The following is a 64,074-nucleotide window of genomic DNA, read 5'->3' as shown; positions in this document are numbered from 1 at the left end:
CCGTTGCCCCATACCTTCAGCAAGGGGCTGGTTTCCACACTGGTCTGCATCCCCGCCGTGCTGCCCACCTGCTTCTTCTCCCCACTGACCTGGGGGGGCACAGATGGTGGGATTGTGATCCCCCCCCCAAGCTCCCAGACCCACCGAGGGGGATCACACCCAGCCAGGGGGTGGTGGGTACAACCGTGCCCCCCCCACCCGGTCCCTCACCACCAGGACGAGGACCCTGAGCTCCGGCCAGTGCGTCTCGGGGGCCACTTGGTGGGCGAGGCTGTCCCTGCCGTCCGGCCGCTCGCCCCGCTGCCATTGCACGAAGCCCCCCAGCATGCTGCGGCAGGCGCTGCCCGAGCCGCGCCGCGCCACCTCCGACAGCTCGCCCTCCACGCCGTACAGCCGCGCCAGCGCCGACACTGCGGGGAGGGGACGGGGTCGGAGGCGGACACACACACCGCTGCCACCCCCCTCCCCGGTGCCCCCCACGGCCCCGCTCACCCACCCAGGCAGGCGTAGCCGGCGGCGGAGGACGCCAAGCCGGCGGCAGTGGGGAAGTTGTTCTCAGTGGCGACGTGGATTTTGTAGGAGAGGCTGAGCGGGGCCGCGTCTTCGGCACCGTCACCCCGGCGCTTACGGGCCAGGCGCCGCACTGGGAGGGGACAGGAGCCAGGCGGGGGGTCGGTGCGGGGGACACCCCACCTGGCCCCCCGGGGGTTGCCCGGGGTGGGGGGCACTCACCCTCCCGCAGGCAGGCCTGCAGCCGGGGGTGCCCCACGTCGGCCTCCTCCCCGTTCAGCCACAGCCGGTCCTCCGCGAAGTCCCGGCTGGCAGCGGCCGTGGTGGTGGTCTTCAGCTGCCGGGGAGAGGGGGGTGAGCGCAGCGGGTGGGGGGCTCAGCACCCCCTACGCATGGGGCGGGGGGCAGGGGGGCCTGACCCTGACCCCACACCAACCTGGTCCTGGTGCAGCGTCACGCTCAGCGAGGAGTTGATGGGCAGGATCAGGTCATTGTCCCGTTTGCCCCCTGCAAGAGACGGCACGGCACGGCACGGCATGGCATGGCACCGTTGGGCATGGCACAGCTCGGCAGGGCACAGCCTGTCGTGGCACCACTGGGCACAGCACAGCTCGGCATGGCACAGCCCGTCGTGGCACAGCACTGCTTGGCATGGCACAATATCACTTGGCATGGCATGGCACAGCTCGGCATGGCACAGCATGTCACAGCTTGCCATAGGTTGGCTTGGCACACCACTGCATGCCATGGCACTGCACAGCACGGCTTGGCACAGGACAACATGGCACGGCACGGCACAGCACAGCACAGCTTGGCACGGCATGGCACGGCCGGTCACGGCACCTTTGCTCTCTCCCACCCCCAGGCGGGTGCCAAGCCCGGCCCGGCCACCGGCCCGCCCCGCACCCGGGGGTCTCCGCCCCGCCTGACCCCCCGCTGCGCCCGGGGGTCGCGTGCCGGGGGCTCCCCAGGACCGAGGGAGGGTCCCGGCCCCAGGGACAGCCGCCACCCGCCCGCGGGTGCCGGTACTCACAGTACTTGATGACGGCGATGTTGACGGGCGCGGTGCAGGTGACCATGGCGAGGGCCCGCTCCTCCGCCATCGCGCCGCCGCCGCCGCCGCCGCTCCCGGGCAGCTGCCGGTAAGGTGCGGGCGGCATCAAGCTCCGCCCCCGCACCAGATACGTAGCCAGGCTTCCGCCTCACCATTGGCCGGCGCCGCAGCGCCCGGCACCCGACGCCCAATGGCAGCGATCGGACCACGGAGCGGCCCCACCCCTCCCCGCCCCTTGCCGGCGCTGGGTCGGGCATGCGGGGGCGCCATCTTCGCGCTGGGAAGGAAATGCGCATGCGCCGTTCTGGACCTGCCGGGGCGGGGCTGAGTTGGTGCTCGCGGTGCCCCCCGTACCCCTCCAGTGCTCCCAGTGGTCCCCGACACCCCAGTGCTCCAGTGTTACCCCAGTGATCCCCGTGCCTCCGGTATCCCCAATGCACCAGTTCTCCCAGTTACCCCAACACTACCCCGGTGTCCCCAGTACCCCTCCAGTGCTCCCAGTGTCCCCAGTGCTCCCAAAACCCCTGTACCCCCCACACCCCAGTGCTCCCAATATCCCCACTTCTCTCCCAGTGCCCCCAAAGCCTTCAGGGCCTCCAGTGCTTCCAGTGGTCCCAGTGCCTTCGCAGCCCTCGGTGCTCCCAGTATGCCCAGTACCCCAATATCCCAGTGCCCCTCCAATGCTCCCAGTGCCCTTGGTGTCCCAGTCCCCCCACAGTACTCCCGGTGACCCCAGTAGCCCCAGAGCCTCCAGTGCTCCCAGTGCCCCTGCCCAGTGCTCCCAGTGCCCCCAGAACGCCAGGGACTGGGAGCCACCCCCAGGCCCCCAGGTGCCCCCAATCCCACCCCCAGGGGCACCCCCAGCCAGGCCCCCCACGTGTGTCCCCCACCGGGGTATTTTTATCCCCTGGTCACCCACTTGCAGTGGAAAATATCCCACAAATCCGGGTGCCCGGGGGTGGTGGGCGGCACACGCCGGGCACGTGGGTGACACTGTGGTGCTGGTGGGCATAGCCCCGCTCCCATGGGGTCATTGCTGGCGGTGGGGGTGTGGGTCCCACCCCACCTAAATGCCCAGGGGGACGAGGGGAGCAGCATCCCCCCCGCCCCACCGTCCCTCTCCATAGCGGGGAGCTTTGGGAAGCCCCTTGGTGGTGGGATGGGGGCTCCCTGGCCATGCCCCCCCCGGGTATTTCTAAGCATTTTCCATGGGCGGGAGGGGAGGGGCCGTCACGTGGCTATTTTGGGGTGTGGGATTCTTTCCCCCCGCCGCCGGCACAGGTGCGGGGCCCGATTTAGCCGGGCAGAGCTGCAAATAGCACGGGGTGCACGCGGCGGCTTTCTCCGGCACCCACCCAAACCATCCCCCGCCCCGCGCCCCAGCGCCCAGGGTGACACCCGTGGGGACGGGGCTGTCCCCACCACCGCGGGGCCATGGGAAGGGCGCCGGGACCCCCACGGTGGGGATGGTCCCACTGCCATCACCCTGAGTCGCGCCGTGCCGCGGGGATGCCCAGGGCCACTTGCGGGGTGTCCTCGTCCCCATCGCCTCTGCCATCCCAGCCCCGTTTGGCCAGGCCAGACCCCAGCACGGCACCGGGGCCATGCAGCCCCGGCCCAAAAGGCCCCCAGGTCCCTTTTTTGGGGCGCGAGGCCAGCCAGGGGCCCTGCTCCGTCCCGCAGCAGCGCTGTGCCCGTCCTCCGGGCGGGGAGCTGCGGGGATGCAGGAGAGGGAGGAGGATGCTCTGCAAAACGCACAGAGGGGCTGGCAGCCGCGCTCCGGCCGGATCCTGCGCCGGGGCCGGCGGGACACGACGCCGGCCAAGCAGGGACAGCCGCGGCAGCAAGAAGGGACACTTTCTCCGCTCACACCCGCGGCGCTCAGCTCCGCTTTTAATGTCTCCTGCCATGTAAGGGGTAAGAAACCTCCCCGGTGTCGGGGAGTGGTGGGGGAACGGGCCAGGCACCGTGTCCTCCAGAGCCACCGGGGAGCAGCCACAGGGCTTCGGTGACCCGCTGCGGCAGTCCAGGCAGCCCTGCCCGAAGCTCTCGCGTCCCTTCTCGGGGTGTTGCACCGGCATGGCACGGTGCGGCACGGCATTGCGCGGCACAGCGTGACACGGCGCGGCACGGCACGGCAGCGGCACGGCAGCAGCACGGCACGGCGCGAGGCTCGCTGCCCTCCCTGGGGTGGCTGCAGGTGGCGGGGGGCTCAGGATGCCCCGCAGCAGCCCCCCTCCTCATGCCGGGCCAGCGGCGACATGCGGGAGAAGGTCCTGGCGCAGGCGCGGCACCGGTACTTCTTGACCTCCGAGTGGGTCTGCAGGTGAGCGCGGAGGTTGGAGTGGTCAGCGAAGGCCCGGCTGCAGTGGGGGCAGGTGTAGGGCTTCTCCCCTGCGGGACACGCGGTCAGGCACCCCCGTACCCCGGCTCCCTCCTGACCCCCTCTGCCCCGTCCCCTCCTGTGCTGCCCTCATCACCTTTCCCCACGCACCACCCCTCCAGCGCTTCCCAGGACTCCCCGAAACCTATCGGTGCCTCCCTGGTAGGCGATATGCCAGTGGCACCTGCCATGGGGTCTCCCCACAGGACTCATGGTGCCCACCGGCATCCCAGCCAGCGCCGGCACCGGGATCCCCGGCTGTGCCCACCGCGAGCAGGTCCCGCCCGGAGAGCAAGCGATGCCAAGCCTGGGCAGATGGCGATTTTGCACCCATCATCCCCAAAAAGCAGAGGTGCCGGCGGGCCCGGCAGCAGCCGGGGGTCCCGTCCTCACCTGTGTGGGTGTGGATGTGGCCCTGGAGCAGCCAGGGCTGGGAGAAGGCTTTGCCGCAGGGGCGGCAGCGGCAGGGCAGGATGTGGGTGCGGATGTGCATCTCCAGGGTGCCCAGGCTGGCATACGCCCGGGCGCAGCGCCGGCAGCTGAAGCTCCACCGTCGAGGGGGCAGGTTGAGGGTCTGGGTGTCCTTCAGGGGGGTGCCTGGGCTCCGGGCGCCTGTCAGGACGGGGGGCAGCGGGAGGGAGAAGCGGGCGAGGAGGCGGCTGCGGTCCGGCAGGCAGGGGGGAGTGGGGGGGGCAGGGGGCTGGCGGCAGCCGGCGGGGAGCAGCCCCCCGCAGTCACACAAGCCATCGAGCTCTGCGGGAGTGGGGAAGGGGGGTTAAGGGGTGAGGGATGGCAGCTGGGCTGCCTGCCCGGTCCCCGGAGTCCCCCGGGGGTCACGCGCTGGGCGCAGGCTCATCTGTACCAGGTCCCCTCTCTGCTCCCAGCCCTGTGCACGGCAGAACTGATGCACACACTGCAAAACAGAGCAAAAACGGTCCTTCCCCAAAAAAGGGAGACACAGACACCCCCAGCGCCTACTGGACCCAGGTGCCTGCTGGACGCACCCCAAAATCTGGGCATCCCCTGGGGCAGCATGGCCGGGGGGGGCAGGCACAGTGCTGCCAAGCACCCACTGACCTGCTCCCACCCCCCCAGCACCACAGGGACCCCCATATGGGTGGGGAGGATGGGAGTATGTTGGAGGGGAGGGTCCCGCATGCCTAGCCCTGGGAAGCCCCCGGGAACCCCTAATTCTCACTTCCCCCGGCACTGTCACCAGCATCTCTGCCTGGCTGGCCGAGCCACCTGGGGTGGGGCTGACAGCGGGGGGCACGGAGCCAGGGAGTCCCCCGGCATCACGGCATAGGGCATCGCCCCAAGCCCCGCCGGGGAGCCCCTGCCCACTGCCCGGCACAGGGCGGCAGCAGGAGCGGAGGGTCCCCAGGTCCTCGGTACCGGTGAAGCCACACAGCCTTACCGCAAGCGCGGGCATCGAGCCGGCCGTAGTTGGGGACACGGGTGCTGGAGGGCTTCTTCACCAGGAAGGAGCGGGGCATGGCTAGACAGGCAGGGCGACGGGCAGGACAGGCAGAGCTGTGTCCTCGCACTGTGTCCCTGCGCCGTGTCCCTGTGCCGTGTCCCTGCGCCGTGTCCCCGCGGGTGCCAGTAGGTGCCATAAGGCCCCAGGGTTCATTAGCATGGGCAGCCCCCGGGCAGCACCGAGGCCAACCGCTGCCCGAGGGCTGGCCTTGGCCGCCAGCACGCCCCACCGCAGGTGCAAGGGATGGCGTCGGGGACAGCCCTGTCCCCCGGCACCGCCACCCCACACGCCCCACAGACAGGCCCGCACCCAGCAGGACCCTCCCTGACACCTGCCAGGGGTAGGATGGAGCAGGGACCCCCGACGCCCCTTCTCCCCACAGGGACAGGCAGCCGCCGGTGGGGCTGCACGGCCACACGCCCAGCCCCAGAAAGCCTCACAGGGGCGGTTTGGGGAGAGCCGGGGGGCAGGTGAGGCGGTTCCTCAGTGTGACCAGCCCTGGCCATTGTACCCCAAGACTTTTACTGCCCCTGGGACAGGAGCCACGCTCTGGCCAGTGCCGGGACAAGGGTGAACCCCCCTACCCCTCCGAGGGGACACCGGTGGCTGCTCCCAGGATCGGTCCCCCAGGGAGGAGGGACACAGGGGCAGCCCGTGCCTGGGGTGGGGGGAATGGCTGCGCACAGCCAGCCCATGTCCCCAGGGAACCCCGACAACCCCCACCGGAGCTCGGAGCCAGGACCCCTCCCAGGGACACCTGGAGAAGAAACACCCGCCGCGCTCCCCTGGACATCACCCAACGCGACTTCAGGGACAGCACGCGGTGCCAAGCGTCCTCCCCGCCCAGTGCCAGCATCCAAGGGGGGGCAGGAGGGAGGCGGAGGGATCCCCCACAAGCAGCACACCCCGGCAAGTTTGGCAACACGCGGCACCGGGACAGTGGGTTGTAAAGCACTTTTATCTGGGGGAGCCCAGGGGAGAGAAAGCCGGGGTGATGAAATGGCATCACCAAACCCCATGGCAGCACCACTGCCATTACCGGGAGGAGTTGATGAGTCAAGGACAAAGCTGTAACGAAGAGTCCTGCATTCGGGGAAGGGCACCCACCCCCAGCCACGTCCTGCACCCCAGAGCCGCGGCAGAGACTGCACAAAGAGGCCACCCGTGGATGAAACTGCCTTTATTGAGAAAAATGGTTTGCTACAAATACATCATTGATTTTATTCTTCTTCAAAAAACAGTACATCTTGTTAAAAGTTCTAGTTATGCAAAAAGTCGCGGGTAACACAGACGAGCGTGGCCGGCGGCACGGCAGGAGCCCCGGCACAGCGCGGCGGGCAGCGGGCAGAGTCGGACCCGACCCCGTGCAAAGCGGGGAGAGGCAGGAGCTGCCAGTGCAGCGCAGCGCCTGCCTGCACCCTCGCAGCCTGTGCCTTAAAGTGCTTTACAAAAGCAGCTTGTTGCTGCCCCTGCTCTGGCATTGTGGGGCAAAAAGGAAGAGGAGGAGGAAGGAAGGAAGGAGACGGAGAGGTTAATAGTGCTGTTCCAGAGGCAGGGAGTTCGCTGCAAAGCAAGAGCTCTGATGGAGGATGCTCCAGGGACCTGAGGGTCCCAGCTGAGGACGGGACAGGGAAACCCTGCTGGGTCCCTTTTGGGAGACGCCAGCGTTCTCCGTCCCACCAGGGACATCCCCTGGGCTGGGCAGGTGCCAGCTATACCATGCTGGTAAGACAAGACCCCATCCCTCCTCGCCAGCCCGGCTCGAAGGAGGGGAGCAGAGCAGCTCCAGCCCTTTCCCTGCCCTCTGCCAAGGGCGCGGATGGTCTCTGCACACTCCTCGTAGGGCTGCCGGTGGCACGGGGGAGCTCACAGCCTCCAAAAACACCCAGTACTATTCAAATCAAAAGTAAAAAACAAGACAGTATTGCTAGAGCAGAGTTGAGGCTGGAGCCAGGTCTCAGACAATCCACTAAAGGGCACTTCTCCGAGCAGGGACATGCAGAGGGATTGCTTCTCCCACCCCTCTTCTCTGCAAACCCTTGCTGGAAGGCGGCATGGCAGGTCTGCAGATACCATGAATCACCACCTCCCTGCAGTTCCTTCACCGTCAGCCTTGAGCTGACCCCATCACTGGTGTGACTCCAAAGGGTGGCAGGGTCCCAGTATAAAGCTCCTCTGCCCCAGCACCAGCAACGACCCCTCAGACGGGACGTGACTTCTGCTGCACAGCGCGGCTGTGCTCAGGCTGGCAGCAGCCCGCGCAGAAGGGAAGGGGACCGGGGAGGAGAGGTCACCGGGATGCTATGGAGCATCTCCTGGATCAACATCTGCCCAGGTGTGCCCTACTGCCAGGAAAGAAACCTTGGAAAGGGAGATGCAATCCCCTATTTCAGGGGGACCAGATGCTCAGCGCTGGGGATGGGATCCTGCATGGGTAGAAGTCCCTCCTGCCCAGACACAACCCAGCTGCTCCGCACTGAGTGCCAGCATGCCACAACTGACCTGCCTGCTCCCTTGCTGCACACTCAGATAGAAAACCACCACTCCGGATCATGCCTTGCCCATGGCCACATCCAGCACTGCCACAGAGCTCTGCCTGCTGGGGCTAAGCTTAAGCCATCGAGAGCTCAACCACGCGCCCCGAAGAGGATGAGCGGCTCAGAGAACACGGTCGGCCAAGCAGCTCTCGAAGAAAGCAAGCGGTGCTGCTGCTCCCCAAAAAGGCAGCCTGGCGAGCCGCTCGGCACCCGCTCCTCCAGCCGATGAGGTGCTGCTCTGACCCGGCCTCTTCCCCATTACCGCCCACCTGTGGAGAAATACGCCAACACAGGAAGGGAACGGCCCAGAAATAACCAAAGAGGACACCCCTGCACTTCCCACAGCCCCTACAGAGTCCCACCGGTCGGTCCGGGGTCCAGCTCCTGCCTCCTGCCTGATTTCAAATCTACAGCATGTTCATTTGTTTGGGTTTTGTTTTTTTTTTTTTTTTTAAAAATATACTTTCTTAATAATGTTCCATAAAAAATACTCTTGTCCTCTGTGACAGATATTGCAGTGTGAAGAGTAACAGCTTCTGTTCCCGCTCTATAAAACGTGGAAAAGGCATCGTGCCGATTAATGTAGAAAAATGCAAGAACTCAGTATCACAAGAGCCGGTACAAAACGAGGAAGGAGAGAGTTTCACCAGACGCCGTCCCCGCAGACTCCTCCGAACCCACTGCCATCACACGGCACACGAGGGCAACCATCTCACCCCAGGATTCAGCCCAGCCCATGCAGTAGCAGGCAAAGGAGGCAGCTCCTGCCTGCTGCACAGGGAACAGGACAGACCGATGTCTCTGGAAATAGCCTTGTAGGGTTTAAAAAAAAGCTGCTCCGTGCCATTTTCTTCCTTTTCAAAAAGGACGTGGATGATTAGTTTCAAACTAGGGCATTTCTGCAAAAAATGCATCATAGTTTTACGTACCTATGCAATTGCAACAGAGAGCATGAAGACAAATGGTGCCAAAAAGCATCTAATAATAAATAGATCTGGATACAGGTATATACTCCGTATACGGATATGAAATGCCTAACCAAGGAACGATCCCAGCCCTTCGGCACCGACTGCTCTCTCCTCCCAGCAGTGGACGTCTCTGCTCACTCATCGGTCCAGCGCGACGCTAAAGAGATTCCACCTTCTTAAACGAGGTGGGATTTGCCTGGAGAGGAGAGGGAAGAGAGGCGGCAGCGGGTCTCCAGGGGGTTAATGAGCTCCATGCCTCCCCAGCAGGAAGGTCGAGAGTGTGCAAAAGGAGACGGGCTGCAAGGGGGGTCCGAACTGATGCTCTGCAGTCACCCTCAATTCTCAGAGAGCGACAGTGCCAGGGCAGCCTGCAATGCTGCCTCCTCATCGATGTTATAGTCCTAAAAACAGAGAGGGGCAAGTCAGGAGAGTCGGCACAGCCGTGCCATGCAGCCTCCATCAAGCAGGTGGGGTGGCCAAGGCAAGGAGCCCTTCCTGCTCCTTCTCGTCCCCGCAATGCTATGAGCCTCCATCTCCTCTGGCAAACAGGTCCCAGGAACACCACGCTTTTTGGGGCGTCCCTTGTGCCCGCAGTCCCCCTCCTGCCTGGAATCTGCCAACGTCAGCCTTACTCTTAGACCTGGCAGTGGGCAGGGACGAAACATGTCCACATGAGAAGCTGTGGCCAAAGGGCAAAGGTTTCTAGCAAGGCCATGGGCTTCTCCAGCGCTCCGGTTTGGGATTATGCAACAGAGCAATCACTCCCTAAGTGGGGACATTTCTCTATAAATAGTTGGAGGTTTCTTTCCCTGAAACTGAGCATCCCTGCAATAAAAGCAGGATGCTAACAAAACCTCCCCTCGGTCCCTGCAGCCAAAGCTGGGCGATCACTCCCTTACCCCCACAGGAGGACTCAGCAACCCCCCGAGAGGGTGGCCATGGACACACACACACAGCAGCCAGACCCCCCTCCAAGCCCCGAGGCTGGGCTGCTCCCCTCCCACTACTTGTGAAGCCTCAAAGAAAAGGGTTTTTGTGTTACAGTTCCTCAGGGGAAGAATTTAATGGAGCACAGGGAGGAAACAACCCATCATTTCCCTCTCCTCCTTCAGAGATGTTTTCCTGGTGTGTCTGCCTATAACCAGCTCAAGCACCCTCGGGGCAGGCTGGGAGCCCAGCCCCACACCCATGGGGGCTCTCCTGAGTGGGGCTACACGTGTGCCACGTGCCTCCCGCACAGCCCAAAGGAGGATCCGTCCCCTTCCCCTCCTGAGGGGCTGTACAGCGGGCTGGGCCAGTGCCGGCACAGGAAAGGAAGGGCTGGTTTCATCATCACCCAGGCGGGGGCAAAGATAACCCTGTTTCGGCTCAGGGCCGTACTCACCACGAAGGTGTCATAGGAGAACTTGTGCCTGTGGAGGAGGTGCTGGAGGAAGTTGGCACTCTTGTAGCTGGGGTCCCCCCAGGGCATGGCTGAGCAGACTGGGCACACCTGCAGTGGGCAGGGACGAAGGGGATCCATGACTTGTGGGCACAGACTGCCTCCACCTCTATCTCCCCCGGGGGGGCTGGCATAGCCACAAGAGGAGGGAGAGGCAAGTAGTGGTCCCCCCACTTTCTGACAGAGGGTGCTCTGCAGAGGATGTGCCAAACAGGGGGTCCCCCAGCCCCCTGAGCAGATCCTTCGGTGCACAGAGCCTCTGGCACGTGGCCCAGGCTGCTTTTAGCCCACTGATAAGTTACACACGTGTGCACAAGCCCTTCTGAGATGGTGCCAGAGTTGCAAATTCCCCACCTCGGTCAACCCAGAGAGGATGGGGAGAGGAAATCCTGCACCACCCAGGTTGCAGGCACAGGGGGACGGAGGCAGCTCATTCCAGAGAGCTTCTAGCAAAGCAAATGGAGGCAGGTCCCCACCTCCCACCAAAAGGATTTAAAACAAACTAAAGGGGCTGGAAATACAGCTGTACTTTATGCAGAGCAGCAGCTCTGCATGCTGGTGGCCTCGGAGGCAGCATCAGTTAGGGTGTATTTGGATTTCCAGGAGTTACCCTGCATAGAAGCAGCCCGCCCCAGCATCGCTCACCACTTTGTTGGGGTCGTTGCGGTGGTTCTCCATGCAGTGCTTCACCAGCTCCTGCTGGTCCAGGTTCCGGGCTCCGCAGAATGGGCATACGAACGTCGAGCGGTTCGGAATATTGCTAAAGGGAGCAAGGATGAGCTCAGATCCCCTGGGAAGGGACTGGATTGATTCCTACCAGACTAAGCCAGCTGCCCGCTGCTTGGCTTTGCGATACCCACCCAAAGCAGAAACCAGACCGGCCCGTTCCCACCCCAGCCGCACGCTCAACCATCCCAGTTTGGTCGGTTCTCCCTCCCACGCCACACTCTGAAACACAGGGCAGCGCAGGAGCTGTAGATGCCTGAAGGGAAAAGGTGCTGATGTTTCTCGCTGTGATTGCCCAGGGAAAAGCAAAACACATGCTCGGATTTTTAACGGAGATGAGTGCTGGTGCAGTCTACAAGGAGGGACGTGGCAGTACCTGGGGATAGGCTGGGACGTGGGGACAACTGGAACGAACTTGGGGCAGTTGGCCATCTGCTCCTGCACCTTTGTGCAGGACGAGACGTGAGAGCGCATTTTCGCAAGGGTGACCTGAAATAAAACGAGAGAAGAAACGTTCCCAGAGGCTGCGACACCTTCCAGATGCACCACTGGAGCCTCCACTACAGCTTGGGAGAGCAGTTTTGGCCAACAAACATCAGAGCAAACACTGGTCTGCGCAGGATGACCCACACCAGCGTGGAAATGCTGTCCTTCCTTGCAGGACAGAGGTTGGGGTTGCATGCTTGCTGCCTGTGTCCCCAGAGGTCACACGCAAGCCACCCAGGCTGCATTATCGTAGCAATAGCCCCATTTTCCTTTGCAAAGGAGGAACTGCTGATAGGTAGAAACCCCAAACTGCTCTGACAGCATACGGGATCGTTCCTGGGCCGCAGCCGGGGAGTTACAAGAAGATCCCCAAAGTTAACGGAAGCCAGGAAACACATCAGCGGAGATGGACCATGAATCACAGCTTCACAGCTGGTCCCTGAAGCGTCCCAGACCAGACTGCCCCAGGCTGGGCCAGGCCACGCTGCTGGTTCAGCCTCCCCACGGCCATTGGGATTGTGGCACCTTAAGCAAGAGCTAAATCCTTACCCTCATTAGAGGCAGCAGCAGAGCTGATTTGTCTCAGCCTCTCCTGTGTTGCAGGAAAACCTCAGCCTGCTTTTGAAGGTCCCCGCTGTCTAATTATAGCTCCAGTCTGCTGACAAAGGCAGCCAGGAGAGAGCGCCTTCATCTCCGCACAGCCCCGCTTGGCGGGCCCACGGCAGCAGCCGCGACACGCAGGGGACACCGCACCTCGGAGGCACAGTCTGGGGACCCGCCGAGCAGGGGACTCCGCAAACCCAACCGCAGACAACAAGTGACCTCCCTTCCCCGGCACCACGTCTGCGGGATCAGCAGTGGAATGAAGCCATGCCCATGGGGGACGGCGACAGGCAGCCTTCTCCCGCGAGCTTTACCTTCTTGCTGCAGCCTCTGCAGGGAGCCTTGTAGGAGGAAAGCTGTTTCTCCACGCTGGAAGCCTTCTCTACCTTCTTGGGGTCGAAGGGCATGCGGCAGAGCGGACAGAGCGGGGATGGCACTTGGAGGCAGGGCTGCAGGCACTCCCCGCAAAACCTGGGAGCACAGAGCGCGGCACTGAGCAGCCCAGCAGCGTCCCAGCCCAGAAGGAGGTGTGGGGGGAGCAGGACCCCAGCCCCAGTGCAGATGTGCACGCACCAGCCTGCAGGGAAGCCCCAACTCAGGGATCAGCATCCCCACTGGGAGGAACTGGACAGAACTGGGAGCTTGGGAGATGGTGTGGGCAGGACAAGACCAGCACAAGCCCTCCGGTTACAGCTGGGGCTCAGACAGTGCTGCTGCCCTGAGGCCCGTGGCCAGGAGCGGATTTGAACGGAGCCAAACAAAAACCGGTGCCGAGCACCCAGGCCACGCAGGGACAAAGCGAGCGAGGGCATTAGAGCCTGGCTCACCTCCTTTCAAGGCCCTTTACGCCTGCAGGAATGCGGGCAAGAAATCAAAGCGGCGGCGAGGGAGCGCAGGAAGGCGCCTGCAGGCAGGAGGCAAACCGGCTGGGTGCCCACAACGCCAACTGTCACAGCATCCCCTCTGCCCGCGCACCCAGCTCACGTCACCCACGACGGGGGAACGGAACACTGCTAAGCCTCTGCTGCTGTGCTGGCAGTGGACACGGGGGGCAAAGTTGTGGTTCCCCGTGCCCCAGCTCCCCGGAATCACCCCCAAGATGTGCCCCCAGCCCCAAAAGAGTTGGGGGGCAGAAAGAATGAGACCATGCTGGGGCACCAAGCGGAGCCACAGCTTCAACGGGAGACCAAGGCGTCCCAGAAGCCGACTGTGAAAGGGGGACAAGGAGGTGTCACCAAAACACCGGGGTGACAACCAGGCCCCAGCTCCCTGTGGCAGCACGCCAGATGGCCTCTCGCCTGTGGGCCAGAGGCCAGCACCCATGGGTGCCCCAATCGTGTGGGGGGGGGGGTGTCAGGACAGGCCTTCCACCCAGGCAAGACCCCAGCTGGGATGCTGGGAGCTCAGTCTGGGGGAGACCCTGGGAGCAGGATCCTGGTGAAGGGGGCTGGGGTGCCCAGCACGGGGGGGGAAGGACCCTACGCCGGGCTGGGGGGACAGGGCAGCACCCAGCGCCCCGGGAGGGGAAGGGGCTCGGCGCCCAGTGCTTGTGGAGCAGCTGGGGGTGGGATGGGGGTCCCAGGGCCGAGCACCAGCCGGGGAGTGGGATGGGGGCCTCGGTACTACCGGGGCTGGGGAATGGGAGTGCCGGTACCGGGCTGGGGGCGGGGGGAGACGGAGGGTCCCGGTACCGGGCTGAAAGGAGGCGGAAGAATGGGGGTCCGGCTGCCGGCTGGAGTCACAGGACAGAAGGGGTCCCGGTGCAAGGGGGGGGCGGCCCCGGGGAGTGGGCAGGGACGGGCCGGGGGTCCCCGCCGCCCCCGCCCCGGGCCCCGGCTCACGTGTGCCCGCAGCCCGCGATGCCCACGGCGCGGTGGAAGACCTCCAGGCAGATGGGGCAGCTGAACTGCGCCTCCAGCGCCTCGGCGGCGGGGCCGGCGGCGGGCGGGGGCCCGCCCGGGGCCTGGGGCCGCTGCGCCGCCGCCACCAGCAGGCTCCGGAACATGGCGGCGGCGGCGGGGGGGGCGGTGCCCTGACGCCACCGCGCGCCGTTGGCGTCATCGCTGCGCGCCGGGAGCGGAGCGGGACGGAGCGGAGCCGCCATGGACGAGGTGGATGGAGACGGCGGAGGGTGCGGGGAGGAGACGGCACCGGCACGGCGCCGCCGCGGCCCGGCACTCAGGTGGGAGCCCGGCCCGGGCCCGGGATGGCCCCCGGGACGGCCCCCACCCCCGGTGACCCCCCGTGTCTCCGCAGCCACCCGCGACCCTGCGTGAAGTGCGGGCAGGGCTCTGCCGCCCTCGTCATCCGCCTCGGGGACGCCTTCTGCCGGTGAGGGACTGGAGCGGGCTGGCGGCTGCGATGTGCGGGGACGCGGGGTTTGGTGACATTGGGGCTTGGGGATGTTGGGTCTCGGTTATCAGGACTTGGGGACATTGGGTCTCAGGAACAGCAGGTCTTGGCGACAGCAGGTCTTGGCGACATTGGGTCTCAGGGACATCAAAGCTTGGAGACGGGGCTTGGGGACATCAGGGCTTGGGGACATCAGGGCTTGGGGACATTGGGTCTTGGGGATATTGGGTCTCAGGGACATCAAGGCTTGGGGACAGTAGGGCTTGGAAATAAGAGCTTGGGGACAGCAGGGCGCAGAAATATTGTGGCTTGGGGACATTGGGTCTCAGGGACTTCAGGTCTCAGACACATCAAAGCTTGGAGACGGGGACTTGGGGACACGGGGGCCTGGGGACACAGGGACTTGGGGCCATGGGGGCTGGGGGCCGTGGGACACACCATGGCTCAGGGTTGCGCCCCCGTGTCCCCGCAGCGGCTGCTTCCGTGATTATTTCGTGCACAAGTTCCGCGCAATGCTGGGCAAGAACCGCGTCATCTTCCCGGGAGAGAAGGTACCAGACACACACGCACACACACGCATGTTGGGGGGACCTGGGTGGTGGCACCACCAGTGACCGTCCCTCGTGTCCCCGCAGGTGCTGCTGGCACTGTCGGGGGGGCCAGCCTCCAGCGCCATGCTCCGGCAGGTCCAGGAGGTGAGAGTGGGGGCAATGGGGTGTTTGGGTGGGGCACGGCTCACCCACCCCCCTCACCCTGTGCCTCTGCCAGGGACTCAGCCGGGAGACAGCCAAGAGGCTCCGCTTCGTCCCCGGCCTCATCTACGTTGATGGTAAGGATTGGCCCCGCTGCCCATTTGCTGCGTGTTCCCAGCCCTGCCTGCTCCTTGCCCAGCTGCCCATTCCCAGCCCCACTGCCTATTCCCTGCCCCACTGCCCGCTCCCAGCCGTAGGGTCCAGCTGCGCCGTGCCAGGGCTGGGGGCTGCCACCAAGCCCAGCGAGGCTGTGGCACCCCGAGGTGTCCCCCTCGCCCGGGGGTGGGAGGGAGATGCCCCCTCCTCACTGTGGCCCCAGCACTGCCCGCCTGCCTTGCAGAGGGAGCGGTGCGCGGGCAGAGCGCGGCACAGCGGGAGCAGAGCCTGGCCCGCATGGAGACCCTGCTGCAGGCGACTGGCTTCCCCTACCACCTGGCCCACCTGGAGCAGGTACGGAGGCAAGGGGAAACACATGCTGGGGTAAGGGGGACATGCCTGGCTGCCCCCAGCTTCCCCCTGGTACCTCTCTCTGTCCCACAGGCACTGGAGCTGCCCGCATCCATCCTGCGGCCGGGATCGGGGGGATCCGGCAAGCCCGGCCCTACTTACAAGGAGGCCGTGGAGGGTTTCATCCAGCAGCAGCGGCAGGAGGGGGACAGGGACGGTGGAACCGCGCTGACCAGCCTCGGCACACAAGTAGAGGACAGAGCTGCCCCCCGCCTGCCCACCGCTGCCCACACCCAGGAGCTGCTGCGGCTCTTCGAGGCGGTGGAGACACCGACAGCAAGAGAGGAGCTGCTGCAGATGCTGCGGTGAGGGGCCGATCCTGCCCAGCGCCGGTACCGGATATGGCGCGGTACGTCTGAGACAGCATCACCTTGTCCCCCAGGACACACCTCATCCTGCAGACGGCCCGGACCAGGGGCTACGCCAAGGTGATGACGGGCGAGAGCTGCACCCGCGTGGCCGTCAAGCTCCTCACCAGCCTGGCACTGGGTCGTGGCGCCTTCCTCGCTGTCGATACGGTGAGCAGCCCGCTGGCACCCTGTCCCCGAGCCGGGGATGGCCATCTTTGCCTGGAGGGGTGACACGATGCCGTGGGGTGGGTTTGGGTCTTGCTGGCAGCATGGGCCCTCAGCAGCCATACACTTGCAGGGCTTTGTGGACAACCGCCATGGCGATGTGATGGTGGTGCGTCCCATGCGGGAGTACATGGCCAAGGAGATTGCCTTCTACAACCACTTCTTCGACGTCCCCACCATCATCACGCCACCCCTCCCCACCAAGGTAGGGGTGTCCCCTGTCCCCCGTGGTGGGGCTCCTGAGTTCCGCGTCCCCACGGCAGGGATGAGACCCCCCTGTGCCACCCCTGCCCTCTCCACTTGCTCCCCCAGCGCCGGGAGAAGCCCAGCATCCACCGCCTGATGGAGCGCTTCCTCCTGGGGCTGCAGGAGGATTTCCCTTCCACCATCAGCACCGTCTACCGGTATGGCATCCCCTGCGCGGGGGCACGCCAGCATGAGAGGGGGGGTTTGGGGGTGGGCAGGGTGCACCCGCTCACCCCTCCACGTTGGCTGCAGGACGGGTGAGAAGCTGAGCCCGGCTCCAGCCAAAGCAAGCAGCGAGTCCCAGCGCTGCCTGCTCTGCCTGTGCGGCCTGGACATCGCCGGGGGTGAGTCGGGGGGCAGTGGGGGGCACGGAGGATATTGGGGGGGCAGCCATGCACCCCCAAGCACACCCCTGCCCTCCGGCTCTTGCAGAGGAGGAGTTGGCCCTGGAGCCGACGCTGATCATGGAGGAGCCAGCGCCGGCGGGGGACGGGTGCTGCCAGGACGCCCCGGCAGCGGGGTGAGTGTGCAGCCTGGGGGGATGCCGTGCCAGCACTGGGGCCACCACGCCAGCACCGCTGAGGGTCCTTGTCCCCACAGGGCTGAGAGCAGAGCTGCCTTCATCCCACTGCTGTGCTACAGCTGCCGCCTCACCTTCAAGGAACTGGTAAGGCTTTTGGGGCGCAGCGGGGCGGCTCTCCTCGGAGATGGGGGTCCCCATCCCTACAGCACCTCTCTTGCAGGGTCCCCTCACCACGCTGCCGCCCTACGTGCGCGCCGAAGCCCAGCGCCGGATCCAGAGGTAGGGGCGACAGGGGTCCCCTCCCCGCTGGCTCAGCCCCTGATGCCGCGGCCGTCCAGCCCCACTGTGTCCGTCCCTTGCAGAGCGGAGCTGAAGCAGCAGAGCCAGGAGGGCCCACTGGTGGACGAGGAGCCCGGCAAGAGCTGAAGCTGTCCCCCACTGTGTCCCAATGGGGGACACAGAACCCCAGCCCTCTAGGGCACAGGTGGGGCAGGGTGCCCCATAGGCTGGTGGGGAACCAGAGCCCCCGGGGATGCCTGGCACCCAGGCAGCTGCTTTTACACCCCATTTTGGTTACAGCCAGGGGGCAGGGAGAGCCCCCAGCCCCTATTTGGCAGGGACCAGGGGTGCTGGCACGCCCAGGGCCGCAGGTCCCTGGTCCCCCCCACACCCCACATCAGCCAGGGAGGCCTCAACTTTGTTTTATTAGATATCTGTATAAATAAACCATTTGAATTAATAAAAAAACAAACAAACAAAAAACCCACCGAAGTCACAACAAGTGTCTAGAGTCCGGCTGGGGCTGCCAGCCCCACCCCACCTGGGGGGGCCACGACCCAGGGCCCCCCATCCTGGGGTGGGGGGCTATTGCTTTTTGAGTTCAACCTGGTTCTGGAGCAGGGCTGGGGAGGGTGGGGAGGGGGCACGGGCCAGCTCCTGACCCCCTGCCCAGCAGCCAGGGGTGCCCAGCGGGTGGGGGGGCCAGCTCCTGTGTGTCCCCCCCAGCCCCGGGAAGGCACAACGTGGTCTCCGCAGGTCGGACGGCTTCAAAGCAACGTAAGAAAAACATCCTCCCTAAAAGCGAGCGCCGGGCGCCCTGCGGCCTGCTGCCTCCCCCGGCAGGATGCGGCCACAGCTTGAGGGGGTGGCTGGTTAAGGCATTAGCGGTGATGGCTCTGGGAAGGGGTGGGGGGCTGGAGCCCCTTCCCCTTATTCCTTCTCCCGCGTCCACTTGATCATGGTCTCGGGGGAGCGGTAGAGGAAGATGAGCTTGGCGTAGAGCTCCTCCTCCAGCTCCAGCTCGCCCGTCTCCCGCACCAGGAAGATGTCCTGGCACAGCTTCAGGATGCGGTCCACGCAGGGCAGCTCCTCGAACATGATGGAGTGCGAGATCTCGCTGAAGAAACCCCGCACGAACTTCCCGATCACCAGCACGATGGAGACGTACAGCCCCATGATCCTGCAAGAGCCGGGGGGTGCATCCTGTATCCCACGCCCCCCAGCTTGGGACCCTTTTTGGGGTGCAGCCAGGTGGTCCCCCATCACAACCCCACGCGCCCTTTCCAACGTACCCATAGCCAGCCAAGAAGCCCAGGCTGGGGGGGCTGACTTTATCGTTGAAGATGACCATGGGGAGGATGTTGCCATCGCGGGGGGGGGCCTCTTTCAGCCGCACCACCCACCACTCCAAGAAGCTGTCGCCCCTGCGGCCGGCACCCGCCCGCTCCCGTTTCAGCTGCACCTCCACATCCAGGTAGCTGTCCTCCCCATCTGCCGGGGGGCGGGGGGGGCAGCGTCAGGGCACAGCACGGCCGCCGCTGTGCCCCCAACATGGAGTTTTTGGGGGAGGGGGACACACACGCATCGTGGCACCCACCTGGCAGCAGCTGCTTGACGGGGTTGGCTTCGGGGCCATTGGGCGCCCGGATGTATTTGGGGAAGAGTTTGGGCACTTGCCTGCAAGAGAGTGGGGTGAGCATCCTCCCGACGGGCGCGAGGGGGGGTCCGGCCCCCCCCGCCCCCTCCCCGGGGACACTCACACGGGGGTGTCGCGGGTGCCTTGCAGCAGCTGGGCCAGCTCCAGGCGCTGGGGCGCGCCGGGCTGCAGGTCGGTGGTGTGCTTGTCGAAGGTGTGCTCCACCGTGCCCCCCTTGCCCAGGTCCCTGCGGGCAGAGCGGGCAGCAGAGGCCGAGGGTGGGTGTGTGCGGGGGTGCCGGCAGGGCTGTCCCCCCACCCCGCGTGCCGGCGGTACCTCTGGAAGGTCCAGGTGAGGCGGAGGGTGATGTCGGAGGAGCCGTTCTGCAGCTCCCGCCGCATCTGCTCCCGGCTGGGGGGGCTGATGCTCCAGAGCGAGCCCGAGCTGCCCTCGATGCGGGCCGTCACGATGTCCTCGTAGCCGTACAGCGTGATGAACTGCATGGCCACCTGGCACCGGGGGGGCGCGGCTCAGCTCCCACCCCACGACACCCCCAGCCCGGGGCACCCCCAGCCCGGGGCACCCCCGCCACGGGATTTTGGGGTGGGGGAGTTACCGGCTGCCTCTCAAACTGGTTGGTGAGGGCTTCGTAGTCCTGGGGGGTGAAGGGCTGGATGGATTGCTGCTGGGCGCTCATGGTGAACAGCGGCTGCGGGGGCACGGGGTGCTGTCAGTGGGGCAGGGGACCCCAGCATCCTGGCTGGGGACCCCGGCACCCTTCCTGCGTCCTCACCTCGTACCCCCCCAGCTTGAGGGTGACGGTGACGTCGATGGGGTGGTTGACAACGCCCACCACGGAGCGCACCAGCGACATGAAGAGCAGCGGGAACCAGATGATGGCCACGAGGAAGAGGATGATGAGGCCCCCCATGCCATACTTCACGATCTTCTTCTTCTTCTGCCCCTTGGGCTGGGGGTACTTCTGGGGGGGGCAGACAGTACGTCGTGCCAGGTGGGCTTGGGGGGACCCCAAGCAACACGGGGCATGTTGTGGGGTCCTTCTTAGCACAGCAGGGCCATACCTTCTCTGTCTCACGGCTGCATTTGATGATGAAGACGTTGGCGTAGATGTCCTCCACGCACATCCAGTTGGAGAGGGACAGTGTGGTGTCCGTCCAGACCCAGTCCATGACGGCCCGCAGCTCCACCAGGAAAGGCACGAGGCGAAACCTGGGGGGGATGCAAGGAGAGGGGGCTGGCACGGCACCCACTGGGCACCCGGGGGTCCGTGTGGCCCTATGCCATACCCCTGGAAGAGGAAGAGGTTGAGGTGGTTGTATTTCTTGGTGAGAAAGTTGCCCAGGATGCGGGTGGGGTAGCCACAGCGGATCTGGTAGGCTGACAGCGCGAAGTAGATGCACTTCACAAAATACCACAGCTGGGCCACCGTGTTGAGGCTGAACAACCTGTGGGAGGGAGGTGTCACCCCCTCCGGCCACCTCCCCGGCCAGGCCAGGCCACCACATGGGCTTGGGGACACAAAGGTGCCACCCTAGGACCATGCTGTGCCCTTGGGGACATCCTCGGGGGATGCTCGGTACCTTTCGGTGACGGCCGGCAGGATGAAGAACATCCAGAGGTGGATGCTGAAGACCAGGATGACCTGGAAGATGAGCTTGCCCAGCACGGTCTTGCGGAGGTAGAGCGCACGGTCAATGACCATGGTGGTGAACTGGATGAGCAGCATGACCAAGAAGGCCTCCGGCACTTGGTCATCTGACAGCGAGGAGGTGATGTCGGCAGCCGCCGAGTGTTTCTGGGGATGCAGGAGAGCTCAGGATACGGCCCAGCCTGACCCCCCCATGGGAGCTGGCCAGCTGGTGCCCTGCGGGACCCCCTCTGCTCACCCCGAAGGCCCAGAAGCCAAAGATGATGATGATGAAGTCAACCACATCGGCCAGGAACATGAAGGCGTAGACGTCGGTGGCTGCCCGGTGCTGGGTGTGCAGGATGTCCCGGAAGAACCCGCGCACCGGCTGGTACATGTTCTGCGCCCTGGAGGGCGCAGGGGACAAAAGGGGATGGGTGAGCGGGGGGCTGCACCCCACAACCCCCAGCCCAACCAGCACCATGGGGCACTCACATGGTGAGGAAGAAGAGCTTGACCCGGAGCCCAAACGCCTTCAGTTTCTTCTGAGCGTGGCTCTGTTTTGCCTCTTCCTCCTCCACCTCCTCCTCCTCTGCCTCCTCCCCCCCATCTTCTACGAGTGAGGCACAGTGTGGGCGACAGCCCTGGGTCCTGTGGGGCTGTGTCCTGCCCCAGAGGACACCAGCCTTGCCCCTCACCGGGGCTCGAGGGATGGGAACCATCACTCACCTTCCTCTGGAGCCGCCTCCAGCTGCTTCTTCCCCCGCCACCTCTTCCTCCTGAAGCGAAGCTGCATGGCCCCGGCTCCCTCTTCCTGCCCCACGGCATCGCCCTCCGGCTCTGGCTCCGGCCCCAAGGCTGCACCCAGCGCCCTCGGCTCTGCCAGCACCTCCGTCCCTTCCTCACCCACCGGCACTGGCGGGGATGCTGCTTCCTCCCGCCTCTCCTCCTCTTCCTCATCCTCCACCTGCTCCACCTCTGCCTTCTTCTTGGGGAAGGGGTCTTCCTCGTGGTCCCACAGCCCATAGGACTGTGGAGGGCCGCGGTCAGGGGGACAGGGTTCCTGATGCCCCACACACCTCACCCCCCATCCCACAGCATCAGCTCCCATTGCACCCCAGGGACCCAACCAGCAATGGGTGCCTTGGGTGGAAACCAAAGCAGAGCCACCAAGCACCCACTGGATGCTCTCCAGAGCCCCCATCACCTCCAGGAGCACCTCCAGCACCCACGGACGCCCACCCGGGCGATGCCCGCGGTGGTGCCCGTGCCCCAGGGCTCACCAGCAGCAGGGAGCGATGGAAGAAGAGCGCCAGGAGCTGCATGAGGTCGTACTTGATGTAGCGGTCGGTCTTCTCCAAGCCCAGGATGCGAGGTGGGAAGAAGGGCTTGCCCTCGTTGCGCACCAGCATGGCGTAGCCGTTCCAGGGGAAGAACCCAAACTGGAAGAGGTATTTCACCACCACCATCGCCTGCGGGGATGCTGGGGTCAGTGGGTGGCAGCTGAGGGCCAGGTGGCATCGTCCCTTCCCCGGCCACCCCCTGCCCACCTCGGTGAAGATGATGGCAGTCATCCAGAAGCGCTTGCTGGGCCGGGGGATGGAGAGCATGGCCCAGAGGAAGACGAGGATGGGAAGGAAGAGGGAGATGACAGAGGCGGTCACCATGTTGTTGAGGATGATGATGAAGTAGCAGAGCAGCTCGGAGTGGGCGGCCACGCAGCGGTACCCGGCCAGCAGCAGCTTCAGGAACCGGTTGTGGGACCGATAAAACTGCTCCGACTCTTCCAGCTCGGGGAAGTACAGACGCCTGCGGGGTGCAGGGGGGGTGAGCCGGCCCCACCGCCCCCCAGCCCCGGCCCCGCCGGCCCCACGTCCCCGTACCTGCTCAGGAGGAGCTCGCTGGCCGTCCGGCTGCGGTTCTGGGGCAGGGCCAGGAGCTCCTGAGATCCGGCCACGTCCTCCTGGGACCCCCAGGTTGTCACCTGCTCCCGGCTGCCGGCGGGCAGCGGGCATCCCGCCGGGGCGGGGGCGGCTCCTCGGTGCCCGCTGGGGATGGCACGGGGACAGGGGTGAGCCCCCTGCCCGCAGCGCTGCCGGCTGCCCCCTCGGGGGTATCTATGCACCTGCCTGGAAGCGACGCCATTCTGGGGGTCCGCACCCCCAGCTCCCTGCAGGCTCGTCTCCTCGGGGGGCTCCTCCGGCGGCGGCAGGTAGAGCTCGTCCAGGACCCCGCGGTGCACGTCCTCTCCCTGCAGCGGGCAGGGGCTCAGTGCCACCGCGGGGCTGCCGCCCCTCCCCGTGCGCCAGTGTCCCCCCCGGGCTCACCGTGGCCAGCCGGCGCGTGAGGACGTATCTCTCGAGGCACAGGACGGTGGACATGTCGGCGTGCTCCCGGGTGCAGGCGTCCAGCCACTGGGTCAGCCCGTCCACCATGGCCCGGCACAGCACCCACAGGAACTGGAGGGTGTTCATCACCCGCTGCACCACGTTGCCCCGCTCTGCTGGGGCGAGGAGAGGGGGTAGGGGGTCACTTCGTGCCCACTCAGACCCCCCCAGCATCCCCCTGCATTGAGGTCCTGCCGCCCACCTACCGGAGCCTTCCTCCTCCTCTTCCTCCTGGACTTCAGCCTCTTCGGGCACCTCCAAATCCTCCTCCCTCGCTCCGCTGTCCCCTGTAAGGGTCAGATCCACCCCGGGAAGGGGTAGCACTGGCTCAGCAGGGGATGGACATCATTTCTGGCCCCATCTTGGGGCTCTCCTGCTCACTACCCCATCCCCTGTGCCCCCCATCCAGCCTGAAAACCAGTGTAGGCACCAAAGGACAGCTGCATGGCTTGTGCCCAACCTCACTGTAGCCATCAGAGAGTCCACACACATGCCAGGACCCTGCTGAGGTGATGGCCCATTACGGGATGCCAACAGCAGCCAGGGCAAACAGTGGGCGCAGGGCACGACTGCGTCCCCTCCCAGCCCCCCAAGACCCATTTTGGGGTGAGCCAGACCCACCCGCAGCGACGCCGGCATCGGGCGGCTCCAGCTGCTCCTGCTGCTGCAGCGCCGTCCTGGTGTTGGTCACCCAGGCCTGGTAGGCAAGCTGGTGGGGGGAGAGGGGCCATCAGCGCTTCGTGGGCACCATGAGACCCCCCCAGACCTCCAACCACGCTCACCTGGAAGGCACTCTGCCTGCCTGGCCGCGGCTCCTCCGGCACTGCCACCTCCTCCTCCTCCTCGCTGTCTGACTCGAAGAGGAAGTACTCCCCCGAATGCAGCACTGCCGGGGCGGCACCGGGTGTCACGGCATGGCTGGTGCCATGGCACGGGGTGTCACGGCACAGCCGGCACCGAGGCTGGTTCTGCCGCCATCCCCCCAGGGCTCTCTGCCTGGCATGGTGCCACCAGCGCAGTGCCGAGGCCACCCATGGGGATCCCCGTTGGGGACAAAGACTCAACTCCCACGTCCTGAAACTGGGGTCCCTCCAGCGCCGGTGTTGCAAGGTGACCGATGCCGGTAACCCCAAACCCTGCCCGGCACCCCCCAGTCCAACACCCCGTTAGTGTTGGGAAGCAGGGACGCCCTGGTTAGTGCCCCGCGGCCCAGCACGGGGACGGGGGACATGCAGGGCGTCACCTTGCCGAACGCACCGTCACCACCGCTCCCCGCGGGTGTTAGCGGTCCCGGGCGGAGGGACCTTGCCGAGGGGCTGCGCCCCGTTATAGCCCCCGTACCGGGGCAGTACCTGCGGCGTGGTCTAACCATGGCCGCCACCACCGCTCCCTCTGCCGGGAAGGGTCCGCCGGGCCGCCGGGTGCTGTGGGATGGCAGACGGGGGTGGGAGGCCGAGAACGGCCACGCTCAGTGCACCCACCCCCAGCACGGGGCAAGCAGGGGGGGCAGGGAAGGGGGGTTCACCGCAATGCTCCGTGGGGCTCCACCGGGACAGGCGTCTGCGATGGGTCACCCTGCTGTGCCCGGAGAAGGAGTGGGGAGATGGGAGGGACGGTGTCACCTGGCTCTCACCTGGCCTGGCCTCATCCTGCCCCTCGCCGGTGCCACCGGGCAGCCGCTCCTGGTGGTACTTCTCCTGCTTGGCTCGGATCCGCTCCATCCTGCCAGGCAGAGGCTGCTGCGGAGCCCGCTCACCCCAGCCCCCCAGGGGCACCCCCACCCATCCAACCCACACAGGGGTGCCCCAGGGTGCTGGCGGCTGCAGAAGGGGGGGTCCCAGGTGCCCCCCAAAACCCACTCACTGCCGCTTCAGCTGGGCCAGCGACTTCTTCTCGGCTTGCCGGTGGGAGCGCATGCTCTTCAGGACGCTGGCCTTGAACAGCGCAACGCCCCTGCGGGACAGGAACGGTGGGAGGGTGAGGGGGGCACCGGCACCCCGGCACCCATGGGGGGACCCTCCGAGACCCCAGCCCCACCTGGAGGCCTGCAATGCAGAGGCCTGGAGGTCCAGCATGACGTGCAAGAAGTAGTAGCTGAGGAAGACACGGCGCTGGAGCAGGAGGAAGAAGAAGCAGATGCTGTCCCAGATGATGCCCGCCTCCTCCACGGGCAGCGAGCAGTCCTGGTCCTTGCCCATCTCCTTGGCTGGCAGGCAGATGCAGGCAGGTCAGACAGCAGCCCAAACCTGCACCCCCAGCCCCACTAGCTCAGGCAGGGCAGCCCCCAGACCCCCCCAGGCCAGCACTCACGGTCATAGTAGCCCTTGACGGTGCAGACCAGGCTGAAGAGCTGGATCACCCAGCAGAAGTTGCTCTGCATCTGCTGCACGAAGACGCAGGAGAGGAGCTGCGGGCAGAGAGGGCAGAGCACGGGTTTTGCCCGGGGACAGTGAGAGGGGGACGGTGCTGCCGCCCATCCCCTCGCCGGGGGATGCCCATGGCGTGGGTGTCCCCAAGGAGCAGCCCAGGGGCTGTTGCATGGCTGGGGCCCAGCAGCCCTCACCGATAGCATGTTTTTGGAGATGATGACGGTGATGTTATAGAGGATGAGGCAGTCCCAGAGCACGAGGCGTGCCCGTGCCGGCTTGCGCAGCATGGCGGTGCCGAAGAGGAGGAGGTAGAAGCAGGCCAGCAGGTAGCCGAGGCCGAAGAGGCTGATGCGGGTGGCCCCAGTGATGAAGACCACCACGAGGACAAACCAGAAGAGGTAGCGGAAGACCACCACCTTCGCCATATCCAGGTATGACCTGCGGGATGGGGCGCTCAGAGCAGGGTCCCCGTCCTCTGCCAGCACCCATGCTTGGCACCGCCTAGTTTCGGGGTGCAGCAAGGTGCTACCTGACACCCCTGCCAAACCAGCATGGTCCCAGTCCCCACATCAGCCCTATCTTGGGGGACAAAAGTGCCTTGTCCCAGCCTATGGGGTCCCAGTGCCCACAGGGATCCTGCACCATCACCACAGCATCTCCCCAGGGGTCCCAGCACAGCCTCAGGGTGCTCCTGTCCCAGACATGAGGATACCATCCTAGTGGCAGGGGGTCCTGTCCCAGCCCAGTGTCGGGGGGGAGGGCCTTCCTGGCCCAAAGGGGTCCCAAGCCCATGCTAGAGGATGCCAGCCCAGCAGGTCCCACTGCCTGGGGGTCCCAGCCTGTCCATACCCTGAGGGGTCCCATCCCAGGGCGGGGTCCCAACCCCATGACCCCAGCCTGTCCCCGGGTCCCGGTGATATGCCACACGACAGCAGGCACCCACCGGCAGTGGATGAAGTTGGGCGTGAGGTTGCGAGAGTCCCGCTCCAGGTCGAGCCGGTCGGCGTTCTCGCCGGCCGCCCGCAGCCACTCCTCGGTGCGCTCGGCCTCGAACACCCGCCACTGCTGGGCCGCGCACAGCAGCAGCACGAAGTCGTCTGCGGGCACATGGCTCAGACCGAGGGGCGGGGCAGCCACCAAGCCCCTCCCCAGGGCGTGGGGCATCCCAGGCCACGCCTCCCCTGGCTGCGAGATTCCTGAAGCCCTCTTTCTAAGGGGCGTGGCTATCAGACTCCTCCTCCGGGGGGTGTGGCTTTCAAACTCCTCCCAAGCCTGTGGCTCATCCCAGGACCTGCCTTCTCCAGAAGGGAGTGGGCATCTGCCAAGCTCCACCTCGAGGGGGTGTGGCTCATTTAGCTCCTCCCACTCCTCCTGGCTGCCCTCCCACCTCCCCCTGCTCACTCTCCTGGGGGGCAGGATGGGACCCCCATGGCTGGGGCTGGGGGCTGCCTCACGGGCGGGGGGGGTGCAGGGGCTGGAGCGGGGGGACAGGGCACCCCGCAGGCAGGGGGCTGCCGGGGCTGGGCGAGGGTACTCACTGATGAGGTTGGTGGATTTGGGGGCCACAAAGAAGTCGGGCAGGTAGAGCCACTTGACGAGCGCCGAGTTAATGGGGAGGGCCCGGCTCCAGCGCCACGGATAGTCTGGGGGGCAGCGGGCACGCTTGGTGCCGGCCCCCCAGCCCCTTACCCAGGGCGGGCAGCCTGCGCCCATGCACGACCTCCACCTCCCCGAGCCCAGCAAAGGATGGGTGCCCCCCACGTCCCTGGCCCCTTACCCACGCAGAGGGCAGGCGGCATGCCCACGCACAGCAGGTACTGGTAGAGGAGGAAGATGACGAGGAAAAGGCAGTATTTGGGCCAGAGGCGGGCTATGGCCGCCCGCCGGCGCCGCGTTAGGATGACAACCAGCCAGCAGCCGTGCAGGATCACCATGAAGTTCATCCGCTGCCCGATCACGTTCACCGTCATCAGGAAGCAGATCTGGGGGGGTGCAGAGGCTCAGCCCTGGGGTGCAGCACGCAGCGGGACCCCCCTGCAGTGCCCGCTCCCTACCTCCAAGCCAAACTTGTAGTAGAAGTAGTTGAGGAAGTATTTGGCACAGCTGCCGAGGCCATGGTCGAGGTGCTCGCGGGAGATGTCCTCGAAGATGGTCTCGGTGACGGGGGCCACCAGCTGGTGCTGCTTGCGGTAGTACTCCTGGCGCCGGTACACCACCGCCTCGAACACCAGCAGCAGCAGCACCAGGAGGTGGTTCTGGGGGGAGCGAGGGGGTGCTCAGGACCACGGCAAGCCGCCGAGCATCCCCACACACAGTCCCCATGGTCGGTGTCCCCGTGCCCACCTGGATGTAGCCCAGGTTGGGGTAGCCCTTGTGGATGCCGAACCAGTTGGCAGGGTCCACGGGGCCGCGGTACAGCGTGGAGTTGCCCAGCTCCTCCGGGCTCAGGTTGGTGCCGTTGAGCTGGGGCTGCAAAGGGGAGCACCACCGGGCATCAGCACCCCTCGCCCCTGCCGCCAGAGCCCACCTCCAGCTGGGGAGCCCTCCCTGTGCCGCCACAAGCACCCCAAGAACCGGGCATCCCCCCGGCACGGCCGCCCCGGCACCTGGGTGCAGTTGCTGGAGTACTCGCGGGGGTCGACGATCTTGAGCTGGTAGAGCATCTTGCAGACGATGATGATGCAGGTCCAGACGGTGGAGAGGCAGGAGGCCATGTGGCGGAAGCGGCAGTAGGGCATGGCGAAGGCCCACAGCAGCACCAGCAAGAAGTTCATCAGCGATACCTGGGGCAGTGGCCACGTCAGCACCCTGGGGGGCCTGGCTGAGCCCCCCCACCCCAGGGTCCTGAGGCTGGTACCTCCTGCAGGGCCACCCAAATGGTGTAGAGAGCCACCAGCTTGAGGACATGGAGCTCTAGCAGGCGCCCCAGGAAGACCTGCCCGCGGGTCAGCGTGTTCGAGAAGGTCCAGCCCAGCACGATCAGACGCTCCAGCACCAGCCCCCATTTGGTGGGCACTGCGGGGACATGGACCGCCACAGACACCCCTGCAGCCACTCTGGCTTGGAGGACACCCCAAGCCATCCCTGCACTGCTCCAGCCCCTTCCTGGCTTGGAGGATGCCCAAATCCATCCCTGCATCCCCCTACCCCGTCCTGGCTTGAAGGACACCCCAATGCATCCCCATCCCCTCCCGGCCCCTTCACAGCACCCCGTCCCCCCCGGTCCCTGCCCGGTACCCTGTGACGCGGTGTCGGAGTCACCCGTCCTGGCGCTCTCGGCAGCGGCCGCATCCCGCAGCAGTCGGCTCCCGTGCAGGTCCTCAGGCCTGCGGGGAGGAAGGCTCAGCATGGGGATGGGGGGCTCTCGGGGTGCGGGGGGGGTCACCCCGGTGCGGGGCCCTACCTGGGGATGTGGCGGCGTGGCGGGGTGGCGGCGGGGACGTGCTCCAGGTCGGTGATGCGCATGAACGGCCGGTGGAAGTAATGGAGCTGGAGGATGCAGGCCAGGAGGAAGAAACCCGGGATGAGGGTGCTGGAGAAGAGCTCGGAGACGCTGAACTGCTCCAGGCCCAGGTCGCCCAGCCTGGGCAGGGAAGGGAGGGTCAGCGCGGGGCCGCGTCCATCCCACCCCGCGCGGGCACCAAACCCGCACGCCGGGCTTCAACCCCGACTCCCCCCGTGCCTCAGTTTCCCCACGTGCGACGCATCCCTTAGCCATGCCCCGGTGCCACCGGCGGCAGAGACCCCGTGGCGGGTCGGGGACACTCACTGCTCATCGGTGAGGCCTGTCAGGTTCCTCCAGTACATGGGGAAGTCCTCGAACTGGAAGGTGTAGACGGCGATGAGCACCAGCATGGTGTACGCCACCACCAGCCACCAGAAGCCCTTCAGCACCTTGCGCCACAGGCTGTAGTACACCTGCGGGGACGGGGACGTCGGCGGGGCCGCGGCGGGGCCGGAGATGGGGACAGGGAGGGTCCCCAGCCCCCCCCCCCACCTGGAAGAGGGTGAGGCAGAGGAGGAAGAGGAACATGTAGACGATCTTGTAGACGACGAGGCGCCCGGCGAAGCTCACCACGATGAACATGCCGGCGCAGACACAGATCCAGTATTTGGCGTAGAAATCCCGCACCAGGGCCCCCAGCGCCTTCAGCACGTCCCGCTGCCGGCTGGGCTCTGCAAGGCAGGGAGGGGGCTGCAGGCAGCCGGGCGGGGGGCACACGTGCGTGACCCCTCCGGCAGCTGCCCGCCTCCGGGCGCTCGTGCCCCGGCGCAGGGTCCCTCCGGACGGGCGACGCCAGGAGCCCTCACCCGCGTCCGAGACGGTCACCTCCAGGAGCGGGGTGGCCGGGCACCTCCTCGTTAGCAGCTTCTCCTTAACGAACTGCCGCAGCAGCAGCCAGAAGGTGAGGGTGAGCAGGAGCTGCGGGGACAGGCGGTGAGCGGGGCCAGCCGGGGGCCAGCGGGGACGGGGACAGGGCCAGCGGGCTTACCTTGGCCCCCAGGTCCAAGCAGGGATATTTGGGGTGCACCAGCCCCAGCTGCTCCAGGCTCATGAAGCCAACGCGGGCGGGCAGCTCGGGGGCCAGATCCATGCCCCAGACGTACTGCAGGCTGCAGAGCGCGATGCCGTAGAGGAGGAGGAAGGGCGAGCAGAGCATGGCGAAGTGACGCCGGCTCCGCACCGTCCAGATGAGGCACGCCCAGAGCAGCAGCACGAAGGTCAGCCAGCTGTGGTAGGTGATGCTCCACACCTGCAGGCAGGCGGGATGCGGCCGCTCGCCCGGGCTCAGGCCGGGAGGTGCCCCCCACGCCCCTCCCGCCCCCCAGCCCCTTACCATCATGGCGATGAGGGCGCAGACGTAGCTCTGGGTCATGACGACGTGGCCCAGGGTGTGCAGGGGCAGCCGCTCCGCCGGACGCCTCCTGCCTGGCCACGGGGAGGGGGACCGTGAGCCGCCCCCGAGGCCGCGGGCAGGGCTTGGGCAGGGGGAGGCGGCGGGGCCGGGCTTACCCGGCTGTGGTGAGTTGCCCATGACGTGAACGGTGCAGTTCTCAGCGCCGCTGCTCGGCTTCTCGGTGCTGGGGGACAGCATGGGCTGGGGGGGCAGAGAGGGCTCAGAGCCCACCTCGGCACCCCCGGAGCACCCCACACCCATCCCCCCCCCCACTCAGGCATCGCTCGGGGGGCACAGCCCCCCCAAACCCACCTTGGTGTCCTCAGCCACGCCGTCAGTGTCCTTGGGCCAGCTCTCCAGCTCCACCAGCTCCCTCCCCGGGCACCTCGCCGGTGGCTGTGCCGGCGCCATGGTTCTCTGCGAGGGGCAGGAGCCAGCTCAGAGCACCCCGCTGCAGCCACCGGGGGAGCAGGATCATGCCCCGTCCCCCTGCCGAGGCACCCCCAGCCACAGGCACCCACCGCCCCCCACCTCCCCTCCGCCGGGCACCCGCGGTGCCGGGGCTGGGGCAGTCAGAGCAGCGGGGCACGCCAGGCATCAGCGTGGGGTCCGGCTCGGCCCTGCAGCCCCTCACCCTGGCATCCAGCCGGCGCAGCTTCACCAGGGTGACCATGGTGTAGTAGAGCAGGAGCAGGATGCCGGGGCTGGCGTAGACGGGCCAGGGGTGGCCGGTGTTGAGCACCAGGGCGTTGGGCCGGGAGCAGTTACGGTACAGGACGATGTCCTTGAAGCCGAACACCCTGCAGGGACGGAGCGGGCGGCATTACACGCCCCCCAACCGGGACCTCCGCCATGAGCCAGGGTCCCATCCCGGCGCTGGCACGGCACACGGCTTCACCGGGCAGCCTCCGGCCGCCCTCCCCAGGGACTCACCGTGCCCAGATGCTGGGGGGCGGGAAGACCCCCTGGACGAAGGGCGCCTGGTAGGCATAGAGGCAGAGGAGGTGGCCACCGGCGTAGACGCCGACGAGGACGCAGAGGGTGTCGAAGGCCGGGCGGCTGGCGGGGAGGTGGCAGGCCCACCACGTGCACAGCCCCACGAAGAGCAGGTAGTAGACGCTGGAGGAGGCGGAGGGCAGGGTGATCCCTGGGGAGCAGCGCCCCGCGGGCGGTCAGTGCGCGGCCGAGCGTCCCCGCCGCGACCGAGCGTCGCCTCCGGCGGCGTGGCCACCGAGACCCCCCCCCAGCTCACCGCATGCCCCCCACGCCCCATACCCACCAGCCAAGGCCAGCAGCAGGATGGCCAGGCCCTTCCCGGCTGCCCAGAGCAGCCAGTGAGCCGTCACCCGCAGCCTGGCGCTCAGCGGCGCGTCCGCATCCGCCGCGCCGCCGCGCCGCTCCACGTCCTCCTCTTCCCCCTGCCAGGTGAGGGGAGCACGGTGTGAGCCCCGCGGCCCGACCCCGGGCAGCCCACCAGCTCCAGGCTGCTCCTGGCCGCGCCTCAGTTTCCCCACTTGAGGGAGAGCACGGGTGGACGGCCGCGGCGCGCGGCCCGGCGCTGCGCGGGCGCGCGGCCCGGCACCTGGCCGTGTTTATCTCATTAGCCGCTTGGAAAGCGCCTCCAAAAGGCGGCTGTTTTTCTTGGCGCCGGCGCCCGGGTTCCCAGTACTGAGGTTTTTTCCAGGCTGCCTCCCGCGCTGGCCCCGCGCTCACGCCGAAGGCATTCGCGTCGGCCGGTGCTCCGGTTACAGCCCGGCCACGGCCGGAGCCGGGCAGGCGAGCGCCCGCCACAACAGCCCGGACCAGGGGGGAGCACCCCAAAACGGGGCTGAGTCCCAAGGGGTGTTTGCTGAGCTGGGGGGTGCCATCGACTTGGGGTTGGGTCTGCCTGGGTGACCCCGGTGGCACGAGCACAGCGTCCCGGCGCCCTGCTGGCAGCGCCAGGCAGGGCTGGCATGGCACGGCACATCACGGCACCCAGCCCTGCACCCTGCTGGCAAGCTCGAGCTGGGTGCCAGCACGCCACGATTGCCCGCCCCACCGCCCTTCCTGAGCCCAAGGGTTTTGGTGTGGCGGTGCCAGCCGGAGCCTGAGGGCACCACGCTCCCCCCACGGGTGGGCAGCCCCGCACCAAGCGTGCCGTGGGGCCGGGCTGTTTGCCGGGATCCCTATGGCAACACGGGAGCAAACACGGGCGCTCCTCCGCGGCTGAGTCACCCCGGCCCATACGAGGTGCCGCGATGATGACCCAGCCCTCCGCCGCTGCCCGCTCAGCCGGGCGGCCGAAACTGCCCCAGGCCGGGTCCCCAGCCACCGGGGACATCTCCATGGCAAGCCCGGCCGTGCCCCAGGCTGCCCTCCCCGGGTAGGGGATGGGGACCGGCCGCCGTGCCCCGGGGAGGCTGGCAGGGGCTTGGCGGGACGCGGCGGGTGGGACATGGCGGGTGGGACGCGGCGGGTGGGATGCGGCGGGTGGGACGCTGCCGCCGGCGCCGGGGTGGGCTCTCACCCGCTCAAGGGGCTCCAGGGACTCCGGCCTCCGGCCGCGGGCGGCAGCGCCAGCCTTGGTGACGAGGCGGCGGCACAGGCACAGGCAGAGGGACGAGACCAGCAGGATGCCGACGTCGGGCGCCACGAGACGCACCGAATTGGGGATGTCGCTCAAGTCCAGCCTGAGGAGGGGAGAGCAGGGCAGGGGAGGGCTCGGGGGGGGGGGTCTCCCCACTGCCAGCCCCCAGCCCCACACCGCGGGGGTACCCTTACCTGGTGACCCCAACGTGCCGGGCGAGGACCTCCCAGGTGCTGCCTGCGGGGAAGCAGGGGGGCACTGAGTTCGGCAGACCCCGCGCGGGCGAGCTCCGAGCCCACCCGGCGCAGGCGGCCTCCCCATGGGGAGCACGCCCCACGTCCACGGGGGCCCAGTGCAGCGGCCACCGAGCCGGCACCCTGGCGCGGCACGGCCCCCCGCGCCGTGACCCTGCAGAGCCTCAGCAGGCCCCCAGCACCCAGCAGGATGGGACCCCTGCACCCGCATGGCACCAGCTTGGGGCTCCAGCCCCGCGGGGAGGGGGTGAAGCCTGGGGGAGCAGAGGTGCGGGGGGGCGAGGGCAGGCGCGGGCCCTCGCGGGGCGAGGCGCCAGCCCCCGCGCCCCGTACTCACAGCTGGGCCCCAGCAGCCGGTCCAGGACGGGCAGCGTGTACAGGCATATCTGGAAAACGAAGTGGGCGAGGAGGAAGAGGATGCTGGTCCCCAGCAGAGCTTTGAGGAGGCGGCTGGTGTGACCTGCGAGACATGGGCAACCCACTGCCGGAGGTGGCCCCGGGGAGCGCCAGCATCCCCAGCGGGGACCCAGCACCCTCGGGAAGAGCCGGGAAGGGGTGCACCACGGCCGTGCCCAGAGATGCCAGGGGTCTGCGCCAGGGACAGCGTCCCAGCAGGACCTTGCACGCCTCAGCGTGCATCCCGCACAGCGTAAGAGCACCCATTCTACTGCGCTCCTGGGGAAACTGAGGCACGGGGCAACGCAGGGCCCCAGGACCACACTCCCTCCCCTTGCCCCTGCAGCACCCTCCCACCCAGCTGGCACCGGGCGCTTCCCAGTCCCGCTGAACTGCGACCGGCATCGGGAAGCAGCTCACCATCCCGATCCCCGGTGGAACATCCCGGGAGGGGCTGCGGGTGGGTTCCAGGGGGTCCCCCACACCTCAAACCCCCTCAGACCTTCCACCAGCTGCAGCCATGCCCCCATCCCACCCACCTCCCCGGGCCGCGCGCCCGTTTTCCTGGCCACGGGACAGGCAGCGAGCCCACCGCAGCTGCGCGCCGGCCGGGGGCCAAAAACTCTCCCTCCGCTTGTTTTTTCCTGTAAATCCGCGCGAAGGCTCTCGGCAGCGCCCGGGCTCCGGAGCCGCGCGAGCCCATGAAATATTCAGAGGGCAGAGCTTTTAGCTGCGGCCGTGCCAGGCGCTGCCGGCTTGCGTTACACCGCGGCTCAGCCTGGCGCAGAGGGCAGGGAGACGGCAGGGCTGCGGGCACCCGCCGCGGGGGTCCCACGCCCTGCTGCGTCCCCTGCGCCCCCCCACGCACGCCCACCGGGGGGGGAACGCGCCCGGGCAGGGCGGAGGGGCTGCTCGTGGTACGTCCTTGCCCAGCCGGCGGGCGCAGCCCGGCCCTGAGGTTTCTGGTTAATAAGGCTGGGGCTCAAAACTGGCCATTTTGTAGCTACAGGACTATTAATAGCCGCGCCGGGCTATAATTAACAGAGCGAGGCTGCCACGCGGAGCCACACTGCCCGGTGCGGGCGAAACCGCGGGGAAGGAGGACAGGTAGCTGCCGGAGGGCAGCTGGCAGCCCCCCGCTGCCCACCCTGCCCTGCCCGGTCCCCGCAGCCCAGGCGGAGCCCCTTACCTCCGGCGGAGCGCTGGCTGGGCCCCGGGAACCAGGGCAGGAGCAGCAGGAAGAGCAGGTACACCAGGGAGAGGACGTTGAAGCGGAAGAGGCAGGCTGAGGGCAGAGGTACAGGCAGGGTTAGGGCCGGGGATGCTGCACGGGGAAGGCACTGTACCCCACCAGGCACCCAGCTGCACCCCCCCGCCCAGCCCAGGGACCCCCAAGGATGGCACCCCGACCTGCATGGCAAGGGACGCCCAAGCAGGAGGCGAGGGATACCCCAAAATGACAGGCAGTCCCGAACGGGACATCTCGGGGCAGTCCCGAGATGCCGGTGGGAAGGGAGGAACACGGGCAGGAGCCCCGGCTGGTTCAGTCCCGGTAACCTCCACGGGTGGCACGGGGTGGGAGGGTCACCAGATGTCCCAGACGTGTGGGGTGACAAGGGGACAAGAGCAATGAGCAAAACCTGCCGCATTCCCCCATCGCTCCTGCAAGACCGTACCGAAGTTTGCAGGGACCCCACGGCGGGGCTGGGACCCCCACCCGTGGCCACCCCGGGGCTGGCAGAGCCCCTCACCTGCGCCCAGCCCCGCTCCGGGCACGCCACCAGCTCCCCACCTTCCCCCTCGCTTATTTTTAGACCTAAATTACAGCTTGTTTGCAGGCGTGAAACCGTCGGAGGAGCTGGGCAGGGAGCGGGGCTGAGCCAGCGCCCCGCGGAGCTGCTGCCGGCGGGGACAGGGATGGGGACTGCACAGCGGGGACGTCCCGGGGCAGCTGCCACCATGGCTGGGGACACAGCGTTCCCGTCGGCTGCATGCATACACCGGGTGAGCGGTGACAGACACCGGCACATGTATCGGTGCGAGCTGGGACCAGCCGTGGGGCAGCCCTGCGGCCGCCCAGCCATGAGGCCACGGTGATGGGCAGGGCGGCTTCGCTTTTTAACTGTCCCCCTGCTCCAGGCAGTCCCAGGTCACCCCTCCATCCTCTCCCCGGCAAACCAGAGGGACATGTCTGTGCGTTCCACTCTGGGCAGGGGGGACCCTGGCTCTGCGTGGCCAGGGCAGGGACACGCTCCCCTTGGCACTCCACTTGGGAAGGGGGCGAGGCAGAGGGGGCCAAGCGGGCAGCCCCCGGCCCTGTGGGGCTGGGGGGCCAGGCTGGGTGCCAGGGGACGTGCTCAGCACCGCCAGCCCGGCACGGCCCTTCCTGTGTTTACGCGGTTTCAATGGGACGGCGCATCCTGGGGCGAGGGACAGCACAGCCGGGGGGGGACCCGGTGCAGCCCCCCGTGAGCACCCCAGGGACGGCGGGGGATCCTCGGAGCATGGTGGGAGGGGAGGCACGCAGGAATGAACCCGGCAGTTCAGGGCACATCCCACGCAGCACCCGTTGGGGAGAAAGCCCAGCTCCGGCCCCACAGCAGGGTCCCCAGCTGCCTCCCCTCCCTGGGGAGCGCAGGCAGCCCCCCAGCACGGGTGGGGGGACCGGGACCACCATCCCACCAGCCGCCTCTCTGCGGTGACCCCAGGACGTGTCACCTCCCCGCACGCCACCGAGGGTTACTGGCTACTGGCTACGTTTCGGCAAACCATGATCTCATGGAGCAAATATTCCCCTTCCCGCGCCAGCGGCGACAGGGCCGAGAGGAGCCTTCCCGGTGCGGAGGCGAGCCGTCACTCCGGCTTATGCGGGAGCCAGCCAGCCCCCCCCTCAACAGCACCAGCACCCCCAGTCCTGGCACCGACCCCGCAGCCCACCCCTGCGCCAGGGCAGGGTCCTTTGGGTGCCTGGGGCGAATACCGGTGAAGCGGAGGGGACCAGCTGTGCCGAAGCCCCGCTGGCATCGCCTGGACTGGGGTCTGCCCGAGACCTGCGGGGAGGACTGGGATTGTGGGCACTGTGGGGAGACCTAAGGCATTGGGAAGGGCTGGCAGCAGCTGCCCGCAAATGCAGAGCACCCCACTGGCACCCCAGGGCTGAGCCAGCACCCATGGGACCCTCTGGCCGGCAGCTCCCCCTCTGCCCCGGCTTGGGGTATCACCGGGAAAGCTCCTGGCAGGGTGGTCAGCGCTCACCACAGCCCCGGCTTCAACCAGCTTTTAAGGGCTTGAGGGTGAAAAAGGGGGAAAAAAAAAAAAGATGCTGACGGTGTGCCGGACAGGGAGCAGCTCCCCGGCACGGCGCAGGCCGGTTTGGGAGCACCCGTGGTGCCCGGCTTTGCACCATCCTTGGCAGGGCCGGCTGCCGCGAGGCGTGCCGTGCTGGCGGTGCGTGGGTGCTCCATCCTGTGCAGTCGGAGGAAACCGGTTCCCCACCGTGCTGACAGCGGGGAAAGCTCCGGCGTGGGGAGAAAAACCAGTCTGGCATATGGGGAGAGCAGCCCCATGGCAAAACCCGCCCTCCCGCACCCATCATCCCCACGAGGAGCCAGGCGAGTGGGTGGGTGCAGCACCGTGGCACCCGCTGTCCCCCTCCCCATGCGAGGGGCACCCATCGCCCACGCTACCCCACGGTCTCACCTCTGCCACACGCACGGGGCAGGATCTGGCCCGCGCTGAGCGTCCCCCTTGTACCCCCAGCAAGGTCATCCCGGATCCGCACCCCAAACCCCCCCTTCCCCAGCCTGGTGACCCCGGGGGGTCGGGAGCAGCCGCTCAGCTCCCACGCTGCCGGGGAGCTCACCGCCACCGGCGCTGGCAGCCGACAGCACTTGAAATATTAACGATGTTAATGTGCCGGGAGGAGGATAAATCGCAGCGCTGAGGAGCTGGGCGGGATGTGCCGGGTTTCCTTCACGCCGGCCTTTAATCTCCCCTTGAGATCTCCCTGTGGGAGGGGAAGGGGGTCATCGGGGACCCCAGGGGGAGGCAAGGACCCGGCAGCAAGGGTGGGGGCAGCCGGGGAGAGCCGGTGGCGGGGTCCCTCCCATTGCAGTTGGGCTGGGGAAGAGTGGGAAGGGCGGCTGCGGGAGAGTATCGGGGTCTGGCGCAGCCCCCTCCCCGCAAACCGGGCACCATCCCGTGCCCAGCCAGCTGCCTGGGACGGATCCATGCCCAACTGCATGGGGAAAGGGGGTCCCTGGACCCCGCCGGCAACGGGGGGGCACCGTGCACCGGCCCCGCAGCACCATCCGCCCTGTGCCCATACACCGATTGGCACCGGCACAGCCGCTGGCTCTGCGGGGACCTGCGGCCACTCAGGATTAATTAACAGAGCTCTTTAATTCCCTGCCTGCCCTGCTATTTTCACACAGGCCCGTTACCTGCTGCCAGAGCCAGGCAGCTCTGCCAAGTGGCTTCCCTGCAGCTGGGTCCTGCCTCCCGGCTAACCGGCCCCAGCCAGGGTCCCCAGGGCCGGAGGGACACGGATGGGGTCCCCGGGGTGTCACTTTGTCACTCAGGACCTTGAGCTCTGCACCCACTGGCTCCAAACCAGAGACAGGCTCACGAACCCCCACCACAGTTGCTCTTCCCATGGCATTTCTCCCCACCCCAAAATCCAGGCAACCCCCAAGCAGCGAGCCCCGGGGCCGGCCACGCCGGGACAGTCAGCCACCAGCACGTTCCCAGCCCCGGTTCCTCTTTCTGGGAAGAGGGAGCAGCCCCGCCGGTTCACCCACCATATCCTGTTTTTGTGGAAAGTTAATCCCGCTCCTGCCAGTGCCGAGGCAGCAGCCGGCCCCGCTCCCTGGGGATGCCGCGGGAGCTGCCCCAGGAGGGCACCGGGCCGGGTGCCAGCGGGTGCCACGGCTGCCAGCCTGGGAAAGCCCAGCGGCTCCCGCAATGGGACAGGGAACGCAGCGGCTTTGGGGACGGCTGCTCGCTGCCACCCGAGTGACTGGGGACACCCACAGCCCCGCGGCTGCAGCCCCTACACCGGGCACACGCCGGGGCGGCACAGCCCTCGCCAAGAGGCCGGAGCAGCCCTCGGGGTCCCCAGAGCTGCAGGCTCAGCGCCGGGATGCCCGTGCACGCCTCCCGCGTGCGCGCCCGCGCACGCATTCCCCTCGCGCGGCGACGTTCGCGGATCCACCGTAATATTCCCCATGCGCGGCCCGGGGCCGTGACGGTGTCTGCCATGCGGCAGCGCCAGGCAGCGTCGAAACACCCCCCCCTGCTCGCCCAGCCCCAATGGGCACCCCGGGACTCTGCCGCGACCGGGGCGCGGAGGAGGCAAAGGGTTAAACCCGGCCTTGCAAAACCCAGGCTTTGCAGACCTCGGGAGGGATAAAGCCCCTGCAAGCCCAGCCTGCCCGCACCCAGAGCCGCTCCCCAGCCACAGGCAGTGGGGCGAGCCCCAGGGGCAGCGTGGGGACCCGCTGCACGCCCGGGGAGCCCCCCCAGAGTCACCCGCCTCAGTGGGGCCGTGCAGGGGCTTTGCAAGAGGCTCAGTCCCGGGGAGACGGGCACCCCAGCCCGGGCAGAGCCCGGGCAGGCCGCAGGCAGCCGGCCCTGCGCCTCCCATCCCCCTGTGCGCCTGGGGAGGAAACAGGAGTTATTGCTCTTGGAGGCAGCGGTGGCTTTTTTTTTTTTTTTTTACTTTTTTTTTTTTTGTTCCCCTCCTCTTTTTTATTTCCCTTCATTTTATAAAAAGCACCTGACCGCAGGAGGCAGCCGGCCGCAGCCCACGCGCCTGCCAGCACCCAGCTGGGCACCGGCACAGCCGAGAGCATCACTCAGCCTGGGGGGGTCCCAGCACAGAGCAGCCTGGTCCCCACCCCGGTCCCCCCACGGGTGGGATGTGCCCCCGCCGGCTCCGTGCACCCCAGCATCCCCACCAGGCAGGGCAGAGCCGAGGCACCTCCCCGCACCGGCTGGGGGTACGGCCCATGGCACGGCTGGGAGCTGCACCGTGGGGGTCCGTGCCTGTGCCAGCCCGCGGGGAGCCGGGGGGGCAGCCCGAGCCGCGCCGTGGGGCCCAGCTCCCACGCCTCCACCCGCCCCGAGCTGCGAGCAAACATCCTCCGGACGTTTGGGAAGAGCCTAATTGCCAGGGAAGGAAGGTCGTGCTCCGGGGCTCTTCCTCCCCGCCAAGGTGCGGCGGGACGAGCCACATCCCCCCTGTGCCTCAGTTTCCCCCCTCGGTGTGGCTGCGAGGCCCCAGACCCCACGGGGACACCCGCACGGCCGGAGCGGGAGGGGGCTGCTCTCCCAGGACAGTCCGCGCCCAAGCGGGGCCCCAAATTTAAACAAGCCCCCTAAGAGCTCACCGGGGCGGGGGGGGGGGGGCGAATGCCAACACCACCGGCCACGGGAGACAGTGGATCGCCGGCACAGCACCCCGTGCTGGCCCGGGGCGAGAGGGCAAGCGAGCCTGGCACGATCTGGGGTCAAATCGGCATAATTGGGGCACGAGGACCCCACGCGCGAGGCCGCGCCCCGAGGCCACGTGTCGCCCCGTGCACCCATGGGATGTGGCCGGCAGCTCCCGCGCCCCGGCGCGGCGGCTGCCACCCCACCGGCCGGGGAGGCCTTGTGCAAGCGGCGCCCGGCCACCTTCCCTTCCCAGCCCCGCTCGTAGGCAGGGTTATAATTAACCTCCTCGCATCCTGCGCGATGCACTGAGTCACTCCTCGAGCGAACCAGAGCACGTAAAGAGAAGCTTTTTCAACAGTCACCGACTTCCTCCGCCAGCGAGGCTCACCCCGCGCTGGCGGCACGGCCAGCGCCGCGCACCCCAGCCCGGCTCCCCGAAACGCAGCCGGGACAGGGGCTGCTCGGCTGGACGCAGCTCCCGTCGGGTACACGTCCCTCTCTCCAGGTGACACTACCCCAAAAGTCATGCCACCGCTTCCCAGGGCCGCAGACCCCCCGGCACGGGCGGCACGAGCCCGGTGGCAGCGGCCGGACCCTGCCCATGCCGGGGCACAAGGAGCCCGTTGAACAATCCTGTTTACGGAGAGGTTTTTCCTTTGCGTCTACGTAAAGGTAAAGGGAGCGTCCCCGAGCAGCGGGGTTCAAAGAGCCGATTCTTGCTCGGCGCGTCCCAGGACACGGGTATTTTCCAGGCCGGTAGCCAGACGGTTGCCTCGGTGGGTGGTGGATCTGCCTCCGAAGGCCAGTGTTGCTTAAAACGGGTCTGGAGCCGCAGCCACGCAGGGGGCCACCGCGGCCAAGGTGCCCGGGTGCCCGGCCATGGAGCCGGGATGGGTGCCAGCTGCCCCCCGAGTGTCGCGGGGCTGTCCCGGCTCCTTCCTCACCCCCCACCTTGCAAGGGGCAGAGGAGGGAGCGGGGTGACGCGGCGGGACGGTTTCAGCCCCAACCGGCCCCCGGGCGCCGGGTCCCGGGGGAGCGAGCGCTCGGGGGAACGACACGCACACCCGCGGCGCTGCCCCCACACCCGGCCCAGAGACGTTGCAGCGCTTCCCGAGAGCGGGCTGGGTCCCGCGTGGGGCTGGGGCCGGGGAGCCCACGCGTTCCCCCCACTAACCCACCCGCCCACCTACCTCCCCCGGCGCGGGGAGCACCGCGATCAGGTTCACGCGTGGGGGGGGGGGGGGAAGGAGAGGGAAGACACAGTGCACCCCAAACACTACCCTCCTCCCCCCAAAAAGAACCCCACCCACCCCCCGCGCGGTGCGGCCGCACTCACCGGCGAGCAGGGCGAGCGGCAGCAGCAGCCAGTACAGCCCCGCGCACAGCGCCCGCCGCTCCATCCCCTCAGGCGGCGGCGCCGGGCCGGCCCATGTCCCACCGAGCCCCACCGAGCCGTGCCGGGGCTGGGCAGGGCAGGCCCCGCTGGCCGGTCCCGGAGCGCAGCGAAAGGACGCGCTTTCCCCCGCCCCGCTCCCGCCGCCTTTATAACCGGCGCCGCCCGCCCCCCCACGCCCCGGCGGGCTGGCCCGGCACGGCTCGGCACGGCTCGGCACGGCTCCGTTCTGCCCGGCTCGGCAAGGCCCGGCCCGGGCCGCCCCGCCTAGCGCCGCCCGCCGGCACTGCAACCCCGCCACCTCTGTCACGAGCTGGCCGGTCTCAGCCCCGACGGCAGCGGGGGAGCTCGCCGGAGCGGGGCGCAAGGGGAGAGCCCGGCCCCCGCAGCCCCCCTGTTCCCACCGCCGGCAGCAAGGGAAAAAGGAAAAATTATCTAAAAAAATATAAAAAAAAAAAAAAAGCTGATGTGTTTCCTGTTTGCTCCGTAAAAAATAAAAAAAAAAAAAGAGGAAAAAGAGGCCGGAGCTAATTGAGGCCGAGTGCTCCGCACGGACTCGGTGAGGCCCGTGCGGAGCAGAGAACTGCTGCACGCAGATGCCGCGCCGCACGGGAGCAGGGAGCCCGGGCGCGCTCCCCCGGGAGCAGCCGCGCACCCCTGGGAGCTGGGCCCTGCGTCCCGGGAGCTGGGATGCACGGTCCCGTATCCCCAGAGTTGGGTGCGCACCGCGCACCCCGGGGAACGGCCACGCGCCCCAGGAGCCGGGTGCCGCGCTCGCCGCCGCAGCCCGACCTCGGCCCTGGCTGGGGAGGCACCGGGCAGAGCCGGTGGCGAGGGCAGTGGGGCCGGCGGCCGCGGCGGGCAGCACCCCGGCGGTGCCAGTAACCACTGGCCCCTAACAGGAAGCATCAGCCCGTGAAATTTTCCGCATTCTTTGGCTTCCCAGCGTTTGTTTTCCAAACACGCTTAACAAACTGGCATCCAGCTGGCACGCTGCCGACCGGCTCCCCACCTCGGTGGGCTTCGCTCTCTCCCCTGGGGTCCCTCCGGCGCTCTCCGGGCTCTTCACCCCCACCCCAGCCTGGACCCCCGGAGGTGCTGACGCCCAGCCATCCGGACACCGCCCGTGGCATAGCCCCCAAACTGTGAGCAGGATGGGCCCGAGGACCCCCAAACATGTGACTCTGGATGAATTTTGCTGGTTGCAGGCCCTCGTGGGAGCTGGGGGCGTCTGCGGGCACCCAAACCGCCTCCGAGCATCCTCATAGCAGGGGCTCAGCCTCTCTGCCCGGCCGTGTCGACCCTCATCGCTGGCACCCGGACGGATTCACCCGTGTAAATAAAACGCTCGCCAGCACCGAGCCGCGAGGCTCTGCGTTGACCCGGGCGTGGAAATTACCGCCGCAAAAGCCCCGGGCTGCACCCCCCCCATCCAGAATGGATCCAGGAAAGGGTGGTGCATGGCGCCCACGCCGGCGTCTCGCTCCCAGCCCGGCCCCAAGCACCCACCGCGCCGCAGCCGGGCTGGGAACGGAGGCTGCGGAAGTAAATGGGTGCGGGGAACGGCACCCCAGAGCCCTGCCTCCTGCGGCAGAATCCGGCCCCGAGCGGCCCCGCTCCACTTTGCCGGCCTCGCTCAGGCTGTAAGAGAGATGGTGCAGAACGACGCGGCCCCGTAATGTGCTGCGGGCACGGCCTGAGCGCCCGGCGAGGCGTTTTATGGCCAAGCAAAGCCTCTCCCGCGTCCGGGCAGTGCCATTAGCACTTGGCCGCACCGTGGGGACGCCATGGGGCAGCGGGGGCCTCTGGAGCCCCTTGTTCCCACGGTTATCCCCAGCCGGGGCAGTGGCGACTGCCCGGAACCGCGGATGTGGGGAAAGGCGGTGGTGGCAGGGTCTCTCGTGGGACCCCACTGCCACGGCAGAGCTCTCGCCGGGAGCCGGGCAGGGCTTGGCCCCACGCGAGCTGGAAACAAGCAGCTCCCCGGCCCCAAGCACGCTGGGGAGCGTAGGTGAGAGGGGTGACCACTAGCCCAGGGGCTGGCCGGGGCCAGCGCCATTTCAGGTGCTGGTTGCCCTACTCGCCCCCCAGCTCAGGGTGCCCCAGCCTGTAGCCCCCCCGCCCTGCAGCGGGCACACGGGGCACCGGCTGGTCCCTGACTCGGGCGAGGCCGCAGCCGCGCCCACCTCGAGCGGGTCTGACCCCCGCAGCCCCCTCCCGGATCCCCACGTGGAGCACCGCTATAAGGAGACGCGGCTCCTTTAAGAGCCCCGTGGCGCCAATTCCACCCCACGTGACACAACCCTCACTCCGGGAAGTGGGGGTGGGCGGCGCTGCGGCCGCGCGGGTTCCCGCCAAGAGCGGCGGCTTTGGCGCGCACGTGTCGGCGCGCCGCGATCGCCACCGGTACCGCCATGGCCCAGCTCCGCCTCACTGACTTCTTCGGCCGCACCAAGGCGGCCACCGGCGCCCCGGCCAAGCGCGGCGGTGACGGCCGCCGGCTCAAGGCCGCCCTCCCGGTGCACCGGGAGGAGGAAGAAGAGGGTGCCCCGGTGGGGCTCAGCGCCCGCCCGCCGCCGCTGCCGGGTTCGCCGCGGACCCCGGCCCGCGGGGGCTCCCCGGCGGTGCGGGGGCTGGCGGGCAGGAAGCGGAGCCGCTGTCAGATGGAAGCGGAGCCGTCGGCCGGGGCCGGGGCCCGGCCCGGGGAGCGGAGCGGCGGGGCGGCGCGGAAGAGGCTGGAGCTGTCCCGGGATGCGGAACCGGGGCCGTCGGCCGCGGTAGGGAACTGCCGGGGATGCGCCGCTGCCCCGGGATGCGGCCCCACGCGGGGGCGGGACGGGGCGGGGGGAGCGTAAAACCGGGGCACCATCAGGCCCACAAGGGCTTGACCCTCTCCCCCCTGTGCAGCCTCCCCCCCCCCCCCGTGTAGTCCCCCCCAGGGCCTGCCCCCCACCCTTCTGATGCAGACACCCCCATCGGGGCTTGCCCCCCGCCCCTAGCGCAGCCCCCCGCCATGGCTCCCAGCGCAAGGCCGGGGGAGGGGGTCCCGCGGGTGGGTTCTCCGGGCATCCCCTAACGCTCCTCTGCTCTCGCAGGCCGCCAGCCCCTCGCCTCCGGCCGCTGCTCGGCCCCGGCCCGCACTGGACCTAGCAGCGGACCCCCCGGCCAGCACCACCCGCTCCCCCGGCTGGGGACAGGATGGGGCCCCCCAGCCTGGCACAGCCCCCCCGGGGACAGCCAGGCCCCTGCAGCGGGTACGGGACGAGTCCGGCTTTCTGCCCTGATCAGTTTTGTGTTTCTGGCCAGTGCTGCGAGCCCCGCGCTGACCTTGTCCCACTCCCCACCCAGGAGGACCTGGCCGGGCTGCGGCGTCGCCTGCACAAGGTGAAGGCTCTGGCCCAGCTGCCACCGGTCCCCGCCGGGGCCAGCACCCACCTGCGGAACCGTCTGGAACGAATGCGGCAACTGGAGCTGCGGATCCGTGAGAAGAAAGCGGGAAGCGGAGCCACGCCGGGAGCGCGGCCACCCAGGGACGCCGGGACGGCAGCTCCTGCGGCAGAGGCCGGGTGAGGAGCAGCTTCGGGGATGCAGCTGCAGATTTGAGGGGGAACCGGCATGTCCTGGTGACTGCCGCAGCCCTCTTCTGCTGCTCGCCCTCGCGGGGGTCTTCCTGCCCCTGTGAGGGGCTGCGGGGGCTCTGTGGCAGTGCTGCCCGGCCCCGCTGCACGTGAGCGGCTTCTCTGAAGCCCTCGCGTGTGGTCCAAGCCACGCTGACTCTGCCGTGAGCATTGGGGCATCCCCATCCCTGGGACGTGAAGGGTGGGTGATGGGACCCAGGTACGGGTGCAGATTGCTCAAGGGAGAGTTTGGGGACAGGTGAGCGGAGAGGGGTGTCCCCTAGCCGGGGTGGGCACGCCGCTCCTAGGCTTTGAGGTCAGCACTTTTGGTAATGGGACCCCTGTCCTGGCTGCTCTTGATCCCCGGCTGCACTCTGGGAGCCATCCCAGTGCCACGTTCACCACGCCCGGCGGCTGCGGTGTGCTGGGGGACCCTGAGCCCCCTCCTTTCCCGGCAGTGAGAAGGCCCCCGCATACCAGCGGTTCCACACCCTCGCGCAGGACCTGCCCCCGGGGCTCACCCTGCCCTACAAGTTCAAGGTGCTGGCAGAGATGTTCCGCAGCGTGGACACCATCGCCGGGATGCTCTTCAACCGCGCCGAAACCATCACCTTCGCGAAGGTCAAGCGGGGCGTGCAGGACATGATGCGAAAGTAAGTCGGCAGCGGCGGGCAGCCTGTGCTGGTCTCGGCGAGCCTTTTCGGGGTCCCAGCTGAAGCTGTGGGAGCCGATGCCCTGGTGTCGGCCCTTGGCGTTCCCGACCTCTCGGGGTGCTGTCGCAGGCAGTTTGAGGAGCGGCACGTGGGGCAGATCAAGGCGGTGTACCCCACCTCGTACAGGCTGCGCCAGGAGAAGAACATCCCCACCTTCGGCAACGGCATGAAGAAGTCTGACTACCAGCTCACACTGGAGCCGGTGCTGGGAGAAGGTAGGTATGGCTCTGGGGGGGGGCAACTGGGGCGCGCTGGGGTCCCTGACCCCCCAGGGATGCTCTCTGCTTGGTCTGTTAGATAATCACCTCACGCATAAGGGCCTGAGCGTGTTGGAAGTGGAAAACACTTTGGGGCGAGCGGGAGGACGATGGGGCAGCGACTCAGCCCCGCGGCCGGGCCCTGATCCTGTCGTTCCCGAGGCTCTCGAGGTTTGGGCCCCGTCGCGGGGTTGCCGCGCTTTGCTGCGGGGTGACGCTCGCGTGTCTCCTCGCAGAGGAGAAAGCGGACAGCCGCCCGCACTTGTCGGCGTCGCGCTTGCTGGAGCGCAGGAAGGAGTTCCACCGCAACCTGGTGAACATCGTCAAGCAGCACCACAAGGTGAGCCCCCCGCCCCGGCACCTCCGCGGTGGGGTTGCTCTGGTCGCTCTCTAGAGAGGCGGGTGGAAGGAGCGGGCTGGCAGCCAGACTGAAGGAGGTGGCTGGTCCCTGTGGGATGCTCCTGGCGGGCAGGTGTGGGTGGGGAGGATGGCAGCTGGAATCTCTCCTGGCTCTGAGTTTCCTCCAAGCCAGCTGCCACGTGTTGCCAAGTCGCGCTGGGAGCACAGGGCAACAGCCGGCTCGCCCGTGCCTGGCCCGCAGGTGCCATGACGCAGCTCTCGCCCCTCTCCAGGCGTTTCTGGCCACCCTCAGTCCTCCCATGGTGGTGCCGGAGGAGAAGCTGACCCGCTGGCATCCTCGCTTCAGTGTGGATGAGGTGCCGGACATCAGCCCGGCGGAGCTGCCGCAGCCGCCCCAGGAGGACAAGCTCACCACGGCCCAGGAGGTGCTGAGCACGGCCCGGGGGGTGCTGACCCCCAAGGTGAGTCGGGGCCGGAGTCTGGCTCCGTCTGCAGCTGGCAGACCTCAAAGCAGCCGTCTGCTCCGGGAAGGTGTTACCAGATGGAGGTCGGGCAGGATCATTTCGGAGCCACCGGACTCGGGGCACTGCAGGATGTCGGCAGGTGGGAGCGCAAGCCCGGCTGTTGCCGCTGCGGGTTGTGGTGTAGGACTGGTTTCAGGCTAGAGGAGCCGTCAGTGCCGACTTTGGGGTTGGGAGAGGAGACGAAGCACCCCAAGCTGTCCTCCGGGCAGGCAGGGACGGGTCGGACGCGCTGGGCTGCGGGGTGGCGGCGGGGGCGGCGGAGGGGAAACTTCTCCTTCCTCCAGCGCGAGCTGGAACCCAACTCCTCCTCCCTCTTCCACATGAGCAGATGGAAAAAGCTCTTGCCAATCTGGCCTTAAGAAGCGCTGAAGCCAGTGTGGGGGAGCCGGTGGTTTCCAAAGCACCGTCCCCTGCCAGCTCCTCCAGTGCTCTGAAAGGGGTGTCCCAGGCCCTGCTCGAGAGGGTGAGTAATTCGGTCCTGGCCGTAACGCCGGTGCCGGGGGACCTGCCTGTGTCTCACCCCATCTCCTCTGCTCCCCAAGATCCGGGCGAAGGAGGCGCAGAAGCTGCAGGCGCTGATGACGCGGGACCCGCGGCAGGAGGAGCGGCTCGCCATGCTGGGGCGGTTGCCGGCCATGGCGCGCATCCTGCGCAACGTCTTCGTGGCCGAGAAGAAGCAGGCGCTGACCATGGAGGTGGCTTGTGCCCGCATGGCTGACAGCTACGACGTGCAGATGCCTCCCGGTAGGAAAGCGGGGGGGGGATCTCCTCGCCGGCACGGGAGGGTCTTTGCAGAAGGAAGGGGCTGCGGAACTGAGCTCTGACCCGGCGGCTGCCGCTCCTTTTTTCAGCCGAGATGGAGAAACACTTGCGCCTCTTCGCAGAGCTGCTGCCCGACTGGGTGGGGATCCACGCCGTCAGGACGGACACCTACCTCAAACTGGACAAAGGGAAGGACCTCGGCCTTGTCACGGAGAGGCTCGCCAAGGTGGCAAAGGAGGCAGAAGCCCCCTGAGCCCCCCGAGGGTCCAGGCTTCCCCCGTGCAATCTCCTCTAAATGTAGCAAATCCCGACTGCGCTCCAGGGTCTGGTGTGGGCTGACGGGGAGGCTCATCCTCAGGGATGTCTTGAGGAAGAGCAAAATGCCTTAATTTAATGAATTCCTCCGCCAGGGTCCATGAGGACCGCAGCTCCCCTGACCCTCAAGCTGAAGGCAGGCGGTCCTGTGTCCTGGGGCGACGATGCAAGCGGTGAAGAGGAGCTGGTAACCTCCTCTGGGCTTTGCTGCGTTCTCCTGAGGGTTTGATGCAGGAGGTTTCTTCCATTAACTGGGCCCTGGTGGGGTGGAGGCAGGACTGGGCAGGGTGAGAGGGCGACAGGCAGGAAGGAGTGAGAGAAGAAGTCTCAAGCTGATGTTTTTGGAGTTCTGGGCCTTTTTCTGTTTTTAAGGGAGGGAAAAAGCATCTCCAGCGCTCGCTGGAAACAACTACAGGACTTGTCAAAACATATTTGTATTAAATGTTTTAAATATAGCTGACTTGTGTTAACCCAGCGCTCTTCCTCCGTGAGCTGCCCGACTGCACCGCGTTAGCACCGCGGTTCTCCATGGCAATTGGCGCCGGCCGGCGCACGCAGGGAAGGGCTGGGTCGTCATCCAGCTCCTGGAGAAAGACTTACTGGAAAAAGTGAGCGTGGGTTTGCAGGGAACTGAATGCAGCTCTTGTAAATAGGGACGGCGGAGCAGCTCCCGCGGGGACGGGAGCCGGCAGGGCTGGGGGTGGGCTCGGGGGGCTTCTTCCCAGGGGAAAGCCTGGGCCTGGGCTGAAGCGGCTTGGGAAGAGGGACAAAGAGGGTACTGATGGCTGCAGAGGTGCCAGGACGGGCGGCGTGGGCGCAGGGGAGGAGGTGGGAGCTGCGCCGGGTCGGGCGTGCCTCGCACCGCTTTCTGAGCCAAAGGCGGCTGGTTTTAGCGTGGGGCATTGGGAACTCGCACGCAAAGGGGACTGTCCTTCATCCCGCTGGCTGCGGGCCGCGCTGGGCGAGGGAGGCTTCCGCACCTGAAGCGCTGCTCTCGGAAGCCGGCAGCATCCTTGATGGCCGTAGCGCTGCCTGAGGGAGTAGGCAGGCCCTCCTCCTCCTCTTCCAGGGCCCTGCTTGCCATTGTGCAGGCCAGTTGGCCAGCACTGCTGGCAGGAGGTAGCCCTCTTTCCAGGGAGGAGCGTTTAAACCTGGCCTGGAGGCTGGAGGGATGCACAGGGCTGGGGTGTGAGGCTGGGCTCTGGGTGCAGGCTGGGCTATCGGCCACGCTGAAGGGACCTCGCCGCAGCGGCGGGAGCTGGTTTCCAGAGGAGCCGGTTTCGGCAGCCTGGCAGGCACACACATGCCCCAGGGGAGCTTGCAGCGAGCTCCCGTTCTGCTGCTTGGGACAAAACCCTTCCTCCTCCCTGGAAGCCACCCCTGCGCAGCCTTGTCGCTGTGCGCAATTACATCAACCGTTGCTCGCCGCCCGGCCAACGTGAAGGCACTGTCCCCGGCTTCCCTGATGTCACCCCTTGGCCCCGCAGGCAGCCAGCCCTGGCACCGGCGCGGCTTACACTCCCTTCCACAGCACGCAGCTGCTTTCCACAGCTCTTTGGGGTGGAACTAATTTTTCCCTTCTCTGCCTCGCAGCAGGGACCCTCTCCTTGTGCCAAGTATGTGTGCGAGGCGCTGCCTCCCTTGGCTCTCCGCAGGGGCTGGCTGCAAAAACGAGTGCCCTGGGGTAGGTTTCTCCCTGGGGGATGGTGTTTCTCACCCAAAGTGAGCAGCCACAGAAGTGGCTTTTCAGGAAACGGTGATAAAAATAGCCGTAATAACCCTTACAAGTGTAAGGGCAGGGTGTGCGGCGTACCTGGACGCTGGTCTGTGCTCCCATCGGCACTGGGCACTTCCACTGCAACCCAGCAGGACCTGCCTGGGTACCCCCCTCAGCCAGAGGTTGGTGCCAGGCATGGAGAAAAGATACTGAACTGCTCAGTCCTGGCAAGCGATTCCTTCCAAGCATTTGGGGTGGCAAGGGGGAGCTCGGGCCACGGCCTGGCTCTCCAGCGGCAGCCTGGGTGTGGAGGAAGATGCTCACAAGGGTAATTAATAGCTTCAGCTACTGCAAGAAGCAGATTTCAGAGCCCAGGTCAACCGTGTCCTGGGCTGCCCCCAAAGCCACGTGGCCAGCAGGGCGAGGGAGGGGATTCTGCCCCTCTGCCCCGCTCTGGGCAGACCCCCCTGCAGTGCTGCGTCCAGCTCTGGAGCCCTCGGCACAGGAGAGACACGGACCTGCTGGAGCGGGGCCAGAGGAGGCCCCAGCGATGCTCCGAGGGCTGGAACAGCTCTGCTGGGAGGACAGGCTGGGAGAGCTGGGGGGGCTCAGCCTGGAGCAGAGAAGGCTCCGGGGAGACCTTCCTGCAGCTGCCAGGGCTGAGAGGGGGCTTCCAAGAAAGATGAGGACAGACTTCTTTCTTAGCAGGGCCTATTGCAATAGAACAAGGGGTAATGGTTTTAAGCTAAAAGCGGGCAGATTTAGACTAGCTATAAGGAAGAAATCCTTATGTGCCAGGGGGTGAAACCCTGGCCCAGGTTGCCCAGAGAGGTGGGAGATGCTCCATCCCTGGAAACATCCCAGGCCAGGCTGGATGGGGCTCTGAGCAACCTGATCTAGATGTCCCTGCTCATGGCAGGCGGTTGGACTAGATGACCTTTAAGGTCCCTTCCTGCCTAAACCGTTCTGTGATTCCATGAAGAACAGTTCTGAGACAGTTTAGAAAAAGTAGAAGTAAGTCAACATTTATTTTACCCGTGAGTTCAGCCCCTGCTAGGACAGGGACACAGTCCCTAATGTTTTCAGGCATGTGAAAGTTTTGGCACACTGGGTTTTAGCTGCTCCTGTGACCAAACTGAGCCAATGCTATAGGGATCATCTCCAAACCCCACGTCATCCTTCACACAACCCGAGTGAGACCACCGGTGCTCGGCTGCAAGCATAACACCTTTCCTTTCTTTCCTGTGGCCTTATCTGACACCAAACATACCAAGAACGGGCTCCAAATGGGCGTCATCCTTTCAACGTCCTGATGCCTCAAGAAGAACGCAGCAGAGGGGAGGCAGCAGCGCAGGAGTTGGATTTGTTGCAGTAGATGTGGGGAATTTGTGCTAAACAAAAGCTGCCAGCCCCAGCTGGAGCTGCAGGCTTTGGCAGATGCCAGCGCTGCTGGACAGAAGGCAGGCGAACAGCCCGAGAACTCGCATGGCCCCCTTCCTCACTGCCTACCACCCTGCTGCGTGCTAGTTCTCCTGATGTAGATTGCTCCTAGTTTTGCAAAATCCACTGCTAAGAACTACCCTGAACCAAGGGAATGGGCATGGCTTCCTACAACAGAGACCTTCAGCTTCCCGCGGTCTCAAGGGAAGGAGACCACGAGCCAAGCTGCAAGGTGACGTGGTGTTTGAGCTCATCTACGCCAGCAGCCTCCCTTGCGCCAGCAGTGGCTGCCTCCTGGTTTCAGGACACAGGGCTGGGCAGGTACTTAATTCTCCTTAACAAGCACTACCTTAATGTAAGAGCAACCTATTCTGGTGTGAGTGACAGCTGAGAGCTACCAGACCACCCTCTGAGGTCAAATACAGAGGGGTTTATCCCTTAGACAAATAATCAGTTCTTGCCCATCTTCACTGTTTCTTTGGCAGACTTTTAACGGGTTGCTAGGAGGCTGACCAGGCACGGCTCAGCTGAAAGGGAATGCTGGGCCCCCTAAGCTATCAGACCTCTCCTGCCTCAGCAGCAGTATTTTCACTTTGGTCTCCTAAAAAAAAAAAAAAAAAAATTCAGTGAAGCTGCGTCTTGGTCTCCATCCCCAAAAACAATAAGGCTGTTCCTTCTTCCCAAAAGGACAGACTCCAAAAAGGATCCTTGCACTTAACAGACCTTAATCTGTGGCTTGAAAAATAAATAGGACTTATGATTGTATAGCATCTGGCCAGGATCAAAACTGTAGGTTCCCCCCTTTCCACCCCCTTGTGACACGGGGCGTGCATTCCCTTCTCCCCGCGCCTCCTCAGTCATACTGCAGCAGAGAGTAGAAAGGGATGGACTTGAGCTTTTCCGACCCTTTCAGGAGTTTTAACTCTATGATCACCAGGCATTCCAGGACTTCAGCCTTCAGCCTCTTCATCAGCTCGCAGGCTGCACACATGGTACCTGCATGACACAGAGGTTGAGGGGAAATATCGTCCCTCGAGGAGCAGTGCTGAGGTAAGCTTCAAAACCCCACAGCCGCTCCTGCTGCTACCAACGCACGTGCACGTGGGTTACACATGCTCTAACACCGGCTGCTTCTCTCACCTCCAGTTGCAAGCAAGTCATCTACAATAACTACTTTTTGTCCTGGTTCCACGGCGTCACTCTGGATTTCAAGTTCAGCCTGCAGGGTGGAAAGAGTAGCTTCATTTGAGTCTTGCCTTACAGAGGAACACTTCGCAAACTGCTAACACATGGTGGAATGCAGACAAGTCTTCAGTGAGATCAAGCTTAACACTCAGCACCTAAAACCCCCCAAAAACCACATACTGCAGCTACAGGGGACTGCCACGGAAATATATAGCAGGTTAGGTGATTGCTGGGCCAACCCTCTGGCATGTCAAGATCCTGAACATTCATCAAGTGAGTTATGGTCCCACCACGAAACCTTATCCCGAAGCAGTCCTCCAGTGGGGAAAATCTCCTGTAATGCACCGGGCTGGAGCGCTCTGCCCGAGAGCACCGCCAAGCTGGATCCAAACCGTCACAGGCACGTCCTGTGTCAGATGAACTTGTCCCACGCAGGGGTTGGCCCAAACAGCCCTCATAAATGATGCCTAGGTTTGGTGTTTCTGCTGCCGGTCCCTGGCTGCCATTAGTTACCAGCAGTAGCGTGTTATCAGGCTTTACACCTCTGCTCTTTCATCAGCGAGGCTGCGGTGTTACAAGGTGAGCGCTCTGTTTTGAAGCCATGCAATAAAGGCATTTACTTATAGCACTTACTGGAAGAGTGGGAAACACACTCCGTGTTCACGCCCCTGAATTCAAGCCAAAGAAAGCAATTTAGCACCAAGTCTTAATCATCCCTGTGCCCCCTTCCTGCAAAAAAAAATCACAGCGTGGCTTGCTGACACAAACCGTGTGTCTGTGGCTCAGGGAGGGAGCCACCATGCCAGGGCATGGTAAAGCTCAGCATCGTTCCTGAAGCTTGTGCCGGGCCAGGCTGCCCGTGGCATCAGCACTGGCTGCAAAACCCAACTTGGGGACACCCTCCCCCGCTGGTTTTATCACGCCGTCCCCTTGCTGATACCCCCCAGCCCTGCATCAACCAGCCTGGTAAACCCTCTTCTCCTCCCCGGGCATTACCTTGCCGTACTCAAGGGCGTAGGAGACAGACTCGGTCGGACCGGGAAGCTTCCCCTTTTTCCGTATCAGCACGAAGCCGATCCCCAGTCTCTGAGCCAGAGGGGGGCCGATGAGGAAGCCGCGGGAGTCCAGGCCTGGGGGGAGCGGAGCAGCACGAATACTCAGAACGGAGCCATTCGACTGGGAGGATCTTTGTACGATACCCCAGGTTTATCCTTATGTGTTCGGGGGGGCGTCCCTAGAAGCAATTTGCTCTTGCAGTAATTCCTACGGGTTGAAAGCACACGCCGCACTGCCTGTGCTCGCCAAGATACGCTGCTGACGGGCTTCAGGGCACCACATAGATCCCCATCAGCCCGTTTTGCCTCCCCTCTAGCTCTCCTCCTTGGAGATAAGCTCAGCGAAGCCCCGGTATCATTTTGGCCACACAGCCAGGGCCTTTGCACCACCGGGGGAGAGACTTCAGTTATCACGAGGCACTTGGACTAGTGTCTAGACACCTTGAACTTTGGGCTATCGCCTTCCTAAGTGCTCCCATCCTCAGCCTCTTTCGCAGGTGTGCGGCAACGCCTTCTCACCGCAAAGGCTGTTTCTGTTGGCTCGAAAAGACCTCCTGAGAAGGACAACATGCTGGAACAGGGTCTGCCTGCCGTGGTGACTGTGTGAAACCTTACTGGCATGGCACAGCAGGCTTTCAGTACTCCCTGAATGACTCCTTTTTTAATGATGAAAGCAACGAATTACGACATTGGCACTGAAGTATCATCAGATGGCATCTGCCACATCCAAAACCAGTCTTTCAGGAAACTAGAGGAGTCGGTTAAGGGTATAACCTGTCCCGGTGTTGCCGTACGATAGAGGCCAACGTTCGGGTGATTATCATGACCGAGGGCTACGGTGTTTGCTGCCCCATTAGCAGAGGAGTCTCCTCACCGCCGCCGCCTGTCCGGGCGGCCCGAGGACACGGCGCTCCGGTCTCAGAGACGTTTCCACCAACACTCACCTGCAATGAAGTCGATTTTGGGGAAAGACGCCCTCAGATGCTCTTCCAGAAGATCAATCAAAATCCTGAAGGCTGCAGGATCCTTCAGCAAGGGGCTGATGTCGCTGCAGAGAGAGGCAGAGAGCAGTCAGGTCCCCGCGGGGGCCGGTCCGGCTCCCGACCCAGCTCCCAAGCCCGGGGCGGGGGGGCAGCGGGTCCCGTCTCATGCTGCCCGCAGCTGGCAAGGGGGGAGGGGGGTGGCAGGCAGGAGAGGGCCTGGCAGCGAGCCCCCGGGCTCCGCTCCCTCCCCAGCCCCGCCCGCACCGGAACAGCACGCCGGGCACCGGGAAGTCGGGGAACGGGCGCAGCCGCTCGCGCACCCGCCGCAGCCGCTCCTCGTTCATGGCGGCCCCGCTCTGCGCAGCCGCCGCGCGGTACCGGGCGGGGCTCCCGGCGGGAGCGGCCACCGCCTCGGCGGCGGGGCCCGGCCCCCGGGAGCACCGGCACCCCGGGGCACGGAGCCTTGGCATCTCCATGCCCGGAGCACCCGTCTGCTCGGGGCACGGAGCCTTGGCACCCCGGGGCACGGAGCACCGGTTCGCCCGGTGCATGGAGCTCCGGCGTCTGCACCCCAGTTCCCAGGGCACATGGAGCTCTGGCAGCCCCGTGCACAGAGCCCTGATCTCCCCAGTGCATGGAGCCCTGCTACCCTGGAGCTCTAGCATCCTGGGGTAGGGAGCCCGGGTAGGCCCAGTGCATGGAGCCCCAGTCCCCATCCTGAAGAGTGCTGTGGTACCTGCAGCGTGTGGAGCCGTATTTCCCCAGCACACGGAGCCCTGGGACCCTGCCTTGCCCCAGCCAGCTTGGGAAAAGGGGTCCCGTGCCTGGGGGTTGCACCTCCACCCCTCTGCCCTGCACCTAGCAGAGATAGCACTCAATTATTTTCTGCTTTTCTGCCCCTCATCACCTCTTGTGAACCCCTGGAATTGCATTTTGTGTTTGTTAAAACCGTTGGTTTGGATTAATCTCATGGGGGATGATAACAGAGCTGGTCTGAGCGCCCTCGGCGCCGGACTAACAGCTCAGCAGCTATTGGTGTCACTCATTCATAGGGCAGGTTGGGGCACTGTCACACAGCTCCTATCTCCCATCACCGGATGGGTGAACAGCCGTTTGTCCGTGCAAAACCCAATTGCGGGCGGGAGACATCCCGCTGAATGAGTACAGATCTCTTCCATTAGCAAATGTGACTTGGACCTGGTCCAAATGCATCTGGGTACAACCGGCTGCAGAAAGCAAAGGCAATTCTAGCATGCAACACCCCTGGCCAAGCTCAGTGCTCGCTGCCGATAGCTGCGATGGGGACAGCTTCAGCTCCACGCCCTCCAGACAGCCGTTAGGGCCTCTCTTCGCGGCGTGTGCCAGCAGCTATCCAGGTATTTTGCAGTGATTTGATGTGGACTCCGTGGGCTGGGTGCTCAGGGCGGCAGCAGCCTGGTAATGAACTCAGAGCTGCTTTCTCCTACTCTTGCTGGACCAGTCGCTCCCAGCAGCCCCGTGGGTCCTTCCAGCTAAGAGAAGTGGGTCTCGCCCAGGGGAAGCAGCCGACGGGAGGGCAAGCTGCTCTCCTGTCCAACGTAGCTGTGACGGGCTCACAGGCACACAGCACGGTTCGCGATACACCCGATTCTGCCTGCATCCCAGCACCCGACACGTCCTGTGTCGCACAGTTCCCAGTGCTTGGTGCAAACCCATTTGCCGCACGCTGAATCCTCCACTGCTCTCATTTTCTTCCTAATTCATCTACAGACAGCAAAAGACACCCAATGAACAGATGTCTGCCTGAGGTGCCAACGGAGACAAGCTGAAGGCCAGTGCAAAGGTTGCTCCCTTTCTTGTTAAGCTCTCTATTGCCAGAGACAGCCCGCACAGGAGGTCAGTGTGCATCCTTTCACAACCATTCCCTTACAGACTAAAATTTTCCCTGAAGTCAGATTATCTCTTTGGCACCAGAAAAATCCTCTCTAGCAGCTGTTCCAGTGAAGCACGTAGTCTTCCGCTGGAACAGGGGCTTCGCAACACCCTCACTCCCTCGGATGAGCTAGCTTTGTCTTGTAACATTACCAACCACGATACCGGACAATGAGCTATTCCAGCAACTCCTCTTCTTCCTGGCGGATGGAAGCGATGGAATCTATCGGCCTACCCATGGAAATACACAGGAGCTAAGAAAGGGCTCTTTTGCAGCCTGCCTGCAGTGCAAACACCAGGCATCCCTGCCTTCCTCCTCTCACTACTGGAGGATCCATAAACTGGGTCTTCACCACACTTTTCTTGTTTGTGACCCTCCTACACAATCACCACCGTTACTAGCAGAAGACATCACCACACTTTTCTTGAGGCTAAGTGAGGTTCCCAGGCCTCCCATGCCAACTGACCCCAGGGAAACCAGCGGCTCTCACCAGGACGAGCTGCCAAGGGCTCCCACCAGTTCCTTCGCATCCAGCAGCCAGATGAAGAAGCAGCCTGGGAGGGATCTCTCCTCCTCTGATGCGGGATGAGGCCGCTCAGACACCATCAGTTCTGCCAGGAAGAGCATAAAGGTTACACCAAATCGGACTTCCAATGATTCATCTGCCAGAAATTATGCCACATGCCAGCTCAGGTTTAAAAAACAACATTTCTCAGATCTCTGTCAGAACTTCACCTCATTAATCCTCCATTTCAAAGGATACGAATGGCACCTACCAGTACAGACTGGTTTTTAACATCCAAAGTAAATTAGTTTTCCCTGTAATTGTTCAACCTTTCAAACAACAGTGCTGACTCCTACTGCAATTTCCATCTGAAAAGAACTTTCCTAGGACCAATTTCCAAATGTGATGTCAAAGGACTCTGGAATATCAGCAGGGAGGTGTCTCAACATCCGCTTGTGGCTCAGAGAGGTTTAGGGCTGTTCTGTGCCTGGCAGATGAACCACCGCCTCGGATCCGGACCCCCCAGAGGGCACAGTAGCAGGGAGACACTGGCTTTGCCTCTCTTTTGGACACAGAGGTAATCACTGATTTTAAAAGGGCTTTGAAAGCCTGACGTGAAAGATGTTATTAGCCAGTAGAACATAGAAACTGGGGATGTAAAAGCTTGAGAGCTAACTCTAATCAGCTTAACCAGGCAATTAGAAGGAGCTGTGCTGAGTATGGAAGTTTCTGTTCCATTAAGGTTTTTAAAACTTCAGTGTGAAGTGGAACAAAATGCCCAAAATTTCAACATACCCCACAAGGGGAAATGAGAACTAAAATTTCCTTTCAAATCTGCTGGAACGCTTCATTTCAATTTCGGCTTTAGAAACGCATGCACTTTAAACCCATTTTTTTAAAAAACAAATTTGAAATATCTTATTTCAACAGCAGAAGAATGCAGTTCCCCAGCCAGCTCCCTGGGCTCAGAACCGAAGCGAGTGAGATTTGTTCCCCCAAGAGAGGCGAAGGCATCGTGAACCAGCTCTGCCCTTCCACAGCATCCTTTTTTGCATGGAACCAAACCCAGCACCTCCTGCCCGCTGCAGCAGGTTGGATCAGGCCCTTGGAGAAGACACAAAACTCCTCTCTCTCTCCTCTGGCCAGCCTGGCCAAGCTGGGAGGGGATTTTGAGTCCGATGCAGAACTAATGGATTTGGCATGCATTCCTGGCTGCTGGCAAACAGGCCGATGGGCTCTTCAGCCCCTATCCCTTTCGGATGGGAATCGTGCTACCAACCTATATATCGCCCAGAAGGGTATTAAGTGACTCCAGGAGGGACAAAAGCATAGAGAGCTGCCAGATTGGCACTCTCGAGAAGTTGGATGGCAGAGGTTTTTTTTTACTTCTAAGAGAGCACAGGCTTTTGGCTAGGGATCCACCTTTATTTAGGATTTATATAATCCGAACTAGACTTCGAGCGACAGCAAAACTTTAAACGGTGGAAGGGGATATAAAGAAAACAGGCAAATGGAGTCTTTTCTCCGTGTTTAAAATAGCCAGTTTCCAAAGGAATAAAAGAACCTAAAAACAGGATTTCAGTTCTTCCCTTACAACTGTTCTTAAAAACTAACAGTTTAATTCAAGAGGCACTGCCGTGTTGCCTTCTGATAACACAGCAAAAACTCACATCAAACGCTATTAGAAAACAAAAGCAAAAGTCTCTTTCCAAGTATTATAACTGTTAAGAGAAATGGAAAACAAGTCACTCTAACTGCAAAACTCAGATACTGAAGAAGCAGAGCAACTCTTAAGAGAGTAAAAGTGCATGTAGTTTGTGAAGTTTCCCAGTGCTGAGGACAACAGCAACATCCCTGGGGAGAGATTTCTCGTCTAGCTGTGCTGAAGAGGTTGCTGGCAACTCTGCAGACAATAAACTGCCTCCCAGCACTGCCTTCCCCCCCAAAGTCCTGATCCAAACCATTCTCACCTTCACATGGTCTTTCTTCAGCTGCTGAAATTATTTCGCATGGTGACTGCAAAGATGTCCTCTCTGGAAAAAAAAAAAAAGGGTATTCTCCAACCATCAGGAGATCCTCATCTCATCCGCTTCGCTTTGTGCAAAACCAGGAGGCTTTTGGAAGCTGTCTACCACGTTCGGGAAAGGCTCGACTCGGCAGGTACCAAGAATTGCCAGCTTCCACGCGGCAGCGAGTGTCCCAAGTTCAACAGTCTCCTTCTCGGTGTATTAGTTCCAGTTTCTTTAATAAAAGCCCACCATCATCCTCAGCACTTGCCTGAAAACTCAGTCCCCAGACACCGCATAATGTTTTATTAGCAAATATGTGGGTATCGCTCGCTCTCGTTCCTTTCTGAACTTGCCCATTTTCACTTTATATACTGCCTTCCTCAGCTTCACATTTAAAATGCAGAGGCATGTTATCTTTCATCACCGCACTCAATACAGTTTGCAGGGCATTAACCTTGGCTCTAAGTGTTCGGAATTGATCTTCTGGTTTCCAATTCCAGTGTTCTGATCGCCAAACCGTTGGTCCACAGAGACTAATTTGCCACCGAAATAATCCGTTTGTCGCTGCAGGATTTTAAATCAAGGCTTCATTTTTCCAGCCATAGACTGTAAATGCAGTAGGACTTTTTCCACGATTATTAGCTACATCAATTTCTGAAGCTTCTCTGCATGGAGGGTTGGATGATAACACAGCCTCAGGGGCAGAGCAGGGAGTCTCGAGAGGCTCAGCTAATTGGAAATTAAAGGCAAGAAAGAAATTCCCTGGACTCTTAGCCCAAGCAGATACTAAGCTTTTAGCATTTAGTGGATGTATTTAAACATAAAGAATGCAACATTACATAGAAGCAGTCTTAGACAGACATCATCTTTCCTTTAGTCTTATGTCTTGCAGCTTGAGAAAGGAAGCTACTAACAAAGCAGCTCCACTGCTGCAGGTCCCTGACCGGCCAGTAAACCCCACCAGACCCACTCCTCTGTCGACCGCTGGCACACACACAACCCCAGGCAGGTCCCACTGGCAGCCCCTGCAAAGCCAACACCTGCGCCAGTATGGGCAGTTCGCAAAACTGGGCAACTATCACACAGACCGACCTCAGATCAGAGGCTCAGGAAAATTATTAGGGCAGATGTGGCTGCTTCGTGATCCGAGGCGTGCATCGGTGTTTTTGAGCTGCCCCACACTAATGCTGCAGGCTGGCAGCGCTCGTCCCTGCGGCCGTGCCGGCGGACGCAGCCTCAGGCCATGCACAGCCCTGGTCCCCACACCAACCTCTGAATTGTAGTAGGGCAGCTGTGTGGGCTGGGAAATTGATCCACGTTAAAAATAATACAGGGAAAACAAAACAAGCTATTTTTATCTGAAGACAGTCCCATGATCTGGAAGGCGCATCTGTGAGACTGTCCCAAAGCAAGGTGTTATTCAGTTGTTTTACAGGTGCGCACAGACAAATTATATAATGCATTTCCAATAAATTAGTTTATTTTTCTTCATTAGTTCTTCATCTCACAACTTTAAAATCTGTACATCTTTGGGAAAGGCATTGATTTAAAATTCTTCCTAGCTATTCAGCTGTAAAACTACTATTCTTATTTAAAGCAGTAGCTTCTTCACATTAAGCTTTGATCTTTTATAATAAACAGACTTGAAGCAAATAATACGCAGACATCAAGTCCATTCACTCAGAGCAATCAGCTTTCTAGTGCAAAGTTTACATCCAGTATCTATGCACTGAGAGATTATTTCAATGAGGAATGAGGACTTTGTGTGCTGGGTAACCAGACAAACACCGGCTGTACTGAGAACAGGATGGCTTGTCCAAGCAAGTTACACAGACAGGGGAAAAGCAGTATCTTCAGAACTGCAAGCTGCGAAAGAGCAAAGAATGAAGGGGCAGCCAGGCGCCCAGTATGCTCACAATGTCATACTGCAAATGCTAAGAACTGAGAAACGTGTCTGGGCTAGTGCTCAGAAGATGAGCTGTGATCCTGCGATGTCATCTCTTAATAAGTAGCACGTAGAAAGACAAAGTGCTGTTAGAATTTGCAGCAGACATGTTCAAAACTATTGGAGAGCTGAGAGGGATTTTCAGGGAGTTGCAATGACAGACTCCCTCCTCTGGTGGTATCTTTGCCTGCTGATAATCGTGGACTGCAGGGCTCCGAACAATTCTGGGTAGCAGAAGCACTAAAGCAGAGGTGGACCAGACCCAGAAAATGGGACGTTACTGGTTTTGTCCAGCCTCCTGTGCTGACAGACGCACACAACTGCTGCAGGTCCTCCTACCAGTCCTTCTCGTATAACATCACTGAAGAATAGGCTGATCGGAAATCTCTCAAGACTTGAGCTAGCCACACAGTGTCAAAACAAGGAGAGATGTTATGGATGAACTGGAAATGCCTTGATATACTGGAAAGACAATTAGGACCATCATAAGGCAGCTAAGACCTTTGGACTATAAACAGGCGGCATTTGCAGACGCACAAACGCAGAGATTCAGAGGCTCTGCCAGCTGATGAAATGTTGGCTGTGATTTCCGATAGGTGGAAGAGTAAGGGCCGACTCAAGTGCTGTTCTTATTACAATCTTATAGGATTATCCAGCTCCATGAGATATACAGCAGGAATTACTGTGGAGGGGATTACAGGTAGCATAAACCACGGGAATGGAGAGAATGAGAGCATTTGGGATTACACGGAGGGTAAGAACAAGCCGTTGAGAAGCCCGTAGCAGGCAGCAGCACAGCAGTTACCACAGAAGCAGAGCTCTCAACCCATCTCAAGCCAGCCCCAAGCTTTCCTCAGGAAGGAAGAAGGGCTGTTTACAGTTACAGAGGACCTCGATTTTTTCCCAAGGCAGCACAGTGCCATGCAGAGAGGGTGTGTGTACTGTATAAAACACTGGGGGGTGGAAGTGGAGCTGTTGGTGGTGCAAACAGCATGTCTGAGGTTGCTTCTAGCTACTCCCCTGAAGCCCCAGAGTAACCTTGCTTGGTTTTGTTCGAGACACATTTATTAGCAATAGCGAAGGGTGTGAAACAGGCTCAAAAGCAGATGAGAAGTTTGCAATGTGAAATTGTGAGAAGGATCGGCATTTACCATGAACTCTGTTTAGAGAAGTGCTACACCCAGGCTGTGGAAAGTTTGCACAAGGAGAATTCCTCAGAGAGCATACACTGGAAACAGGGTCAAGAGTTAACATCTGATGTAAACGGGCATTTCTGAGCCTGCAGTTGGCTGGGCCCAGATCATGAGACTAGACGTGTGACTTAAACCATATTTGGACCCAGATTTTTGGAAATTAAGAAAACCCCTTAAATGAACAGCTGACCCCCAGCTTCCTAAGAATATCCTGCACGCCATCAATAAGGCAATACTTACGTGAGCACAATCTTCAAATTTCTTTATACCATTATCTAGGGAACGTTTGCAGCTACAGATGGAAGGAAGGCAAGGGTGTTCTCGTCCCTGGAGCCAGCCTCTTAGTTGGGAACAGGAGGGAGCACTTGTTTGCACCCAGCGATGCACAGCAGTGGTCTGGGTCATACAGCTGCACCCAGTACTCACAAGTTTAGGAAGAAAGGAAAAACAAGTTGGTGTCCAAAGAGTTCACAATGGAAATCAAATGTTAAAACAACAAGTTGCAGGCAAACAAAACAAGGGCAGTTTGGGCAGGGTTTTCTGGCGGCTGGAAGCTTCCTGAACAGTCCCCCATGGCTGCTGTTGGGGCATCCGAATGAGCAATAACTTGGGAGAACAGGTTGGGTGGAAGGAGCAAGAGGAATGGTGCATCCATGGCATTTCTGAGGTGATGGCAGAGTTGTGGTTGTCCAGAGAGCTTTTACAGCTGAAACAGTCTTCACTGAAAAGTTACCATTTACGGAAACAACTAAAACAACAGAAGAGAACAGGCTAAACCCTGAGCACTAGCAATATAAACACTGTCCATTTTGGAAGAGCAAATGATGATATCATACATACATCACACCCTTCCTGTGTAAATAGGAGTGCCAACATGAGAAGACGTGAACTGTAAACCGTATGTCCGGTCGGTTATGGCTTTCTGTGTAGCTCTTGAGGGCTGCAGAGAAGATCAGTGAGGCCAAAAGCACTTCTTAGGATCAGACATGGGTGGTTTCAGGCACTTCCCTAGATTCTCGCAGCCTGGGGGAGACCAGTTCTGTTAAAAACAAACAGAAATATACAGAAACATTATTCATACCAAGTATTGGCTAAGCCCTGTACCCTAACCAACACTTTTTGATTCTCACAAAGACGCTCTTATGTCCTGCTTGAAAAATGAAACTCCTCTTGCAGCTGATGTTCCTGGGCTGATCAACTTCCCAACTCCAAACACTATTCAAAAAAAGCTTTAGGAAAGACTACAAATCCTTCTGTAGCAGATGATTCCCTCTTCTGGGACACAATGCTCTCTCCTGTACAAATGAAGTCTGCTGGGACTCTGGTGACCTTTCTCTCTTTCCTGTTGTAGCATGGAGCCAGCAGACCATGAGGTGAAACCCCCAATTTTCCTGGAATCCAGAAAACAGTTATCATTTTTAGCACTAAGATAATCCATGCACTTTCTTGAGGAAACAAGCAAAAAGCAGCAGAAGGCCAAGGGTGTGAGAGAGAGAAGAATGCCGACATTTTAATGAGCATTTTGATGGACAAATTCATGAACAGGTGGAGTAGGAGGCATTCATGAGACAACTACTCCAGCGCATGTAAGACCAAAACTGTTTACCTCCCTTGTTTCCATGTTTCTTGAACGACCTTTCTCCAGCATGTGTAGAACAGAGAAACGACATCAGCAAGGAAACCCACTGCAAACCTCAGCTTCCAAAGGGATTAGCGGAGGAAGGAATTTGGATTAAAACTTTTTCAATTTCATGGGGTTTTGTCATTTAAAGTTTGGGATCACAGTAATATGAATAGCAGGTTACAGTTCCCACTCTGCCTTCAGAAATCTTTTGCATCCATTCTCTGTCGCTCCCTCTCTCGAGGTCTATCCATCCATGGGAGATTCCTGCAGTCGCCTGTTAAAGGTCAATTCAGCTCTCACCTACTGCCTTTCATTTTATTTATTTTTATCCTTGAAGTCATTCACATTTTCTTGGAGTTAAATTCCTATAGAGTAAAAGAAAAACTTAAGCCCAGAAAAGATGCCAGAGCAGGTTTCTATTCCATACAGCTGACAACAGATGGCAGTGAGACACCAGCTATCTCTGCAGAAGGAGCAGACCACAGAGGGGAGCTTTGGCGGAAGGCACCTCGCTACACGGCTCCAGAGGGTTTAAGAACAATTAACGCCG

The 64,074-nt window shown here is 63.6% G+C and overlaps 8 protein-coding genes across 8 annotated transcripts in view; 2 read left to right on the top strand and 6 right to left on the bottom strand.

The window, feature by feature from the left end:
* Positions 1-14: 14 nt before the first annotated feature.
* On the bottom strand, positions 15-1,613 carry LOC309409616 (diphosphomevalonate decarboxylase-like; the record flags this gene model as incomplete). Its single annotated transcript, XM_082005792.1, has 6 exons — positions 15-89; positions 211-410; positions 497-643; positions 733-847; positions 947-1,017; positions 1,544-1,613. Coding segments are annotated over 6 exons (678 nt in total), but the record flags the coding sequence as incomplete, so codon positions are not given.
* A 1,947-nt stretch (positions 1,614-3,560) lies between these two features.
* LOC309409395 (zinc finger protein SNAI3-like) lies at positions 3,561-5,443 on the bottom strand (the record flags this gene model as incomplete). Its single annotated transcript, XM_082005540.1, has 3 exons — positions 3,561-3,958; positions 4,341-4,700; positions 5,365-5,443. 3 exons carry the CDS (start codon positions 5,441-5,443, stop codon positions 3,777-3,779), a joined length of 621 nt encoding a protein of 206 aa, XP_081861666.1. The 3' UTR covers positions 3,561-3,776.
* Positions 5,444-9,267: 3,824 nt separating this feature from the next.
* Positions 9,268-14,193, bottom strand: RNF166 (ring finger protein 166; the record flags this gene model as incomplete). Its single annotated transcript, XM_082005870.1, has 6 exons — positions 9,268-9,333; positions 10,317-10,424; positions 11,019-11,133; positions 11,476-11,588; positions 12,503-12,659; positions 14,030-14,193. 6 exons carry the CDS (start codon positions 14,191-14,193, stop codon positions 9,268-9,270), a joined length of 723 nt encoding a protein of 240 aa, XP_081861996.1.
* Positions 14,194-14,290: 97 nt separating this feature from the next.
* On the top strand, positions 14,291-18,286 carry LOC309409599 (cytoplasmic tRNA 2-thiolation protein 2-like; the record flags this gene model as incomplete). The annotated part of the gene is made up of 15 exons (XM_082005770.1): positions 14,291-14,370; positions 14,445-14,519; positions 15,013-15,091; positions 15,176-15,235; positions 15,309-15,369; positions 15,633-15,742; positions 15,833-16,104; positions 16,182-16,317; positions 16,448-16,579; positions 16,687-16,778; positions 16,873-16,964; positions 17,053-17,140; positions 17,221-17,287; positions 17,364-17,422; positions 17,506-18,286. 15 exons carry the CDS (start codon positions 14,291-14,293, stop codon positions 17,567-17,569), a joined length of 1,467 nt encoding a protein of 488 aa, XP_081861896.1. The 3' UTR covers positions 17,570-18,286.
* Positions 18,287-18,352: 66 nt separating this feature from the next.
* On the bottom strand, positions 18,353-41,415 carry PIEZO1 (piezo type mechanosensitive ion channel component 1 (Er blood group); the record flags this gene model as incomplete). Its single annotated transcript, XM_082005791.1, has 49 exons — positions 18,353-18,602; positions 18,715-18,913; positions 19,020-19,099; positions 19,183-19,305; positions 19,395-19,567; positions 19,675-19,767; positions 19,852-20,040; positions 20,141-20,288; positions 20,366-20,524; positions 20,660-20,874; positions 20,966-21,113; positions 21,202-21,319; positions 21,436-21,736; positions 21,990-22,178; positions 22,257-22,515; positions 22,590-22,957; positions 23,034-23,209; positions 23,300-23,380; positions 23,661-23,802; positions 23,876-23,979; positions 24,446-24,517; positions 24,727-24,815; positions 24,957-25,046; positions 25,131-25,299; positions 25,404-25,500; positions 25,657-25,900; positions 26,406-26,559; positions 27,001-27,105; positions 27,240-27,444; positions 27,517-27,717; positions 27,806-27,931; positions 28,069-28,245; positions 28,320-28,477; positions 28,700-28,788; positions 28,866-29,045; positions 29,232-29,380; positions 29,460-29,638; positions 29,774-29,885; positions 29,956-30,216; positions 30,301-30,561; positions 30,673-30,777; positions 30,995-31,160; positions 31,294-31,507; positions 31,640-31,778; positions 32,870-33,032; positions 33,124-33,162; positions 33,517-33,643; positions 34,769-34,864; positions 41,352-41,415. The coding sequence occupies 49 exons, from the start codon at positions 41,413-41,415 to the stop codon at positions 18,353-18,355; spliced, it is 7,746 nt and encodes a 2,581-aa protein (XP_081861917.1).
* A 2,407-nt stretch (positions 41,416-43,822) lies between these two features.
* CDT1 (chromatin licensing and DNA replication factor 1) lies at positions 43,823-47,894 on the top strand (the record flags this gene model as incomplete). The annotated part of the gene is made up of 10 exons (XM_082005790.1): positions 43,823-44,185; positions 44,504-44,662; positions 44,757-44,974; positions 45,484-45,678; positions 45,808-45,953; positions 46,232-46,335; positions 46,628-46,816; positions 47,208-47,342; positions 47,422-47,623; positions 47,731-47,894. 10 exons carry the CDS (start codon positions 43,823-43,825, stop codon positions 47,892-47,894), a joined length of 1,875 nt encoding a protein of 624 aa, XP_081861916.1.
* Positions 47,895-51,177: 3,283 nt separating this feature from the next.
* Positions 51,178-54,680, bottom strand: APRT (adenine phosphoribosyltransferase; the record flags this gene model as incomplete). The annotated part of the gene is made up of 5 exons (XM_082005942.1): positions 51,178-52,109; positions 52,254-52,332; positions 53,295-53,428; positions 54,298-54,401; positions 54,601-54,680. 5 exons carry the CDS (start codon positions 54,678-54,680, stop codon positions 51,967-51,969), a joined length of 540 nt encoding a protein of 179 aa, XP_081862068.1. The 3' UTR covers positions 51,178-51,966.
* Positions 54,681-62,852: 8,172 nt separating this feature from the next.
* Positions 62,853-64,074, bottom strand: part of GALNS (galactosamine (N-acetyl)-6-sulfatase) — a gene marked incomplete at both ends in the record, with an annotated part of 46,334 nt that continues 45,112 nt past the window's right edge. The window contains one exon of the mRNA XM_082005767.1: positions 62,853-62,939. Within this exon, the coding sequence (XP_081861893.1) occupies positions 62,853-62,939 (87 nt within the window). The remainder of the gene's footprint in view (positions 62,940-64,074) is intronic.

The sequence above is a fragment of the Phaethon aethereus genome (genome assembly GCF_964289735.1).
Source record: "Phaethon aethereus genome assembly, chromosome: 13".
Taxonomy (NCBI): domain Eukaryota; kingdom Metazoa; phylum Chordata; class Aves; order Phaethontiformes; family Phaethontidae; genus Phaethon; species Phaethon aethereus.
This window is presented reverse-complemented; position numbering and strand designations above follow the sequence as displayed.